This window comes from Nicotiana tabacum, unplaced genomic scaffold (assembly GCF_000715075.1).
Source record: "Nicotiana tabacum cultivar K326 unplaced genomic scaffold, ASM71507v2 Un00002, whole genome shotgun sequence".
Lineage (NCBI taxonomy): Eukaryota > Viridiplantae > Streptophyta > Magnoliopsida > Solanales > Solanaceae > Nicotiana > Nicotiana tabacum.
In genome coordinates this window covers 2,826,528-2,898,616 of record NW_027438240.1, presented here as the reverse complement: position 1 = coordinate 2,898,616, position 72,089 = coordinate 2,826,528, and the positions used below count along the sequence as shown (strand labels likewise).

Here is a 72,089-nt window from a genome sequence, read left to right as displayed (position 1 = left end):
GTTATAATTTATGACAACATGGAGCTTAAACTCATTACCAAAAGTTGACAGATTCCATCTTGATCAATCACTAATTCTACAAGTATTTAATCGTACCCAATATCCTTTCAACTATTGCCCTAGGGCCATATGTGTCTAGTATCTAAGCACAATAAATAACTTGTCAATTACTATGATGATATCAGGTCAAAGAAAATTCTTACATCACATTCTTCAAGAGAATATCCTATTGATAGTTTATGGTAATTCTAACCATTAGAAATTATCCAATGAGTCGGTTCAACGATCATATCTCTATAAGCATCATCTATTTATGTGATTCAGTTAATGAGATCAACTAATCTTCATCCCATAAAGACGATCATATAAATATAGATCTAACCGGATTACTAATGTCCAAATTAATAATCCTACGATCAAGAATAAAATTTAGATTAAATTGTAAGAGACTTTACTCTCATTATCATGATCTCCATCATGATTACAAGTCTCAAAATTTAATCAAGGACTTTATTAAATTAATCAATTAATTAATAATAACTATGATAAACGAATATCAAATGCCATATATTTTTATATCAAATAACATTCACAAAAATATGTTCAAATCATCAAATATGAGATTGGATCTAGGGCATATCTAATATATCCCTAACAATATCCCACTTGCACTAGAGCCAATTGCTCTTGTACTTCATTCCCAATTTTCACTTGTGCTTGTCAACCTCCTTTGCTCCAAGTGCTTTAGTGAATGGGTCTGCAACATTTTCTTTTCCATCAACCTTTTGAATTTCGATGTCTCCACGTTCAATGATCTCTCTTATCAAGTGATACCTTCGCAGGACGTGTTTGGATTTTTGGTGTGATCTTGGTTCTTTTGCTTGAGCAATGGCTCCAGTATTGTCACACAATAATGGAACTGCACCTTCTATTAAAGGAACCACACCAAGTTCATTTAAGAACTTTTTCATCCATACAGCTTCCTTAGCAGCTTCACTAGCTGCTATATATTCTGCTTTAGTCACTGAATCATCTACTGTAGCTTATTTGGAACTTTTCCAACTCATTGCCCCACCATTTAAGGTGAATACATAACCAGAAATAGATTTGCTATCATCTCTATATGAAGAGAAACTTGCATCAGTATAACCTTCAAGTTTCAACTCAGAATCTCCATAAATAAGGAATTGGTCTTTAGTCCTTCTTAAGTACTTAAGAATGGTCTTCACCATCTTTCAATGTTCCTCACCAGGATTTGCCTGATATCAGCTAGTCACTCCTAGTGCATAAGCCACATCAGGACGTGCACTAGTGTATGGGATCCTACTCATGCGTTCTCTCTCTTCAGGTGTTTTAGGACAATCCTCCCTGCTGAGAGTAATTCCAGTGCCTATCGGTAGATAGCCTCTTTTGGAATTATCCATGTTATACCTCTTTAAGATGCTATCAATGTACAAGGACTGGGAAAGCCCAAGCAGCTTCCTAGATCTTTCTCTATAGATCTTTATTACCAATATATAAGTTGCTTCTCCCAAGTCTTTCATGGATAACTGTTCAGATAGCCAAATCTTGGTACTTTGCAATGCCGGTATATCATTTCCTATAAGCAATATATCATCAACATAAAGTATTAAGAATATAATTGTGCTCCCACTAACCTTTTTGTACACACAAGGTTCTTCTTCGCATTTAACAAAATTGAACTTTTCACTTGTCTTGTTAAAGCGAATATTCCAACTTCGAGAAGCTTGATTTAGTCCATAAATGGATCTTTGTAGCTTACAAATTTTATTATGATCAGACGGGGATGTGAAACCTTCAGGTTGTGTCATGTACACATCCTCTTCTAGCTCACCATTAAGGAAAGCTGTTTTCACATCCATTTGCCATATTTCATAATCATAGTAGGCTGCTACAGCAAGCAAAATCCGAATTGATTTGAGCATTGCCACGGGAGAGAAAGTCCCGTCATAGTCGACTCCTTCTTTCTGACGATATCCCTTGGCAACAAGACGGGCTTTGTAGGTCTCCACCCTTCCATCTGCTCCAATCTTTTTCTTAAAAACCTATTTACAACATATAGGTTTTATATCCTTTGAAGGTTCAACTAAAGTCCATACTTTATTTTCCTTCATGGATTCCATTTTGGATTCCATGGCCTTTTGCCATTTCTCATAATCAGAACTTTGCATAGCCTCTTCATAGGTCTTAGAGTCATCATCATTATGATCAACCTCATTTGATACATCATCTTGTACCATTAGATTTAATCTAGTTGGTACATGACGTTCTCGTGTAGACCTTCTAAGATGTACTTGTACAACTTGTTCACATTGTGATGGATTTAGTTGTTGTTCAATTTAGTTTAGAACTGGTTCATTTACCTGTTCTTAAACTACATTTAGTTCTTGAACTTCAACCGTTGAAGATGGCAACTTCCTTGTCAACTTCAAAACATCCAATAAAGGTTCTTCAACTTGTGTCTCATGATCTTGATTTTGTGTTGATTTATTAGTTTCTTAAACTTCATCAAGTTTTATTTCTCCACTATAATTTCCTTCCAAAAGAAATTCCCTTTCCAAAAAGGTTGCTCCTCTAGCCACAAACACTTTATAGTCAGAAGGGTGATAAAAGAAATATCCCATTGTTTCTTTGGGATACCCAATGAATCTACACTTATCAGATCTTGAGTTAAGTTTATCAGATTGAAGTCTCTTAACATAAGCTAGACAACCCCAAACTTTAATATGCTTAAGATTAGGCTTACGTCCTTTCCATATCTCATATGGTGTTGTAGAAACTGCTTAGTGGGAACTTTATTAAGTAAGTATATTGTTGCTTCCAAAGCATATCCCCATAAATTTATTGGAAGATCAGTGAACCCCATCATAGATCTCACCATATCTAATAAGGTTCGATTTCTCCTTCCAGACACACCATTGTGTTGTGGTGTTCCTGGAGGTGTCCACTGTGAGAGAATCCCATTCTCTTTGAGATACCTAGTAAAATTTTCACTAAGATATTTTCCACCTCTATCAGACCTTAGTACTTTAATACTTTTACAAGTATATTTCTCAACTTCACTACGGAACCTTTTGAACATTTCAAAAGATTCAGATTTGTGTTTCATAAGATACACAAATCCATATCTTGACATATCATCAGTGAAGGTGATGAAGTAAGAATATCCACCTCTAGCTTGAATTTTCATGGGCCCACAAGCATCTGTATGAATTAGTCCCAATAATTCAGTAGCTCTTTCTCCACGTCTAGTAAATGGAGATTTGGTCATTTTTCCTTTGAGACAAGATTCACAAGTTGGATATGATTCAAAATTATACTTGTCAAGGTACTCTTCCTTGTACAACTTGTTAATTCTTTTCTATCCTATATGACCAAGTCTACAATGCCAAAGGTATGTATGATTTACTTGATCATCTCTTTTCCTCTTAAGATTTGAAACATGCATAATCGAATTAGCATTCACATTTGGTAAGACATAAACATCATGTTGGAGATAGCCATTCACATATAAATTATCACCATAATAAATAGAGCAAATACCATTGTTTATAATAATGCGAAAACCACGTTTGTCTAACATAGAAGCTGAAATTATGTTCGAAACATATTTAGGAACGTAATAACAATCATCCAACATAAGTACTTTGCCCGTAGGCATTATTAAAGAAATTGATCCTACAGCTACGGCCGCAACTTTTGCACCATTTCCAACTTGTAGATTAATTTCTCCCTTCTTCAACCTTCTACTTATTTGGAACCCCTGCAACATATTGCAGATGTTATAACCACTTCCAGTATCTAATACCCACAATGAAGCATCAGTAGTAGTTAAAGAAACTTTGAAAATATTTTTCATTTGAGTCTTACCTTGTTTCTTGTCATTTAGAGTTGCAAGATACTCTTGACAATTTCTCTTACAATGTCCTATTTTCTTACAATGGAAACATCCAGCATCGGATTGGTCAACTTTTCCTCTTTTGCCTTTGGGTTTGGTCACACCACCCTTAAGCGCAATAGGCTTCTTTTTGGATTTATTTTTACCCTTACCCTTCTTCTTAGAAGAGTTTCCAACCAACATGACAGTTCCTTTCTTCTTCTCAGATGCAAGTTGATTATCATAATCAATTAGCATTTAAAGCATATCATGAAGATCACAATCCATTTTATGCATATTGAAATTAATAATAAATTGTGAAAAGAATTCAGAGAGTGACTGCAAGATCAAATCTTGAGAAAGCTCTTTACCCAGTTTTCACCCCAACTTCTCAAGTTCTTCAATAAGATCAATCATATGATTGACATAGGGTCCAACTGGAGAGTTTCCAGTCAATTTGGATCCAAATAAACTCTTAGATAGCTGGTATCTAGCTGTCCTGCTTTGTGTACCAAACATCTTCCTAAGATGTTCAATGATTGCAGTTGGATCCATATCCTGATGTTTCCTCTGGAGCTCAGAACTCATAGAAGCGAGAATGATGCATTTGGTAGTAAGACATTCTTCCAAGTATTTCTGATAAATCTTTGTGGCATCATCGTCATCCTTATTTGGGACTTCCTTAGAGGGTTTATCGATCACATCAATAAGCTTTTCATGCATGAGAACAATTCTCAAATTTCTGTACCAATCATCAAAGTTTGATCCTACCACTTTGTTGGCCTCAGGTATTCCACGCAGTGATATAACAGACATATTGAGAAATCTAAAATATGAAAAAGAAAAGGCAATAATATAAGAACATATTTACATATATATCATAAAGACATGAACTTTTATCTAATGATATTTTCACTAATTATTTTAAACTATTTACCCTCATTATAGTTTAAGAAATCTCTATTTCTTTTAGTGGAGTAAAGAAATCCTTTAACAATATGTATGAGCCCCTTGGATGTCAAGTCGTTTCTCACGTATATTTTAAAGGTAGGTACTTTTACCAATTGTATCCCCATACAATATCCTTAAATAGCTCTATGTCATATAGTTCCCTGGTAGTCAGGTCGATCCTTTTGGCATAGTTGAGTTCAACCATCATGAAAGCAAAGAACTTATTAAATTTTATACTCCCCCGGGTAGTCTAGGCGTCTAGTGTAAAATTAAATAATTCTTCCAATCCGTATATCTAATGCAATAAATGATTTTAATATATTCTCGAACTATAAGTCTCCTAGTTGTCAGGCCGCTCCTTATAAACAAGAAATAAATAAAATTATTTATTTTGATGGATAGCTTTACAATATAATATCTTATATTTTATTATTTAAGAACTCAAATTTTAGTAAGAGGGAATTGTTACTAAAAAATTTTAATAACATAAAGATCAAATATTTTATAGCATGTGAATTTAGTTCAAGTTGTCTAAATACTTAGTCCTAAATTAATTTACATCACATGTAATAAATAATTCAAAATTATGTAATGAACAAACACGTGACATAAAAACGAAATTCAACATCTTCTAACATGTTTATCTTATATGTCACATAAAATAATTCATGCTAGAACATTATTATTAATTTATATCTCATAAACTAATAACAATTAAAATAATTGTATAATCTAATAACGTATTATGGATTACCATCATATCTTGTACGAAATTTCAAATTCAAGTTACGAACTATCTCAATAGTTTAACTTATATGAATATATATTTTATTCACAATAAAATAATATCAATCCATATGCATTCAAACAATTTGACTATTGCACAAGACATATGTATTATGGTTTTGTGATGACCCAAAAGGTCATCTTATGTTTTAGAACTCGAATATGCGCTCTTAAGCCTTAAAAATCTCATTTTTACCCTCCTCAATTTGCGTGCGCAGTCCGGACAGCTTTTATGTTGAAAACTAATAAAAATAAGAATTTTTGCCTTAAAAGTTAATTTTAGTTGACTTCGGCCAACATTTTTGGTAACGGGACCGGATTCGTGCATTGCTAGTCCTGGTAGGTCTGTATCGAATTATGGGACCTGGGCGTATGCCCGGAATTGAATTCGGAGGTCCCTAGCTTGAGTTATGAATTTTTGATGAAAATTAAAAGTATGAAAATTAATTATTTTTAAGAATTGATTGATGTTTGGCACTGTTAGTATCGGGTCTGTATTTTGGTTCTGGAGCTCGGTACATGTTCATTATGATATTTAAGACCTTTCTGAGACATTTGGTGAGAAATGAAGTTGATTTGACGTGATTCGGACCTTCGGTTGAGAAAATAGTAATTTTAAAGTGTTCTTGAGAATTTCATTCGATTTGATGCTAAATTCGGAGTTCTAGGTATTATTTTGGCGATTTGATCATGCGAGCAGGTCCGTATGATGTTTTTAGACTTGTGTGCATGTTTGGTTTGGAGCCCTGAGGACTCGGTGAGTTTCGGATAGGTCACAGGGTGTTTTGGACTTGGGAAAAATCTGGTTTTCTGCAGATTCTGGTGTCTGGCATATCCTTCTTCGCGTTCGTGAAGGTCCTCTCGTGAACGCGAAGAGTAAACTGATGAGGCAAGGATTTCTTCTTCACGAACGCGAAGCGATGGGGGCGTTACCCTTCGCGAATGCGACAAGCCTATCGCGAACGCATAGTGTTAGGCACTGGGGAGGGGCAGACAACTTTTTCTTCATCGCGAACGCGAACAATGACTCGCGAACGCGAAGACCAGAAAAGGGTAGCCTACGTGAACGCGAGCACTGTCTCGCGAACGCGAAGGCTTGGCAGCCCATACTCTTCGCGAATGCGACAGTGATCTCGCGAACGCTATGAACACTGTCGCCCAGCACTTAACAGAACCCAAATATGGGATTTTAGCCAAAAAATTCATTTTTCTCAAAAACCAAACGGTGAGAGGCGATTTTTCAAGAGTCATTTCTTCCCCAAAGTGTTGGTAAGTGATTCTAAACCTTTTTCTTTCAATTACCCATTACATTTCTTGAATTTCCAACCTAAAATCTAGAGTTTTCATGGTAGAATTAGGGGTTAGGGTAGAAACTAGGGATTTTGGAGATTTAGACCTCAATTTGAGGTCGGATTCCAAAATCAATTATATATTCGGGCTCGGGGATGAATGGGTAAATGGATTTTGGTTCGAACCTCGGGTTTTGACCAAGCGGGCCCGGGGTCGGTTTTTCGATCTTTTGGAGAAAAATTTGGAAAAATTTAATTTATGCAATATAATTGATTCCTTTAGCAATATTTAATATTATTGAGTCATTTTTGAATAGATACGAGTGGTTTGGAGGTGAATTCCAAAGGAAAAGCTGTGATTAAGAATTAAGTGGCCTTCGAAGCGAGGTAAGTGTTGTGTCTAACCCTGACTTGAGGGAATTAGGAACCTTAGATTATTTGTTAAGTGAAATTTATGTGAGCGGCGTATATGTGAGGTGACGATTACTTATGCGCCGCCAATTTACCTATTTTTTCATGTTTCTTTCGTTTTCTTATATTGTCTCTTCCTATGCCTAATTGCCACATGTTTATACTAGTGTTGTTAAATTGATCATCATTATCATGTTTACGGATTTTCTGTTGGTAATCGAGTATTTATTTAAAAGTTGAGATTTATATTGTGGAACCAAATGTTGAAGTAAGGTTTGTACTTGTTATTCTATCTCCCTGTTGTTTTTTATGCATTGCATTAAGGTAAGGGAGAGTGTTAATGCACGAAGGGTGATGTCATGCCATGATATGAGAGTTAATGCACGAAGGGTGATGTCGTGCCATATTGTGAGTGTTAATGCACGAAGGGTGATGCCGTGCCATATTGTGAGTGTAAAAGCACGAAGGGTAATGTCGTGCCATATTGTGAGTGTAAAAGCACGAAGGGTGATGCTGTGCCTTGATATGAGAGTTAATGCACGAAGGGTGATGTCGTGCCGTTTCTATTGATTTTATGGTAAGATTGAGAGTAAAAGCACGAACGGTGATGCCGTGCATTTTTCCTTATTGTATTCACTATTCCTGTTGATTCATGGTATATTGACTGCTCCGTGATCATTCGATTGTAGTTCTTTATCTTGTATTGCTCTCAGTATGCTCTCCTCTCGACATTTCCTGTTTAGTTTTTCATTTCTGTTATTTGCATATACATTGTTAAATTGTACAAGTTGATTTGTAGGTGCCATGCCTTAGCCTCGTCACTACTTCGTCGAGGTTAGGCTCGACACTTACCAGTACATGGGGTCGGTTGTACTGATGCTGCACTCTGCACTTTCTGTGCAGATTTTGATACCGGTTCGGGTTGATCGAGATTTTGCTATTGGTTCGCTGTCCGGAGACTCAAGGTAGATCTGTCGGCATTCACAGACCTTGAAGTCTCCGTCTATCTTTTCTGTTCTACTTTTTCTTTCATTCAGACAGTTGTATTTCTTTCTGACTATTACTTGTAGCAAATTCTAGAATGCTCGTGATTTGTGACTCCAGATCCGGGTGGTAGTAATTAATACAATTTTATGATATTCCGCACTTATTATATTTCATCTTAGTAAATTATTGTTATATACTGAATGGAAATAAGGAATTGGTTTAATGATTCTCTAACATTGGCTTGCTTGGCAAGTGAAATGTTAGGCGCCATCACGGTCCCGTCGGTGAAAAATTTCGGGTCGTGACAAGTTTGAACTCTTCAAATATAATCTTAAAGTATTTCATTAATAAATTTTAGACACAATAAACCACGGCTCTGATACCACTGTAGGATTTCATAGAGGTGTTAATAACACGCAGCAGAAGACAATAACAATCCTAGGCAGATCTTTTTGTGTTTAAAAATTATTTTGCATGTCAAAGATCGGATCTAAGACGTACCTAGTGAAGAGAGTCTCGTTTTAAATTTCTTCGATAGTGCGAAGACACTATGCGTATCCACACCGAGACTGATCCTTGCTATCAACACTTTGATCAATGAAATCCCGCGAACAAATTGAATGAAAATATTGTGTTGAAAATTTTCTCAAAAATCTCAACTCAAAGGTAGAAGAACAAGAAATAATTTTCTTGTACTAGTATTTTCTATCTTGGCTTTGTATTGCACTATTACTTTCTCAAAGCAATTTTCTTCTCAAGAATAACTCTCTTGGTTTTTACAATATGTATAAGATCTATATCACCATAATTCTTAATTATTACTCACACATATATATACACATAATTTCCATTGAAAAATACAAATCACATGCTTTATGGTAAATTTTAAAAAAAAAAATGTAACTAATTTATGGAATTCAATTCTAAATTGAATTCTACAACTTAGTCATACTTTTAAAATAAAAACATGTAACTCATTTATGGAATTCAATTCTAAATTGAATTCTATAACTAAGTCAATATTTTAAAATAAAAATATATAAATCATTTATGGAATTCAATTCTAAATTGAATTCTACAACTTAGTCATACTTTTAAAATAAAAACATGTAACTCATTTATGGAATTCAATTCTAAATTTAATTCTACAACTTAGTCAACATTTTAAAATAAAAACATGTAACTCATTATGGAATTCAATTTTAAATTGAATTCTACAACTTAGTCATACTTTTAAAATAAAGACATGTAACTCATTTATGGAATTCAATTCTAAATTGAATTCTAAAAATATTAATTATAATTACCAAGTGCATATATATCAACCAAGAGATGTAATTTAATTTATATATATATATATCAACCAAGAGATGTAATTTAATTTTCTTATTTAAAATAGAAAACTTCAACTTGTCCACAATATTAATTATATCCTCTGTGCTAGCAAAGAATATAATAATATTTTATTTGGACTAATAACTAAATTTATTTGACTAATTAAATTCTTTAATTTAATTATCAAATAATAAAGTAATTAATCCTTTAGCAAATATCAGAACACTCGTTAGTGTGCGACCACATAGGTTCAATACTAAACCGGTAGTAAATTGATCACATCAATATACAAATCAAGGGTGGCGTCTAGCAACACTCCTTAACGACCGGATAGCATGAAGTATATAATTTACTCTCAAGAACATGTAGAAGAATAATGTATTAATTCCTCCTGTCCTTATAGCTCTAGGTCACCCTAGGATATGGTTCAACTGTCAAATCCTAATAGGCGGCCGACTATGTGTTCATGTAAAAAATAATCGACCATTGAATGACCTAAGAAACTCTTTTCTTCTTTCATTCAATCGCCCTGGCCAAGGTCTTAATTTGGTCGGTTATAATTTATGACAACATGGAACTTAAACTCATTACCAAGAGTTGATATATTCCATCTTGATCAATCACTAATTCTACAAGTATTTAATCGCACCCAATATCCTTTCAACTATCGCCCTAGGGCCATAGGTGTCTAGTATCAAAGCACAATATATAACTTGTCAATTACTATGATGATATGTGCTGACCCAAAGGGTCATCTTGTGAATTAAGACTCTATTCCGGGCATGTTAGCCTTAAAAACCTTATTTTTTACTTACCTTGATTTGCGTGCCCAGGCCGGGCGTAAATCCGAAAAGCCTTTATGTGGAAATTTATGAAGTAATAATTTTTGGAATTTAAAATTTATTTTTAGTTGACTTTGGTCAACGTTTTGAGTAAACAGACTCGGATCCGTGTTCCGACGTTCCCGAAAGGTCTGTAGTAAAATATGGGACTTGGGCGTATGCCCGGAATCGAATTCCGAGGTCCCTAGCTCGAGAAATGATTTTTTGATGAAAATTGTAAGATTGAAATTCTATGGATTTAAAGAAATTGATTAATGTTTGATCTCGTTGGTATTGGGCCTGTATTTTAGTTCCGGAGTCCGGTACAGGTTTAATATAATATATAAGTCATATATGAGAAATTTGGTAGAAATCGAAGTTGATTTAACGTGATTCGGGCGTCTAGTTGAGAAGATATGAATTTTAAGTATTCTTGAGAATTTCATTTGATTTGTACTAAATTCTTAGTTCTAGGTGTTATTTTGGCGATTTGATCGCGCGAGCAAGTCCGTATGATATTTTTAGACTTGTGGTCATGTTCAATTTGGAGCCCCGAGGGCTCGGGTGAGTTTCGGATAGGCCACGGGATGTTTTGGACCTGGAAAATTTTGTTGGTATAACTGAACCTGTTGCAGGCCTCTGATCTCGCAATTGCGAGATCAGGCTTCGCAAATGCGAAATAAACAGGCCTGGCAATTGCGAGGAATCTATCGCAATTGCGAAGAAGGCATGGGCCAGCATGTTCTCGCAATTGCGAGATTTTCTTCGCAATTGCGATGGGAGTCTGGGAAGGGCAGGTTCGCAAATGCGAACATTCAATGGTCGCAAATGCGACACTTTCCTCGCATTTGCTAAGTAAGTGGGATTGTGAAGGGCATCGCAATTGCGAGTGTTCCTTCACATTACCTGCAGCTGAGTAAAAGTGATTTAGACGGGATTTTTTATTCATTCTTCAATTTTTCGAACCCTAAACCTCAAGAGGCGATTTTTGGGTGATTTTCACGGGAAAATATTGGGGCAAGTGTTCCTTATCCTATATTGATTATATTTCATGATTTCATACTCATTTATATTATGAATCCGTGAATTTATGGAAGAAAAATTAGATTTTTATAAATTCTTCCAAAAACAAAAAATTTAAGATTTGAAGGTCCATTTGATATCGGAATTGGATAATTTTTGTATGGTTGGACTCGTCTCGGAATGAGTGTTCGGATTTCGTAAGTTTTTCCGAGATTTGGGATGTGGGTCCCACTGCCGAATATTTTAATGAATTTTGGATTTTATCCAGAAAATTAGTAAATTCATATGGAATTAATTTCTATGATTCGTATTGAGTATATTGAATTGATTGTGAATAGATTTGAAGCTTTCAGAGACAAATTTAAAAGGAAAAGCCGTGGTTGATTAATTGACTGGAATTTGCAAAGCGAGGCAAGTGTCGTGGTTAATCTTGACTTGAGGGAATAGAACCCTTAAATTATTTGTTATATGAAATGCATGTGAACGACGTATAGGCGAGGTGACGAGTGTCTATACGTCGTCAAATTAATTATTTGCGTATTTACTTGAAAAATTATAAATTATTTTAAATTATGAATTAATTGCTATAATATTTGTTTCTCTCCTATTCTTTGTCAAATATTAATTCTTGAATTTCTGCATTAATTGTTACATGCTATTTGAATTATGTGCCTTAATTATTATTTGACATTTAGCATATTAAATATTAAACTGTATATTTTCTCTCTGATTTCTATAATAATTTGCTATTTGCCTTTGTTTGTTCGTAATTAAATCATAATTAGTGTATGCTTGTTGTCTTATAATTTTATATTAATTGTTGCATTGATTGGGAAAATTTCTTTATAAGAATTGGTAAATGAATATGTTGGAGGAGCGGGTTGCACGCCGCAACAAGATTGATTATAATGAATATATTGGAGAATCGGGTTGCACACCGCAACAGACTTATTAAAAGTCCATATTGGAGGATCGGGTTGCACTCCGCAACAGACTTATTTAAAAGTCGACATACATATATATATTGGGGGATCGGGTTGCACGCCGCAACAGACTTGATTAAAATGAATATATTGGAGGAGCGGGTTGCACGCCGCAACAGAACTGAATATGAATATACTGTGAGAGCGGGTTGCACGCTGTAACAGAATTATATGTGAATATATTGTGAGAGCGGGTTGCACGCTGCAACAAAATTGATAGAAATGATAATTGGTTATGATTGCTGGGTTGGCTTCAATTATTATAAACGAGTTACCTGATTTATTTCTACTATTGTTGTTGTTACTAATATTGCATACAGGTAATGTAAGTGACCTGCCTTAGCCTCGTCACTACTTCATCGAGGTTAGGCTCGGAACTTACCAGTACATGGGGTCGGTTGTACTAATACTACACTCTGCACTTCTTGTGAAGATTTTGGAGTTGGTCCCAGCGGCGTACCATAGACTTGCTCGGATTTTAGCTACTCAGAGGAGACTTGCGGTATAACTGCATGGCGTTCGCAGTTCTGAAGTCCCCATCTACTTTACTTTAGTTGTGTGTTTGTTTTCAGACAACTTTATTTTATTCAGACCTTTATTTGTATTTATTCTAGAAGCTCGTGCACCTGTTACTCTAAATTAGGGGAGGTATTTAGACACCGTTGTTTTTTTTTGGATTATTCACTATATTTTAGACTTTACTTCAGCATTTGTTCTTTGTTATTAACAAATTCAAAAATTATTTTAAAAATGGATAATATTATTCTAACATTGGCTTACCTAGCAAGTGAAATGTTAGGCGTCATCACAGTCTGAAGGTGGGAATTTTGGGTCGTGACAGTTGGTATCAGAGCACTAGGTTACATAGGTCTCACGAGTCATGAGCAAGATTAGTAGAGTCTTAAGGATCGGTACGGAGACGTCTGTACTTATCTCGCAGAGGCTATGAAGTTTAGGAACAATATCACTTCTTTCTTATTTTGTCGTGCGAATTTATTCTATCATCGATGATTGAACCATTCTACTCTTATTCTCTCGCAGATGGTGAGAATACGAAATACCTCTACCGATGGACAAGGACCAGAACCCCCCGGTGGCAACTATGGCCAGGGGTAGAGTTCGAGGTCGAGTTCGTGCTAGAGGCCGAGGCAGAAGCCAAGGTAGATCTCAGTCTGGAGCTCGAGCAGTTGCACCTGTTGTAGAACCTCAGGTGAACCTTCTGGAGGAGGTTCCAGTTCAGAATGTACCAGTTGGACCAATTCAGGTCCCGGAAGGATTCATATCCACTCCAGTACTTCAGGATGCTCTAGTCCGTTTGGTAAGTCTTATGGAGGGCATGGCCCAGAATGGTACATTTCCAGTGGCACCAACGATCTCACAGGCTGGGGGAGGAGCACAAACTCCCACTACTCCTGCTCCGGAGCAGATGGCTCCCCAGAATCAGGCTCCAGCAACCCCTCCAGTTGGGGTAGTTCAGCCAGTTATTGCGGCACAGATTGGTGATAGGCCCGCCATATCTTTTGAGGCCTTATTGAGACTGGATAAGTTTATCAAGCTCTTTCCAGTTCACTTCAGTGGTACACCTTCTGAGGACCCACAAGATTATCTTGAACGCTGCCATGAGGTGCTGCGGAACATGGGTATAGTTGAGACTAATAGGGTTGATTTTGCTGTATTTCAGATGACGGGTTCTGCCAAGAGGTGGTGGAGAGATTATATATTGACCCGACCAGTCGGATCGCCTGCACTTACATGAGAGCAGTTCTCTCAGCTATTTCTGGAAAAGTTCCTCCCTATCACACTGAGAGAGGAATTCCGCAAGCAATTTGAGTGTCTACAGCAGGGCAGTATGACTGTTTCTCAGTATGAGTTCTGTTTTGTGGATTTGGCTCGTCATGCTCTCCTTTTACTACCTACTTAGGGAGAGAGAGTGATGAGGTTTATTGAGGGACTCACTCACCCTATCAGGCTTCAAATGGCCAAAGAGACCGGAAGTGAAATTTCTTTTCAGGCGGCTGCTAATGTCGCGAGGAGGATCGAGATGGTTCTTGCACAAGAGAAAGGGAAGAGGTATGATAAGAGTCCTCGTCAGTTCGGTGGTTTCAGTGGTGCCTCGTCTGGAGGCAGGGGTAATTTTGGTAAAGGTCATCCTCCCAGACCATTTCATTCAGCACTTCATGCATCGCCCGGTGCTTCAGGGAGTCACGGTCCTATTATGCCTTACTCTGGGAAGCCAATATTCAGTGCACATTCAGCTCCTATCAATGCATCACCACTCCACAGTTACTACAACGATTATCCGGCCCATTTGGGTCAGCTTCAGCTTCAGCAGCCATGACATCAGGATGGGTGTTATGAGTGTGAAAACATTGGTCACATCAGGAGGTATTTCCCTAGATTGGCGAGTAACAGATCTCGGCAAGATTCTCGTGCCATCATATCGGCACTGGTTGCTTCATCACCTGCTCAACCAGCTAGAGGTAGGGGTCAGGCAGCTAGAGGTAGGGGTCAGGCCATTAGAGGTGGAGGTCAGGCCATTAGAGGTAGAGGTCAGACCGTTAGAGGTGGAGGCCAGCCAGTTAGAGGCCGTCCCAGGGACGCAGTTCAGAGTGGTGGGGGCCAGCCCCGATTTTATGCTTTTCTAGCTAGGCCTAAGGCCGAGTCATCTGATGCTGTGATCACATGTATTATTCCAGTTTGCCATAGAGATGCTTCTGTTCTATTTGATTCAGGATCTACTTATTTATATGTGTCCTCCTATTTTGCTTCATATTTGGTTGTGCCTTGTGATTCTCTAAGTGCTTCTGTGTATGTATCTACACCGGTGGGAGACTCTGTTATAGTAGATCATGTCTATCGTTCGTGTGTGGTTACTATTGGTAATCTTGAGACTAGTGTGGATCTTCTACTTCTTGATATGGTAGATTTTGATGTCATCTTGGGTATGGATTGGCTATCTCCTTATCATGCTATATTGGATTGTCATGCCAAGAGAGTGACCCTAGCTATGCCAGAGTTACCTCGGTTAGAGTGGAAAGGAACTCCTGGTCATTCTGCCAGCAGGGTTATTTCTTATATGAAAGCTCGGCGTATGGTAGAGAAAGGGTATCTAGCCTATTTGGCTTATATTCGCGATCCCAGTGCGGATGCTCCTTCTATGGATTCAGTACCAGTTGTTCATGAATTTCCAGAAGTATTTCCTGTAGATTTACCGGGGATGCCACCCGACAGAGATATTGACTTCTGTATTGATTTGGCTCCGGGCACTTAGCCCATTTCTATTCCAACATACCGTATGGCCCCGTCGGAGTTGAAAGAATTGAAAGAGCAGTTACAAGACCTGCTTGATCAGGGATTCATTAGACCCAGTGTCTCACCCTAGGGTGCACCAGTATTATTTGTAAAGAAGAAAGATGGCTCTATGCGGATATGTATAGATTATCGGCAGTTGAACAAAGCCACTATCAAAAACAAATATTCGGTGCCAAGAATTGATGACTTATTTGATCAGCTTCAGGGTGCCAAGGTATTTTCGAAGATCGATTTGAGGTATGGTTACCATCAGTTGAAGATTAGGGCATCTGATGTCCCTAAAACAACTTTTCGAACTCGGTATGGGCATTACGAATTCCTAGTGATGTCATTTGGGTTGACAAATGCCCTAGCAACATTTATGGATTTGATGAATCGGGTGTTCAAGCCTTATTTGGATTCTTTTGTGGTTGTATTCATTGATGATATCTTGATTTACTCCAGCAGTCAAGAGGAACATGAGCAGCATCTTCGAAGTGTGCTTCACACCTTGAAGAATAATCAGTTATATGCCAAGTTTTCAAAATGTGAGTTTTGGTTAGACTCAGTTGCCTTTTTGGGGCATGTTGTATCGGCAGAAGGCATAAAGGTGGATCCTAAGAAGATTGAGGTTGTTCAGAATTGGCCTAGACCTACTTCAGTTACAGAGATCCGGAGTTTCCTGGGATTAGCAGGTTATTATCGTCGGTCCGTGGAAGGGTTTTCATCTATAGCAAGCCCATTGACCAGATTGACCCAGAAAGGTGTCCCATTCGGATGGTCATACGAGTGTGAGTTGAGCTTTCAGAAGATCAAGACCGCTTTGACTACGGCGCCAGTGTTAGTATTACCCACAGGTTTAGGATCGTATATTGTGTATTGTGACACATCTCACATTGGGCTTGGGGCAGTATTAATGCAAGATGGCAAGGTAATTGCATATGCATCACGGCAGTTGAAAGTTCACGAGAAGAATTATCATGTTCATGACTTAGAATTGGCAGCCATTGTTGTAACTACCCGGCCGACCGTTTTGAGAATTTGAGTCTCGATCCCCTAATAACTGTTTTCCCCACGTTTGTTTATGCTATTGAGACTTGCCGGAGTGATTGGTTATGGAATTCAGAGAGTTTTGGGACACTTAGTCCCTAGTTGTGAGTTTAAGCCTTAGAGTTTGGACTGTAGTCGGAACTATGTGAAGACGGATCCAGAATGGAATTCCGTCGACTCTGTTAGCTCCGTTGAGTGATTTTGGGGCTAGGAGCACATCCAGATTGTGTTTTGGAGGTCTGTAGTAGATTTAGGCTTGAATTGGCGAAAGTTAGTTTTTCGGCGATTTCGGCCGATAGTGAAAATTTTGATATCGAGCTCGGAATGGAATTCTGAAGGTGGCTGTAGGTTCGTAGTGTCATTTGTGACATGTGTGTAAAATTTGAGGTCATTCGGACTAGATTTGATGTGGTTCGGCGTCGTTTGTAGAATTTAGAAAATTTTAAATTCTTAGGCTTGAATCTGTGCTTAATTCATGATTTTGGTGTTGTTCGATGTGGTTTGAAGGCTCGACTAAGTTCGTATGGTGTTATAAGATTGGTTGGTAGGCTTGGTTGAGGTACTGTGGGCCTCGGGTGTGTTTCGGATGCTTAACATAATGAATTTGGACTTAGGAAAAATCTGGTGCTTTTGCTGGTTCTGCTGTAATCGCACCTGCGCAAGGCTGCCCGCAGGTGCGAGAAAATTGGCGCAGAAGCGGAGTTGGGTGGATTGGTTAGGGGTCGCAGGTGCGTGGGAAAAGGCTTCATCTGCGACGCCCGCAAATGCGCAAGACTGTTCGCAAGTGCACAAGTTACGCAAAAGCGGAGGGGATTTTCACAGGCGCGCACGTGCAGGTGCGGCCCTTTCATCGCAGGTGCGAAGGCAGAGGGGGAAAGTGAATTGTGCAGATGCGCACTTTTTCCGCACAAGCGCACCCGCAGGTGCGAGCCCAGGTTCCGCAGGTGCGGAAATACCTGGGCAGTGGTTAAAACCGAAGGGCTTCGCGATTTTTGTCATCTTTGACTTTGCAAACTCGGTTTAGGACGATTATTGAGAGCATTTTCGAGGCATTTCTTAAGGTAAGTCCCTTGTGATTATTTTTTATCAATAATCTTGCTTTGCATGTATTTTCCCACCCAGTTAGTGTGTATTTAAGGTGGAAATTGGAAGTTGGAGGCTAGGGATTTGGAAGTTTGATTTGTGGATTTAGAGGACCATTTGGTGTCGGATTTTAGTAAATTTGATATGGTTAGACTCATGAGTGAATGTGTGTTCAAAATTTATAATTTTTACCCGATTCCGAGACATGGGCCCGAGGAGACCTTTTGGGCATTTTTTCTAATTTTACGCTTTAGCTTCGAATTAATTAGTTAAATTTGTTACTTGTAGTTATATTTACATTATGCAATTAATTTGAATAGATTCGTCCCATTTGGGGTCGGATACTCGTGGCAAGAACGTGATATCGAGTTGATTTGAGTGGTTCGAGGTAAGTGGATTGCCTAACCTTGAGTTGGGGACTTTCCCCTTAGGATGTTTGATATTAATTGATGTGTGAGCGCCGTGTACGTGAGGTGAAGAGTACGTACACGGGCTATTATTGCAACAAAAAAAATCCCGTTTTTTTTCCTTTCTAAATCATAAACTGTTTTTTCCTTATTAAATTGCAATAATACGTTTAATTGTTAAACTTAGACTAGAGAAGCATGCTTACGTGTTTTAACTACCTATTTGACATTTTTGCGCCATGCTTAGTTAAGTCCCTATTTTTCTTATCTGTGTTCAGTATAAACTGTATAACCCGAAGCCATACCTGCCATTTCATCTTGCGTTGCATATTTAAATTGGGAATACAGACGTATTCCGGGAGATCTCCATGTCTTGCATATTTATTTTGGGACTACGGACGTATTCCGGGAGATCCCTCAGCACTGCATATTTACTTTGGGACTATGGATGTATTCCGAGAGATCCCCCAGCACTGCATATTTACTTTGGGACTACGGACGTATTCTGGGAGATTCCCTTGTACTGCATATTCATTCGGAACTACGGGACGTTATCCCGGGAGATTCCCCATTGTGTCTACCTTGTTTTGAGCTGAGAGCTCCCTTAACTGTTATATTTTCGAGAATTTCTTTAACTGTGTTACCGTAAACTTTACTTATATCTTTTACTGTTTAATTTATTATATTTACTCCGATAGGGCCTTGACCTGACCTCGTCACTACTCGATCGAGGTTAGGCTTGGCACTTACTGGGTACCATTGTGGTGTACTCATGCCCTTCCCTACACATATTTTCGTGTGCAGATCCAGGTACGAGCTATCAGCCTTGGGGTTAGTGCGTGCTGCTGATTCCAGTAGACTTCAAGGTACTTCTGCTTGCGTCCGCAGATCTTTGGAGTCCCCTTCTACTCCCTCGCCTAGAGACTTTCTTTATTATCTTCAGACTTTTATATAGAGCTACATAGATTATAGCAGCTTGTGACTTAGTGATATTCCGGGTCTTGGGAAATTATTTTGTATATGTCGAGTGGTACTACTCTTGGCTATTCACAATATGCTGTTTATCTTTAAAATGTTGTGTTTTCTTTATATTTTTCGTAATATTAGGCTTACCTACTTGTAAAGATTAGGTACCATCACGACACCTTACGGAGGGTTAATTTGGGTCGTGACAAGTTGGTATCAGAGCACTAGGTTCATAGGATTCGCGAGTCACAAGCCTGTTTATTAGAGTCTCGCGGATCGGTGCGGAGACGTCCGTACTTATCTTCGGGAGGCTATGTAACTGTTAAGAACAATCATACTTCTTTGATTTCCTTGTTGTGCGAGTTATTGACATCAAAATAAATTCTAAGATTATATTCTATTCTTTCTCATAGATGGCGAGGACCCGTACCGGGAGGACCAACGATCAGGCACTCGAGCCCCCTGCCAGAGCCACCAGAGACCGAGGTCGGGGTAGAGGATGACCACGCGGTGCAGCCCGAGCACCTGCGAGAGCTGCGTCAGAGGAGCCTCCAGCAGCTCCAGCTGGAGGGCCAGCACCGGAGATCCCTATTGCTACTCTAGCCCTCCAGGAGACTTTAGCTCAGTGCTTGAGCATGTTCAGCACTCTGGCTCAGGCTGGACTATTTTTGATAGCTCCCGCTACATCTCAGGCCGGGGGAGGGACACAGACTCCCGCAGCCCGCACTCTTGAGCAGAGGGTCCAAGTTGATCAGGCCCCAGATATATTCCTATGCCCCAAGTGGCTCCGGTTCAGCATAAGACCAGGGTAGCTGCTTCTGAGGCAGAGCAGCTCAGACTTGAGAGGTACAAGAAGTACCACCCACCTACTTTCAGCGGACTAGCTTCAGATGATGCTCTGGGTTTTCTTGAGGAGTGTCATCGTATTCTCCGCACTATGGGCATTGTGGAGACGAGTGGGGTTTCTTTCAGCGCTTTCCAGCTGAGGGGAGCGGCATATCAATGGTGGCGTGCCTATGAGCTGAGTAGTCCAGACGAGGCAGCCTCACTCACTTGGACTCAGTTTTCAGAGATGTTCTTCTGTGCGTATGTTCCTCAGAGCCTTAGGGATGCTTGGCGCATAGCGTTTGAGCAGCTACGTCAGGGTGCTATGACTGTGTCGGAATATGCAGTCCGTTTCAGTGAGTTAGCTCGCCATACACTGGCTCTGGTTGCTACAGTCAGAGAGAGGGTTTGTCGCTTCATTGAGGGACTCCACCCCAGTATTCGGACCAGCATGGCCAGGGAGTTGGAGACGGACATCACTTATCAGCAGGCAGTGAGCATTGCCAGGAGAGTGGAGGGCATGTTTGCCCGGGACAGAGAGGAGAGAGAGGCCAAGAGGTCTCGAGAGATTGGTCATTATTCAAGAGCTCGTGCGCCAGCAACACGCTATGGTAGGGGTTTTGTGAGTCGCCATGTTCATTCAGCTCTTCCGACAGCCAGCGGTGTTCCAGCTCCTCCTAGACCTCAGGAGCCCTATTATGCACCGCCAGTATCCAGTTGTCTCCTACTCGAGGTGCTATCACCAGCAGTCTAGCAAGCCAGGTCTGAGTCAGTCTCATCCGCCGTATCCTCCGAGGGGTTTTTTTGAGTGTGGTGACACTCGTCACATGGTTAAAGATTGCCCTAGAGCTAGAAGGGGTGCACCTCCATAAACTTATCATCCTCCACGTGCTCCACTGGGTCCTCCGGCCATTCTTCCAGCACCAGCTGCCACCCCACCTCCTCAGCCAGCTCGAGGTAGAAGTCGGGGAGGTCGAGGTCGCCCTAGAGGGGGAGGCCAGGCCAGGTACTATGCCCTTCCAGCCCATTCAGAGGTCGTCGCTTCAGATTCAGTCATCATAGGTATCGTCCCTGTCTGTCATAGGGACGCATCAATATTATTTGACCCAGTCTCTACGTATTTATATGTGTATTCTTATTTTGCTCCACATTTGGGGATATCTCAGGATTCTTTGAGTTCCCCTGTTTATGTATCTACTCCTGTGGGAGATTCTCTCATTTTGGACCGTGTATATCGGTCGTGTTTGATTGCTCTTAGTGGTTTCGAGACCAGAGTCGATTTGTTATTACTCAGTATGGTAGATTTTGATATTATCTTGGGCATGGACTGGTTGTCGCCTTATTATGCTATTCTTGATTGTCACGCTAAGACCGTGACGCTGGCTATGCCAGGCTTGCCGAGATTAGAGTGGAGAGGTACCTTAGAGTATACTCCCCGCAGGGTCATTTCATTTCTTAAGGCTCAACGAATGGTTGAGAAGGGGTGTGATGCGTATTTGGCCTATGTGAGAGACGTCAGTATTAATACCCCTACAGTCAAGTCAGTTCCAGTAGTGAGGGACTTTCCATATGTGTTTCCAGCTGATCTTCTGGGCATGCCGCCCGACAGAGATATTGATTTTGGCATTGATTTATTGCCGGGCACTCAGCCCATTTCTATTCCTCCCTACCGTATGGCTCCTCCTGAGTTGAAGGAGTTGAAGGAGCAGTTGCAGGAGTTGCTTGATAAGGGTTTCATCAGGCCCAGTGTATCACCTTGGGGTGCTCCGATCTTATTTGTGAAAAAGAAGGATGGTTCTATGCGTATGTGTATTGATTATCGGTAGTTGAACAAGGTTATAGTGAAGAACAGGTATCCATTGCCTCATATTGATGACTTATTTGATCAATTACAGGGTGTCAGAGTGTTTTCCAAGATTGACTTACGTTCGGGTTATCATCAGTTGAAGATTCGGGAGTTGGATATTCCGAAGACTGCATTCAGGACCAGGTATGGTCACTATGAGTTTCTTGTCATATCATTTGGGCTGACCAATGCCCCAGTAGCCTTTATGCATTTGATGCACAGTGTGTTCCGGACTTATCTTGATTCCTTCGTCATTGTGTTTATTGACAACATCTTGGTATATTCCCGGTCTCGGTAAGATTATGAGCAACACCTGAGGACCGTGCTTCAGACTTTGAGGGAGAAGAAATTATATGCAAAATTTTCTAAGTGTGAATTCTGGCTTGATTCAGTGGAATTCTTGGGCCACATAGTGTCTTGTGATGGGATCAAGGTAGATCTAAAGAAGGTGGAGGCAGTGTAGAGTTGGCCTAGACCATCATCAGCTACAGAGATCCGCAGTTTCCTTAGTTTGGCGGGGTATTACCGTCGCTTTATGGAGGGATTTTCATCTATTGCAGCACCTATGACCAGATTGACCCAGAAGGGTGCTCCGTTCAGGTGGACCGAGAAGTGTGAGGAGAGCTTTCAGAAGCTCAAGACAGCTTTGACTACAGCCCCAGTATTAGTATTGCCTACAGGTTCGGGGTCCTACACTGTCTATTGTGATGCCTCGAGGATTGGCCTTGGAACGGTATTGATGCAGGATGGTAGGGTGATTGCCTACGCGTCTAGGCAGTTGAAGGTGCATGAGAAGAATTATCTGGTTCATGATTTCGAGTTAGCAGCTATTGTTCATGCCCTGAAGATCTGGCGTCATTATTTGTACGGTGTTCCCTGTGAGATTTACACTGATCACCAGAGTTTGCAGCACTTGTTCAGGGAGAAAGACCATAATTTGCGTCAGCGGAGGTGGTTGGATCTACTTAAATACTATGATATCACTATATTATACCACCCGGGGAAGGCCAATGTAGTGGCCGACACCTTGAGTCGCCGGGCAGAGAGTTTGGGGAGTTTGGCATATCTTCCGGCAACTGAGAGGCCATTAGCCTTGGATGTTCAGGCCTTAGCCAGTCAGTTCGTGAGGTTGGATATTTCAGAGCCTATCCGGGTATTAGCTTGTATGGTTGCTTGGTCTTCTCTTTATGACCGTATCAGGGAGCGCCTGTATGATGATCCTCATCTTCTAGTTCTTCAGGACAGGGTCCGGCGAGGTGATGCCAGCGATGTAACTATAGGTGATGATGGTGTGATGAGGATGTAGGGTCGGATCTGTGTGCCCAATGTAGATGGGCTTTGGGAGTTGATTCTCGAGGAGGCCCACAGCTCGCGGTACTCCATTCAACCCGGTGCCGCGAAGATGTACCAGGATTTGAGACAGCACTACTGGTGAAGGAGGATGAAGAAGGATATAGTTGGGTTTGTAGCCAAGTGTCTCAACTGTCAGCAGGTCAAATATGAGCACCAGAGGCCGGGTGGATTACTTCAGAGGTTAGAGATCCCAGAGTGGAAGTAGGAGCGGATCACCATGGACTTTGTAGTTGGACTTCCAAGGACTTTGAGAAGGTTCGATGCTATTTGGGTGATCGTGGATCGGCTGACCAAGTCAGCTCATTTTATTCCAATGTTGACCATTTATTCTTCTGAGAGGTCGACTGAGATTTATATCAGAGAGATTGTTCGCCTTCATGGTATTCCAGTATCCATCATTTCAGACAGAGGTACACAGTTCACATCACGGTTTTGGAGAGTCGTACAACAGGAGTTGGGTATTAGGGTGGAGCTGAGCACAACCTTTCACCCTCAGACGGACGGGCAGTCCGAGCGCATGATTCAGATTCTTGAGGATATGCTCCGTGCCTGTGTGATGGAGTTCGGAGGGTCATGGGACCAATACTTGCCACTTGCAGAGTTTGCTTACAACAACAGATACCAGTCCAGCATTTAGATGGCACCGTATGAGGCTTTGTATGGTAGGCAGTGCCGGTCCCCAGTGGAATGGTTTGAGCCAGGCGAGGCCCGATTGTTGGGTACCAACTTGGTCCAGGATGCCCTGGATAAGGTGAAGGTGATTCAGGAGAGACTCCGCACAGCCCAGTCCAAGTGCGGCCCTTTCGTCGCAGGTGCGAAGGCAGAGGGGGCAAGTGAATTGCGCAGATGCGCACTTTTTCCGTACAAGCGCACCCGCAGGTGCGGAAATACCTGGGTAGTGGTTAAAACCGAAGGGCTTCGCGATTTTTGTCATTTTTGACTTTGCAAACTCGGTTTAGGGCGATTCTTGAGAGCATTTTCGAGGCATTTCTTGAGGTAAGTCCCTTGTGGTTATTTTTTATCAATAATATTGCTTTGTCATGTAATTTCCCACCCAGTTAGTGTGTATTTAAGGTGGAAATTGGAAGTTGGAGGCTAGGGATTTGGAAGTTTGATTTGTGGATTTAGAGGACCATTTGGTGTCGGATTTTAGTAAATTTGATATGGTTAGACTCGTGAGTGTGTTCAAAATTTGTAATTTTTACCCGATTCCGAGACGTGGGCTCGGGGAGACCTTTTGGGCATTTTTTCTAATTTCACGCTTTAGCTTCAAATTAATTAGTTAAATTTGTTACTTGTAGTTATATTTACATTATGCAATTAATTTGAATAGATTCGGGCCATTTGAAGTCGGATACTCGTGGCAAGAACGTGATATCGAGTTGATTTGAGCGGTTCGAGGTAAGTGGCTTGCTTAATCTTGTGTTGGGGACTTTCCCCTTAGGATGTTTGATATTAATTGATGTGTGGACGTCGTGTACGTGAGGTGATGAGTACGTACACAGGCTATTATTGCAAAAAAAAATCCATTTTTTTCCTTTCTAAATCATAAACTGTTTTTCCTTATTAAATTGCAATAATACGTTTAATTGTTAAACTTAGACTAGAGAAGCATGCTTACGTGTTTTAACTGCCTATATGACATTTTTGCGCCATGCTTAGTTAAGTCCATATTTTCCTTATCTGTGTTAAGTATAAACTGTATAACTCGATGTTATACCTGCCATTTCATCTTGCGTTGCATATTTAAATTGGGACTACAGACGTATTCCGGGAGATCCCCCAGCACTGCATATTTACTTTGGGACTACAGACGTATTTCGGGAGATCCCCATGTACTGCATATTCATTCGGAAATACGGGACGTTATCCCGAGAGATTCCCTATTGTGTCTACCTTGTTCTGAGCCGAGAGCTCCCTTAACTGTTATATTTTCGATAATTTCTTTAATTGTGTTACCGTAAACTTTACTTATATCTTTTACTATTTAATTTATTATATTTACTCTGGTAGGGCCTTGACCCGACCTCATCACTACTCGACCGAGGTTAAGCTTGACACTTACTGGGCACCATTGTGGTGTACTCATGCCCTTTCCTGTACATGTTTTTGTGTGCAGATCCAGGTACAAGCTATCAGCCTTGGGGTTAGTGCGTGCTGCTGATTCTAGGAGACTTCAAGATACTTCTACTTGCGTCCGCAGATCTTCGGAGTCCCCTTCTACTCCCTCGCCTAGAGACTTTCTTTATTATCTTCAGACTTTTGTATAGAGCTACATAGATTATAGCAGCTTGTGACTTAGTGATATTTCGGGTCTTGGGAAATTATTTTGTATATGCCGAGTGGTACTACTCTTGGCTATTCACAATATACTGTTTATCTTTAAAATGTTGTGTTTTCTTTATATTTTTTGTAATATTAGGCTTACCTAGTCGTAAATACTAGGTGCCATCACGATACCTTACGAAGGGTTAATTTAGGTCGTGACAATTGTTCATGCGCTTAAGATTTGGAGGCATTACCTCTACGGTGTCTCGTGTGAGGTATTTACTGATCATCTTAGCCTTCAGTATCTGTTCAAACAAAAATATCTTAATTTGAGGCAGAGAAGATGGTTGGATTTGTTGAAAGACTATGATATCACCATTTTGTATCACCCCGGAAAGGCCAATGTGGTGGCCGATGCTTTGAGTAGAAAGGCTGTGAGTATGGGCAGTCTTGCGTATATTCCGGTTGGTGAGAGGCCTTTAGCTACAGATGTTCAGACTTTGGCTAATCAGTTCGTGAGGTTAGATGTTTCAGAACCCAGTCGGGTTCTAGCTTGCACAGTCGCTCGGTCTTCTTTATATGAGCGCATCTGAGAGAGGCAGTATGATGATCCTCATTTACTTGTCCTTAAGGACATTGTGCGGCACGGTGATGCCAAACAGGTTGTTGTGGGGGAAGATGAGGTTCTGCGAATGCAGGGTCGTATTTGTGCGCCTAATATGGATGGGCTTCGTGAATTAATTCTTGAAGAAGCACACAGATCTAGGTATTCTATTCATCCAGGTACCGCCAAAATGTATCAAGATTTGCGGCAACATTATTGGTGGAGGAGAATGAAAAAGGATATAGTTGCATATGTAGCTCGGTGTCTGAAATGTCAGCAAGTTAATACGAGCATCAGAGGCCTGGTGGTTTGCTTCAGAAGTTAGAAATTCCTGAGTGGAAGTGGGAGCGTATCACTATGAATTTTGTTGTTGGGCTCCCACGGACTCAGAGAAAATTTGACGCAGTTTGGGTCATTGTGGACAGGTTGACCAAGTCAGCACATTTCATTCCAGTGGCAGTTACCTATTCTTCAGAGTGGTTAGCTGAAATTTACATTCGTGAGATTGTATGCCTTCACGGGGTGCACGTGTCTATTATTTCAGATCGAGGTACGCAGTTTACCTCACATTTCTAGAGGGCTATACAACATGAGTTAGGCACACAGGTGGAGTTGAGTACAACATTTCATCCACAGACAGACGGACAGTCAGAGCGCACTATTCAGATATTGGAAGATATGCTACGCGCTTGAATTATAAACTTTGGAGGTTCTTGGGATCATTTCTTGCCACTTGCGGAGTTTGCTTATAATAATAACTACCAGTCGAGCATTCAGATGGCTCCATATAAGGCATTATACGAAAGGCGATGCTGATCGCCAGTTGGTTGGTTTGAACCGGGAGAGGCTCGGTTGTTGAGTACCGATTTGGTACAGGATGCCTTGGATAAGGTCAAGATTATTCAGGATCGACTTCGCACAGCTCAGTCTAGGAAAAAGAGTTATGCCGACTGTAAAGTTTGTGATATTACATTCACAGTTGGAGAAAGAATATTGCTCCGGGTTTCACCTATGAAAGGTGTAATGAGGTTCGGAAAGAAGGGCAAGTTGAGCCCTAGGTATATCGGACCCTTTGAAATTTTTGAAAGGGTGGGTGAACTAGCATACAGGCTTGCATTACCACCTAGTTTTATCAGCTGTTCATCCGGTGTTCCATATGTCTATGCTCCGAAAATATCATGGTGACCCGTCCCACGTGTTAGATTTCAGCTCTGTCCAATTGGACAAGGATTTGACTTATGAGGAGGAGCCGGTAGCCATTCTAGACCGGCAGGTTCGTCAGTTGAGGTCAAAGAGTTACCCTTCAGTTCGAGTGCAGTAGAGAGGTCAGCCTGTTGAGGCAGCTACTTGGGAGTCCGAGTCGGATATGCAGAGTAGATATCCCCACTTGTTCGCCAGTTCAGGTACTTTTCTATGTCCGTTCGAGGACGAACGTTTGTTTTAGAGGTGGAGATTGTGATGACCCAAAGGGTCATCTTGTGAATTAAGACTCTATTCCGGGCCCGTTATCCTTAAAAACCTTATTTTCACTTACCTCGATTTGTGTGCGTAGCCCGAGCGTAAATCCGGAAGCCTTTATGTGGAAATTTATGAAGTAATAATTTTTGGGATTTAAAATTTATTTTTAGTTGACTTTGGTCAACGTTTTGAGTAAACGAACCCGGATCCGTGTTCCGACGTTCCCGGAAGGTCCGTAGTAAAATATGGGACTTGGGCGTATGCCCGGAATCAAATTTCGAGGTCCCTAGCTCGAGAAATAAATTTTTGATGAAAATTGTAAGACTAAAATTCTATGGATTTATAGAAATTGATTAATGTTTGATCTCGTTGGTATTGGGCCCGTATTTTGGTTCCGGAGCCCGGTACAGGTTTAATATAATATATATAAGTCATGTGTGCGAAATTTGGTAGAAATCGGAGTTGATTTGACGTGATTCGGACGTCCAGTTAAGAAGATATGAATTTTAAGTGTTCTTGAGAATTTCATTTAATTTGGTGCTAAATTCGTAGTTCTAGGTGTTATTTTGGCGATTTGATCGCGCGAGCAAGTTCGTATGATATTTTTAGACTTGTGGACATGTTCAGTTTGGAGCTCCGAGGGCTCGGTTGAGTTTCAGATAGGCCACGGGATGTTTTGAACTTGAAAAATTTTGCTGGTATAACTGAACCTGTTGCAGGCCTCTGATCTCGCAATTGCGAGATCAGGCTTCACAAATGCGAAATAAACAGGCCTGAAAATTGCGAGGTATCTATCGCAATTGCGAAGAAGGCCTAGGCCAGCATGTTCTCGCAATTACGAGTTTTTCTTCGCAATTGCGATGGGAGTCTGGGAAGGGCAGGTTCGCAAATGCGAACATCTACTCGCATTTGCGAGGTTCAGTGGTTGCAAATGCGACACTTTCCGCGCATTTGTGAAGGCAACGTGATTGTGATGGGCATCGCAATTGCGAGTGTTCCTTCGCATTTGCGAAGCTCAGGTCACAATTGCTTATCATGAATTTCATACTGAATTTCATGAAATATTGATTATATTTCATGATTTCATACTTATTTATATCATGAATCCGTGAATTTATGGAAGAAAAATTATATTTTTATAAATTCTTCAAAAAACAAAAATTTAAGATTTGAAGATCCATTTGATATCGGAATTGGATAATTTTTTGTATGGTTGGACTCGTCTCGGAATGGGTGTTCGGATTTCGTAAGTTTTTTCGAGATTTGAGACGTGGGTTCCACTACCGAATATTTTAATGAATTTCGAATTTTATCCAAAAAATTAGTAAATTCATATGGAATTAATTCCTATGATTCGTATTGAGTATATTGATTTGGTTGTGAATAGATTTGAAGCTTTCAGAGACAAATTTAAAAGGAAAAGCTGTAGTTGAGTAATTGATTGGAATTTGCAAAGCGAGGCAAGTGTCGTGGTTAACCTTGACTTGAGGGAATAGAACCCTTAAATTATTTGTTATGTGAAATACATGTGAACGACGTATACGCGAGGTGATGAGTATCTATACGTCGTCAAATTAATTATTTGCGTATTTACTTGAAAAATCATAAATTATTTTAAATTATGAATTAATTTCTATAATATTTGTTTCTTTCCTATTCTTTGTCAAATATTAATTCTTGAATTCCTGCATTAATTGTTACATGCTATTTGAATTATGTGCCTTAATTGTTATTTGAAATTTAGCATATTAAATATTAAAGTGTATATTTTCTCTCTGATTTCTATAATAATTTGCTATTTGCCTTTGTTTGTTCGTAACTAAATCATAATTAGTGTATGCTTGTTGTCTTATAATTTTATATTAATTGTTGTATTTATTGGGAAAATTCTTCTATAAGAATTGGTAAATGAATATGTTGGAGGAGCGGGTTGCACGCCGCAAAAAAATTTAATTATAACGAATATATTGGAGGATCAAGTTGCATGCCGCAACAGACTTATTAAAAGTCCATATTGGAGGATCGGGTTGCACGCCGCAACAGACTTATTAAAAGTCCATATTGGAGGATCGGGTTGCACGCCGCAACAGACTTATTTAAAAGTCGACATACATATATATATATATTGGGGGATCGGGTTGCACGCCGCAACAGACTTGATTAAAATGAATATATTGGAGGAGCGGGTTGCACGCCGCAACAGAACTGAATGTGAATATACTGTGAGAGCGGGTTGCACGCTGCAACATAATTGAATGTGAATATATTGTGATAGCGGGTTGCACACTGCAACAGAATTGATAGAAATGATAATTGGTTATGACTGCTGAGTTGGCTTCAATTATTATAAACGAGTTACGTGATTTATTTATACTATTGTTGTTGTTACTAATATTGCGTACAGGTAATGTAAGTGACCTGCCTTAGCCTCGTCACTACTTCGTCGAGGTTAGGCTCACCAGTACATGGGGTCGGTTGTACTAATACTACACTCTGCACTTCTTGTGCATATTTTAGAGTTGGTCCCAGCGGCATACCATAGACTTGCTCGGATTTCAGCTACTCAGAGGAGACTTGAGGTATAACTGCACGACGTTCGCAGTTCTGAAGTCCCCATCTACTTTACTTTAGCTGTGTGTTTGCTTCCAGACAGCTTTATTTTATTCAGACCTTTATTTGTATTTATTCTAGAAGCTCGTGCACTTGTGACACCAAATTCTGGGATGGTATTTAGACACCGTTATTTTTTTTTGGATTATTCACTATATTTTAGACTTTACTTCCGCATTTGTTCTTTGTTATTAACAAATTCAAAAATTATTTTAAAAATGGATAATATTATTCTAACATTGGCTTGCCTAGCAAGTGAAATGTTAGGCGTCATCACGGTCCGAAGGTAAAAATTTCGGGTCGTGACATGATATCAGGTCAAAGAAAATTCTTACATCACATTTTTCAAGAGAATATCCTATTGATAGTTTATGGTAATTCTAACCATTAGGAATTATCCAATGAATCTGTTCAATGATCATATCTCTATATGCATCCTCTATTTATGTTATTTAGTTAATGAGATCAACTACTCTTTATCCCATAAAGACGATCACATAAATATTGATCTAACCGGATTACTAATGTCCAAATTAATAATCATACGATCAAGAACAAATTTTAGATTATATTGTAAGAGACTTTACTCTCATTATCATGATCTCCATCATGATGACAAGCCTCAAAATTTAATTAAAGGACCTTATTAAATTAATCAAGCAATTAATAATAACTATGATAAACGAATATCAAATGCCATATATTTTTATATCAAATAACATTCACAAAAATATGTTCAAATCATCAAATATGAGATTGGATCTAGGGCATATCTAATATATCCCTAGCAAGACGCTCATTTGGATCTAAATTTAACGCTAATATGAAAATGTCTACGTTCCGATTTTATTTTCGTCTTTTTGATAGTGAATGTCTGTTTGTTGCAAAGCAGTAGTAACTTATTTATCACATTTGACAATGTGAAAATTGCTTCATATTTGTGGAGGTCCGAGTCTTCTCCTGAGGATGGCATAATAGTCCTCCATATTGTCTAGCAAAAACATATGCAGTTCCACATATAACCTGGCTGCCATTAAGCATATTACATCCGGAATCTGATTCCATAATTAATACATTAAGCTAATTAAGTTGTAGGAACCTGAGGGTTGCTCTAGAACAATTGTAAGAAGGGAATAGGTTGACATTATCTCGATGTAATTAGAGGACTCCCACTATATAATCTCATTATAAAGTTGATTGCAGGTCAGTTGCTATAATTACTAAGAAATCATATAGAGATGGGGCGAAGTTATTGCCAATGATAACAAAATTCTTCTAAAAAAGATGGCAATAATCTTTTTATATTTCTTAGCTGATTGATATACGGGAAATGTGAAGCATATTCACCTGTGGCAGTGAGTGTGATATCTTCTATCAAAGCTAGTTTACAACAATATGATTCAAGCCGTCCGGAATTACCTATATCTAGTTTTTCAATTTTCATAACCATAAATACATTATCAAGACAAAGAAACTTGATGCGTATCAAAAGAACTCGCAAGATTCTCCTAACTTATTTGCTTTTGGGCCCATCAAAATAACAGTAAATTGAAAACTTCTTTTGTCCTACACTCAGTCTTTGTTTCTTTAGTCAGCTATTACAGATTTGATATTGGAAATGCATACTTCACTTGACTTATGATATCATGAGAATGATGAGTTATCCAAAGTGGATTCTTTTCAACTTTTAACCGTTAGTATTCACTATAGTTCTCATAAAATATTTCTTATACTATAACTTCGATCTCAAGAACAGTAAATATAAACTCCACGAGTTATATGAATGCTATAAAACTGCTCTTAATATAACACCAATTACTTGCACCTTGCCAGCGCGCGATGGCAAAGACTGTTGTTTCTTTCACCTTTTCATATTAATAAGGGTAGTTATTTGGAACTCTATAAACTGTTAAACATCTCATGCTGCCAAAAAGAAGAGCCCAAATAAGCTCTTCATAATCACCAACAAAATTCTAAAAATTAAAGATAATAAAGAGACAAGAATTCAAAAAACAGGCCTCAAGAAAAGTCAGAGAAATATTGTCACAAAGACAGTGAACAGATACCATAGAGGGCATTAGAGTTGAGGGCTTATTTTCTGGAGTCACAATTACTGGAGCATCAAATGCACAATCACATGAAAGAGCAGCACACATCTTATATAGAAACATAGCATATTCAGGAACTCAAAAGGAAAAGCCCCAATTTTCAAATAATATTCTAATATAATCCCCAAACCCTATTTTGAGAAAACCCATTAAAATTCCTATCATAAATTGCATATTCCCATCATAAATAGCTTATAAAAATCTATGAACAACTATAAAACAAGGAAAAAGACTTAAATTTGAGGAGAAAACTACCTCTTTAACCATTGATATTTAACAGCATGTATAAGGCCAGTTAAGCAATCACTTGGGGCCTCAACTTTTTGGGCCCTCGGTTTTTTTCTTAAAAATATATTGTATGTGTATTATTAAAAAAATATGTGTACATTTAAATTTACAAAGAATTTTTGGAGCGAAAGTACAATAACTTTAGTGTGAGATCGTTGTAATAATTAGAGAATGGAATATTTTTTAATCAATTGTTTCCTTACATGGATAGGGTAGCTATTTTTTTTTTGCCTCATCTATATCCTAACAACTAATACATGCCCATATTGTTATTATTTATATATTTACCTTTTTCATTCTCTCTTTTACCATTTTTATTCTCAATATTTAAAAGTCTCTCAATCAGCAACTTATCGCGGCTTACAAGTTGTCTTCTTCAAAGTATTACAACAAACAATCATTATATTGAAGCACTACAACACTTTTCGATATCATTATATCAATTTATCTTGTTCTATAGTTTCTTACCCTTTGATTTTTGCTACTATTTATTATTTCTTGTATTTTAATTTTCTTATTTATATGTGATAGCTACTGCTCCTTTTTAGACTGTTTTACCATGACTTATTCGCCTTCGTTACTTTCATTTTTATACTGCGTTGAATTGATTGTCCTTATTTGACCTTTTTTTTGTCATGTTTTCTCTTCAGCCGAAGGTCTTTCAGAAACAACTTGTACACTCTATCTCCTCAGACCTCACTTTGTGGGTTTTCACTAGGTATGTTATTGTTGTATATCAACTTATCAAATTTTTGAGCCGTTTTTATTATTCTACCTTTATTTTATATTTTTTCATTGCAAATTTGTCTTTGATATTGTTATTTAGGGTCTCTCTGAAATTTGACTTTAGGCCCCAATCTTATTGAGACGACATATTTAACAGTTTGATTGTTTTTCAAACTATAGAAAGGTCCTCAACCATCAGAGAAAAATCATGAAGTCGCTAGTCTAGGGATTTGTCGACGCCTACAAACGGCAATTCAATTTTGCTTGCAAGAAAGATCTTTACACCTTCTGAGAAGAAACCAGGGAGAGTGAGAGCAACTAAGAAAAGTGGAAAGAAGGCGATGGAACATAATGCTTCGGGAATTATGTCAGTAAAGGACGGAGTGACAAGACAGTTTTGACCTTGGTCGACCACCCTGGACTCTTCTATATAATAAATAAAATATATAAATACTAGTTTAGTGTGCGTGTTCAATTTCACATATTGTCATATTTTCTTTTTAGTTTCAAAAACATATATTCCTTAAAGATTTAAGAGTTTTTCTAAAGATATTTTTGAAAAGTTATTCTCAAATTCATTCAAAGAGACACAAATAAAGTTAATTAGCCATAATTTTATTACGATTCTTCAAAAAATTTCAAATAACATAATAGATTAATTGTACATGAATTAATTATTTGTTAGGCTTAATTGTATATGAATTAATTATTTTGTATAACTACAGCAAGAATTTTAAAATGCATATTTAATTGCTTTGCTCTCAACAATTTTACGTGCTTCGTATACTTTCATGAATGTATTTTTATGTTTTCTCTTTGGTGATGATGTAATAAAATATGATCATCACGTTAAGTGTCTAAATATTACTTATATAGATTTGTTTTCAATTAGCACAATTTATATAAGATAAAATGCTAATGAATTTTAAAGTCCTAAATATTAGGACTTTTACCTTGTTTAATAAGGAAAGATCTAAAAAATAAAATTTGAGTTGATTCTAAATTCCTAAATATTAGAAAAATAATTTAAATTACAGTTTTATTCAATGTAAAATATATTTTTAAAGGGTAAAAAAGTCGAACGACATTTCGCTAAGGGCTTTCGTGCTTTTTATATAACTAATCTCTATACTCGTGCGTTGCACGGATATGTAACACTAAAAATAGTAAAACTTCACATGCATACAACAATGCATTGTCACATGCATATTTGTTCTAAAGGTAATTTTGTTGGAGTAAATGGAACTAATTAATGTATATACTAAATTAACATTGTTAGTAAACTAATATTTGAATTCAAGACGTAATTGGCCATTGCTTGACCCTCCAAAGGATCACAATTTTAAAAAATACATATAATTCGTAATTGCATTAACTTGTCATTTGGTCGTTTCTTTTTTAATATTTGTTTATTCATTGGGTATATTTTGTTATGATTTTTCATTGATAACATCAATCAAATAAAATTACCTCAAACATGCGACACTATTTGATAAGAAATCTACAATTAAACAATGCAACAAGACAATCAGGCCAAAGATAATGTGATTGAATCAAGCATGCTACACAAAGTATTTACATACTCAAAACTCCAACAATTTAGCCGCGTTACCCCTAAAGCATAAAAAACAAACCTGACGATTATTATAGACAAACTTAAGAAGAGAAACACCCATGCATATTATTGAAGACCCCAACAAAACCCTATCCCTCGTCACCCCAAAACACAAACATCATTGATTCAAATGCCGATAGAAAAAAAAAAAAAAGCAGCAAGAAAGAAAGAATACAAATATTACAATTCTTCTGACAAAAGAAATTTACTTACCTATAGAAACATGATATGTCGTGTGTGCTGCAATAAAATGATGAAGAATCGTATTCCTTTTTGTAGGAAAAAAGAGGCATGCAAATATGAGTTATTGTCCTTGTGAAATTGGTATGATCGTAAACTTAAGAATAAGTAGGAAATCTGATCGGATTAGAATCCTATGCAATTAATTAATATTACAATTATATTCAACATGGAATTATATTTTGAAGAAATAATTTATTTTTTGAAGGGCATAAAAGTCGATTAAGATTTCGAAATATTTTAGTCGTTCAACATTTAACGTTTTAATATTCGTGCTTTTATAATATATATACTTAATGTCCAAAACACGGGGAAAAAGGAAAATATGTGCTACTACTACTACTATAGTTTATTTATTCTTCAATAATGGTCCAACTGGCAGTCTGACAATTCGATATCTATCCAATAATTTCATGTACTTAATCAAATATTGCCAGTAACGCAGCTTTTTCCAAAGAGGATCAAGTTAAAAGTTACTCTTATGTGATGGACTTCACTCCTTAAGATGAGAAAGGGTAGAGCAAAATCATATGAAACATCTCAGTGGCTTCATTTATGGTCTAAGAGTGACGAGTTCGCATTTGTATGGTTCAATTAATTGTCCCTCTTAATTATGAACAGAGGCCTAAACAGCGCACGGAGATTGGGCGTGTGTATCGGCGGGGTGGGTGGATCGGCGGTGGTTGCTTGGAAAGTAAGTGTGGAGACAACTTCCTAATTTTAAGTGTGTTTCTATTACGTGAAAAGAGTTCTCTTGGAAATACTTTTCATGAAGAGTACTAGTAACTTTTGATATATTTGATTGGTGAATGAAAAATAAGTAGTATCAGAAAAAATAAATATTAAATTTAATAGTGACACTATTAAATTGGGCATATTAGATGAAGCTTTGTACAGTTATACCTCTTTATAACAATTATTTCTTATAATAATACTTCAGTACAACAGTCAACTTTTTTTTGAAATCATTTTTCATGTTACGTTATGATATGTTCTCTATAACAATATTTCACTATAGTAGCCAACAAATATCAGAACACACGTGATTGTTATAAAAAAGTCACACTGTATTCCATTTAAGATAAATAAGATTATGTGAGGATGTTAGAGCAAGTAATATGAGATTTAAAATTGGAATCATAATATTAAGAAAAATAACATTAGCCAATAAATGACGAATGTTCTTCTGAAAAGTGTTTTTTCTTGAAAAAAAGATATTCAAATAACTAAATACTACTAAAATAAGGATTCTCATCAAAAACAATTTTCTAAAAATAAAGTGGGTTCTAACAAAACACAAGGTTTGATGACTAAAGATAAAGCTCCTATTAGCATATTGATCTACCATTCAATCTAAAGATGTTTGCAGGTTTTAGTTTATCGTTTTTAAAGAGTTCAAATTGTGACTATTTTTTCTAAGAAAAAGTACGCTCCTTTCAAGAATACCAATCAAATTGCAATAGAATTAACGAAACTTACTCTAGCAAGTACCATCTATTCAGTTAGATTAAATTTGGCAGGCAACTACCAGCATTTTTTAATTTAGATATATTGTCATTTTCAATTTCAAGTTAGGGACAGCTAACATTAGACTTGTCCTATTTTACCTTTGCAAAGATTGTAAGTAGTTAAGTTTCTATTCTTGGCACTAAACTTCTCCCAAGAACTACCGTGTGATCTTTGTTGTAATATATAAACTTAAGTTATTGTACAATTTTCAATTTAGAATAATGTTGTACACTTGTACGTAATTATAATTTATAATATTATTTGTATGAAAAAAGAAAGGTTATTCTTTCTTTATACTATTTCAAGCAACTTGTCATCTGAAATCAAATTTATCCTATTTAAAAAATAAATTAAAAGCAAAACTTTTTGAGAGGGAATTAATTTTGATTTTATTTTGACACAAAAGTGGGATGATATTTTAATGGTGTTCTGTTTCTCTTTTATTTTTGACTTTTTAGGTGAACACTTATTTTAAAAAAAATATTTTGTTTGGAAACGTCACAATTAGTTTCTTCCGTACGTAATTAGGCGGACCAATCAAAAATTACCAGGAGTAAGCTTTTCTTTTTCCAGCTGATTAAAATACATTATAATTATTGCTCAATCCTGTGCGCCGTACGATTACTACATTTGTGGAGCCCACAGAGAAAGAAGTTTGATATGAGCTAGGCTGGTCGCGGCAGTAGCCGATTACAACCCAATTAAATATAAGCAGAAAAAAATAATTGAACAGATTGAAGGAGTATTAGATTTTGCATAATTGAATTCCAGCTTTTACATCCGCGTTCTCTCTCTTCTGCCCCCTTTCTCTCTTTCTCTCTCTCTTCACTCTTTTTCTTTCTGCTTTTCTTTTTCCTCTCTGTTAGGGTTTCAGGGGGCGCCGCTTTTGCTTTGTTCGATCTTCACAAGTTTCAGGTAATTCGTTTAAATTTTTTAATTTTTCGAATATTATGTAATTTGAATTTGGATTTGGGTTCTATTCAACTGAATTTGATGCTTGATCTATTAAGTTTCAAAGATGCTTCATTTTTTAATATCGTGCTTCAATGAATTGTTTAATATTTGAACTGTGATCTATTCGTTTCTGGTTCAATTTAATACTTTTTTGATCTGCTTGTTTACCAATGGTTTGGTCTTAAATCTAGTTAGATTGATTGTGTGAGCAAATTTAGACTTTGGCTTATTTGCATTGAGGATTTACTTATGCTGATTCATTGAGTCTTAAAGCTCTTTTTTAGTGATAAGATAATAATTGTATTGATGTAATACGGGAAATGCTATTTATACTTCTTTTTGGTGAATGCGTGATGAGTTTTCATTGGTTCCACTTGATAGTCGAAGAACTTGGTTGTGCTTAATGTCACTCTTAACAAACCAAAGCAAAAACTTTGCCTTTTGCATTAGCAGTAGGCAAGCCATCAAGTTTTTCTTGCTGGGTTGGTAATTATGTTGTGCCATCAGCATTAACCTTTTGCTATGTTTTGGCTGGTATATTCTTATATATAAAAAAAACTATTGGCAGGTACATTATGCAATGTGGAAATTTGATCTGTTTATCTTTTCTATACATAGTTGTTACTGATTCTAGATTCGATTTGGTTAAACTTTGCCATTCATTTATCCTTAAATGGATTCTCCTGGTTGTTCAAATGGGATTTATGTTTATATATGCTGTTTAGTGGCCGTTTTGATGAGAGAAAATGAATTTAGCATTGGTAAGAATCGGCTCCATTGAACTGTTAGTTGCATCTAAGTTGCGCACCTTTCCGTTTAAGAAATACTTTTTAAACTAGCAATATGGTTTCCCAATGGATAGTTACTGGTTTTTCCATTTTTCTTGCTCTTGTTGAAATTTATCTGCTTTATTCTGTCTAATATTTTTTTTTGAGTAGCATTACTTCAGGTGCATTCATTTGGATGATTCTAGGAATCTAACCTGGAGCATGTCATGTCTTTGCAGATATTATATGGCAATGGAAGTCACCCAGGTCCTCCTTAATGCACAGTCAGTTGATTCAACAGTGCGGAAACATGCTGAGGAAACATTAAAACAGTTTCAGGAGCAAAATCTTCCTGGTTTCTTGATGTCTCTATCTGGAGAGCTTGCTAGTGAAGAGAAGCCAGTTGACAGTCGTAAGTTAGCTGGTTTAATACTTAAAAATGCTTTAGATGCCAAGGAACAACATAGGAAATTTGAACTCGTGCAAAGATGGCTATCACTTGATATGGCTGTGAAGGCCCAGATAAAGACATGTTTATTACAGACGCTCTCTTCTCTTGCGTCTGACGCTCGTTCAACCGCATCACAAGTCATTGCTAAGGTTGCAGGCATTGAGCTACCTCAAAAGCAGTGGCCTGAGTTGATTGGGTCACTCCTGTCAAATATTCACCAAGTCCCTGCTCATGTCAAGCAAGCTACTCTAGAGACGCTGGGTTATTTATGTGAAGAAGTTTCTCCCGATGTTGTGGACCAGGATCAAGTAAATAAAATCCTGACAGCTGTAGTTCAGGGTATGAATGCTGAAGAAGGGAACAATGATGTGAGGCTTGCTGCTACCCAAGCATTATATAATGCTCTTGGTTTTGCTCACGCAAACTTCAACAATGATATGGAGCGTGACTTTATAATGAGAGTTGTTTGCGAGGCTACTCTGTCTCCAGAAGTCAAAATTCGGCAGGCTGCTTTTGAATGTTTAGTCTCGGATTTCATCAACATACTATGAGAAATTGGCTCCATACATCCAAGATATCTTTAACATTACAGCAAAGGCTGTTAAAGAGGATGTAGAGCCTGTTGCTCTTCAAGCTATTGAATTCTGGAGCTCAATCTGTGATGAGGAGATTGATATTTTAGAAGATTATGGGGGCGATTTCACTGCAGATTCTGATGTTCCTTGCTATTATTTCATCAAGCAGGCTCTCCCTGCTCTTGTGCCTATGCTATTGGAGACACTTCTGAAGCAAGAAGAAGATCAGGATCAGGACGAAGGTGCTTGGAATCTTGCAATGGCTGGAGGCACTTGCCTTGGTCTGGTGGCCCGGACCGTGGGGGATGATATTGTTTCACTTGTTATGCCATTCATCCAAGAGAACATTGCAAAGCCTGATTGGAGGCAAAGAGAGGCTGCAACATATGCCTTTGGTTCCATTTTGGAAGGTCCTTCTCCTGACAAGTTAACACCTCTTGTTAACGTTGCTTTGAATTTCATGCTTACTGCATTGACAAAGGATCCTAATAGCCATGTGAAGGATACGACTGCATGGACCTTGGGAAGGATATTTGAGTTTCTTCATGGTTCTACAGTGGAGACACCCATTATTACTCCAGCGAACTGTCAGCTGATCATCACAGTTCTACTTCAGAGCATGAAGGATGCTCCAAATGTTGCTGAGAAAGCCTGTGGTGCTCTCTATTTCCTTGCTCAAGGCTACGAGGATGTGGGTGCATCATCTCCCTTGACACCTTATTTCCAGGAAATTGTGCAATCGCTTCTTACAGTTACCCACAGAGAAGATGCTGGTGAGTCACGTCTTAGGACTGCTGCATATGAGACGTTGAATGAAGTTGTTAGGTGTTCAACGGATGAAACAGCTCCAATGGTTTTGCAGCTTGCTCCTATCATTATGACAGAGCTGCACCAGACTCTTGAGGGTCCGAAGCTTTCATCTGATGAGAGAGAGAAGCAGAGTGAATTGCAAGGTCTTCTTTGTGGATGCTTACAGGTCATTATTCAGAAATTAGGGGCTTCAGAGGCAACAAAGTTTGTTTTCATGCAGTATGCAGATCAGATCATGAGCCTTTTTCTCAGGGTTTTTGCATGTAGAAGTGCTACTGTGCATGAGGAAGCCATGCTTGCCATTGGAGCCCTAGCCTATGCAACTGGTCCCGACTTTGCGAAGTACATGACTGAATTTTACAAGTACCTGGAAATGGGTCTTCAGAATTTCGAGGAGTACCAAGTGTGTGCTGTTACTGTTGGTGTTGTGGGTGATGTATGTAGAGCTTTGGAAGATAAGATCCTACCATACTGTGATGGTATAATGACTCAGCTTCTCAAGGATCTGTCAAGTAACCAGCTGCATCGATCTGTAAAGCCTCCAATATTTTCATGCCTTGGTGACATAGCTTTGGCAATAGGAGAGAATTTTGAGAAGTACTTGATGTATGCCATGCCAATGCTGCAGAGTGCTGCAGAGCTGTCCGCCCACACATCTGGTGCAGATGATGAGATGATAGAATACACAAATCTTCTGAGAAATGGAATCTTGGAGGCTTATTCAGGGATATTTCAGGGCTTCAAGAATTCCCCTAAAACGCAGCTTCTGATTCCATATGCGCCTCATATTCTGCAATTCCTGGATAGCATTTACATGGAGAAAGACATGTAAGTATTACATTATTCCTTTTGCATTGCTCATTTTCTATATTTAACAATGTCATCTCTGTTCTAATTTCCTGGATCTATCCAATTTTTCTTCCGAATTTTAGGGATGATGTGGTGATGAAAACAGCTATTGGAGTTCTAGGAGATCTAGCAGATACTCTGGGCAGTAATGCTGGTTCATTGATTCAACAATCATTATCAAGCAAAGACTTTTTGAATGAATGCTTGTCATCAGATGACCATTTGATTAAGGAATCTGCTGAGTGGGCGAAGTTGGCCATCAGTCGTGCCATTTCAGTTTGAGGCTGTGGCCACTTTGGTACATACTTTTTTTCTTAGTAAGTCAGTCCCTGCATGCATCATATGGTTTTGTCCAGTTGGGTCCGAGATTGCATTCACGAGTCTTGTCATTGCCATTTTCTGACAACGGAGGAAATTTACCATCATGTTGTCATTAACTCATGCGCCAGCACCATGGGGTCGAGTTTTTTGTTTTGCCATGGAGGGGGTGGGGGGAGGTTACTACTCAAGAGTTGAAGGTCTTCCATTCAGAATTGCATGTGATTTTGCTGGTGCTGTGCATTGGGGTTGAAAGGGGCCTGCTGTCATTTACTGAATGAACATGTCAGGCTGCTGGTTTGTTGGTCTTTCCATCCATGAGTCTATCTGGCAAGGAGAAATGCCCCAAATTGTCCCGGTGCTGCCATCTTCTCCAAGGGCTTTAAGGGTCAGCATGTATAAGGTCAAAGTTTTGGTAGTCTCGATACTTTTAAGCCAAAGCTTCTTTGATATTGTCCCATCTATTTTTTTCTTTGGGTCTGTCAGTCGTTTTATTGGTCAAAGCAGCTGCTGCATTTTCTTTACTGTCAAATTGCATACCATCTCATTCATTTCATTTGCATAAACTGGTGGTGGGGTAACCCACTTTTTTATTTAGGGTATTGAGTTTGCATCTCCATGTTTTTACTTTTTCTGGGTTGTTTTTGCCGGTAGGTATTTTTGCAGAGTCTAGTGGATCGTGCATCCATGAAAGCATGTAAAGCTTCACTTCTCATGCTGTTACAATACAGTTTCCCCCCCCTCTTAAAAGGATCATGCTCTTGATCGTAGTATTAGCGTGTTTGTCCTTTTTTTTTTGGAGGGCATGGTGTGGAAATGTCACAAACTTAGGTGGAATAAAGAAAATGGGAAATAGTAGTAAAATTATTTGTACTTTTTGAACTTTAGTTGTCATATCAAAGTCTGAAAATATAATGCGAACGTAGGAAAATTGTACCAATTGCCATACATTTACCTTTACAAAAGGAAGGTTTTTTGGAGGAAAATGTGAGAATATACAATAGCCAGTGAGAGATCTTAAGTGGAAGCGTAAAACGTCTCCCTTGTGGTAAATGAAATACTTCTTTTGTAGTAGTCTTATTAGACCGTACCTCTTTCTTGTTGTCTGAGTGTTAAATATGGTGCACGTGAGATATGTTAAGTTAATAATAGTAGTAATTAAGAGGGTCATTTGGTTAAATATTTCTTATCTACTCGTGATAAAATGTTAAGAAAATGTTGAAAGATCTTGTAGAAATGTGTTGAGATCATTTATTCGACAAAGGTAAGTTTTGAAGAAAAAGGTTAATACCTTATTGGTATTTTTTTAAAAATCACTTATTAAGGGGTGTTTAAGATCTCCATCCTGCTTAGTCTTTTTCAGTTAAACAAGAAACAATAGTTAAGGTGTGCACGGAATAAATTATGTATGGCTGTATGCCTTCGGAATTTGACCCACGACTAAAATGCTATGTACATTAACTTTTAATTTTTGATCAAACTGGAATAATTTTGCTTAATTTGTGCATGGATTGTGCTTCTGCGAGTGACAATTTTTTGTTGAAAACATGATTGTACCCATAGCTATGACGCTGCGACTCTAAAGAAGTGAAGAAATGCAAGACAAAAAGGAAAAAAGAAAAGTTTGGGGTGGGGCGATTTTAAACTCTCCTTTTCATTTCATCTTTTTCAGCTGTTCCACGTAGAAACTACTTATTAGTTAGCCGATCGCAGAATAAAGTAAATGGGAAACTAGAAACTGTAAGGAGAGACAAAAAAGGAATGAAAAATAACTTGTAAGCATGCCAAAGGAACAGCAAATGCCATGTTCAGCAGTAGCTTAGTGCTTTAACTGCTCCAAAATCTATAGTGCGTACAGTACACTGATCCAATGACTCTTAAATCAGCTCCAGTAAAAGCCCCCTCCACCTCCACCTGCTTGAATTCTCTAAAGCAGCTCGGACACTCTTGCAGTGACATTCGCAAAACAATGACAACAACCCAGTAAAATTCACAAGTAGGATCTAGGGAGGGTTGTATTCCGGAGTAAAGAAGTTGTTTCCTATAGACTCTCGACTCAAGAAGATGAAAAGGGACAGTAGATCAATAACAACAACAGAAATCAGAAAGATAATACCAGTAACGTTAGAGCCAGAAAATAAAAAGAAAAAATAATAACAATGACATGATACTACAAACACGAGGAAGTGGTACAGACATAACCAGTGACGTTCGCAAAATTTTATATATATATATTTTGCATTATTTTTCAAGCAATACTAGATTTATCTAATTTTTAAAAATATATTAAAAATATAAATAATTATTAATAGAAAAGCTGGCGAAGCTGACACCACTTTGAAGCAACGTGTCCGCTACTAGCACTGTCTTCAAAGTATAGAACAGGAACGACCAGTTTCCTACGTTGTATGCTTTTACTGTCTGTTATAAAGATTACTATGATTGATTAATGTGATTACTATGTTGAGGTTAACTGGCGATATAGCATTAATTAGTACTGTCTGATGCAAATGCCAGTTGTTTTGGGTTCCCCGGCAACCTAGAACCATGGTGGTAAACAGGCTTTTTCTCTAATAATTATACTCCTTGTCCCAATTAAAGTTACAACATCATTACCAACATTTGTTAATTCCCCGGCAACATCTAATTATTTTAACGTTTTTCTTAATGAATGATTAACACTTAAGTGAAAAATTAGTTTTAATACTCCCTCTTTTGTTCTGTGTTTCTTTGTCTTGTCTACCTTTTGGGCAGTGCTCTCCACTCCACTTTATGGCTTTTACCAAATTTCAACCCTCTTAAACAGACTAAGAAATAAAAAGGGGGTTTACATTTATTTCATTTGTAGGCCAATGTCCATTTCTTGTCTTCCCCTTAATTGATTTCCCCAAAGTGACGAAAGCCGAAATATGAGGATTAGAATTTAGAGGCACTATCACAATTAGATGATAGTATTTAGTACTACGGAGAAGTCAATTTTGGGAAAAGTGGTCTTAGAGGAAAGTACCTTTTTGGCCATTGAGGATAGGAAAAATCAAAGAGGATTGATGATGTTGTAAAAAGAAGATTGACTTTTCCTTGTGATGCAAGACTGAGCTACGTGTAACTTCGTTAGAAAATTATACTGTATAAATAAAATAAAAATAATTTTTTTTGTTTATATATAGATTATTGAATCCCTTTAATACAATAGAAGTATAGTGGTTCAACACTAACTTTGCATAGTAGGTTTGAATTTAGCATTCTTTTGTTTTTTGAATTTTTTTCATAAATTTCTGATTTTGCCACACAACTCGTATCTCTGTATAAATCTGTGAGATAAGTCATCAGTCCTTTCATCCTTTCACTGAAAACAAATGTTGAAGCTCCCTATATGGCTCTCCTTCAATGATGAATAGTGCAAGAAGTAACATCCAAACAGCACTTTGGACGGTTTGATGGTCATTTTTGTACTATAAGGGACATTGGGAAAAGATGGAAAAGCAATATGTGAGATGGACTGATACACAGCATAAGCTATTGGGCACAGACGCATTATAGAAAAGGAAGGAGAAAAGCAGATTGACTTCTCAAAAAGCTGATTTAAACGCACAAAAAAAAAAAAAAAGAAGCAGAAAAACTAGCTCAAAATGGCAAAACTTGAGCCATGCAATGCAAAGGCCAAATGTGTCCACATGCAATATATCTACTGTTGCTTCTATATTTTTCTATTTTTCTTTTTTTTTTTGTAGTGTTTAGATTAGTTTGTGCGCACTTCTTTATTTTACTAGATATTTGCTACCTTCAACCAATACAAGCATCAGATAATTAGTGGCAGTGGCAAAACTAGAAAATATTTTAAGGGTGTTCAAATTTGTACAAGAAAAATAAAAATTGTGGAGAGTGAAGCTCGAACCCGCACCCATGAGGCCCTTTTGACCACCCTTTGCCACTGAGCTATGAATCTTCATTATTGCAAGGGTGTTCAATATGTATTACATGCATGTAAATCCAAAATTTTACCTATATACACAATGTTAATTTTCTGACATTTTCCGACGACCCTTGCTACACTGTAGCTTCGCCCCTGATTAGTGGCAGAGCTTAAAATTTCACTAAGGAATATCAAAATATAAAAAAGTAAACACACGTAGAAGTTAAGCAGATTATATATGCATAAAAATAAAATTATCACCTAACAACACAGTATAATTTTCAACTGAAGGTGGCTCCGCCATTGCGTCCCTATCAAAAATTATGCAAATGTCAACTATTTCACTTACAACTTGTTTGGATGGTTGTTATATATCATTTCATAAGGTATCGTATAGTATTATATTATATTGTATTGTATCGTTTTGATGTATACAATGTTTGGATAGATTGTTTGTTTGCGTCGTTTTATGATATCATGCACCAACAATATGAAGAATAAACTTGTAATATTATAAAGAAAAAGTAAGATACAAAGTAATATTAATATTTAAAATGGTAGGGTAAATAATAAAATATAATTATTCAATAATAAAAAAAGGCAAGATGATAGAAAAAAATAAGGTAACGACGCAACCACACTAAATCGGTAAAGTGAAACATTTCGCCGTTACGTAGCAATGGATTTAAGGATAAAGGGCAGCCCGGTGCACTAAGCTCCCGTTATGCGCGAGGTCCGGAGAAGAGCCAGACCACAAGGGTCTATTGTACGTAACCTTACCCTGCATTTCCGCAAGAGGTTATTTTCACGGCTCGAACACGTGACCTCTTAGTCACGTGGCAGCGATACAATATAATACAATACAAAAGGTAACAACCAACAACCATCCAAACAAGCTGTGAGTATATGCATCCTAGTAGCTAGCACAAACATGTGATAACTTCACCTACCAAGATTTAGGCATATCTGGACTATTCTAATGGCTACATATTATTTTTCATTAGCATATACATCAGATAATTCTACCTACCAAGACTTATACAGATAAAAAAAATGACATAACTTTTTGTCTTTACTAGAATTTGAATCATGATATTTCATAACTTTTATCCATTTTTTTTGTTTCCCACCCGATGTTCGGTACCCACATTGGAGCCCGACTATATCTGAATTCGAGCCGGGTAGGGCCCCATTCGGGAGAAATCGCTCCCTACTACGAATGCTCGAACCCAAAACCTCTAATTAAGGGAAAGTAGTCTCATCTACTACACCACATCCTTTGATGGTAATAGGTCACATGGCTTGCATTACTATTGTTTCTATGTTGATGTAACATCTTAGATATGTAGTATATTAGGTTTCATATTAGTGCAACTTTGACTTGTTGTTTGTGGCGTATGGGTGTTGCAACTCATCATCATTGTATAGCAAATGGGTGGAATATGCACCATTACCACAGTCTCTTCAAGTCACAATAAAAGGGGTTCACTTCTCCCCCTCCAATCCCCCTTCTCATCTAGCAATCAGAGCTCAACACTCAACTTCTTTAAATTCTACTTTAGCTACTCAACTGATAGTAGAAATTGAATAAACACACAGATATGAGACCAATCAAAGCTTTTCTTCTACTTGTCTTTTTATATCTCATCTTTGTGTCATCAGGTAAGCTGCTTTGCTTTAAAAAATGACAATCAATTTTCCACTAACATATATAGTTTCCACTAAGAAAGGAAATAATGTATATAAATTTGATTCTTGTTTTCCTTCGTTATTTAGGCACTGTTGAAGGCTTGGGCAATGGCGTAAACCGCATTTACAAATTTCAAAAGGTAGTAATTATTAGAGGCAACTTTGTTTTGGCTTAAGCAATTCCATCTAGTTGTGTTTTATACGACATAAGTCATTTTTTCAAACAAATTCTTTTATGAGGATTCTTCTTTGTGCTTGGATACGAGAAAAATATGTATTTTTAGCGAAAATCATTTCCCTACAACTATCTTAACGTTTAAGTTCATATAAAATACTCAAAACTTTCATCAACACGTACACTCTTCAATTTGCTAATATTATTATTAATCCTTAAAGTAGAAGTATTATTTTTTACGCACCAACCAAACACCCGGGATATACTTTTCAGAAAAACAAAAAATTACTTCGGTCATACTAAATTGAAAAACTTTTATTTCTCACAAGTTATGTTTTTCCTTTATATGTTTTTCTTTTGTCATAGTAGTGTATGTCAATATAACAAGAAAGTAGACCATTGCTTAGATTCATATCCTCTTTAACCTATATATTGTAGTAAAGTGCATATGCAGGCATGTAGATATATATAGAATTTTTCAGGAACAACCATTTTTACAGCTCGAAAAAGCCATTACTCTTTGCTAATTAGGCCATCTTTGCAAATTTTCTGTAGAATGGTGTCAGAGAAATACCAAGAAAGTTGATGATGCTGGATGCTGTGTTAGATTATGACTATGCAGGACCTAATCCGAGGCACGAACCCGGTCGAAAGAGAGGTGGCAATCACCCTTGAACAAAACTGTTCCAGTTACCTGCAGATGGTAAATTGCTACTCTAGCTTATGGAGATTTTGATCAAAATATCAGTTCTTAGGAGAACTGATATAGCAGAGCTTCCAATGAGTTATTTATCTATTCATAATATATATATATAGTAGTAATATCTTTGCCCTGTGGGCATAATAAGAATTGCAATAGTTCCTTGAGATGTTGCTGAGTTTTGGCTAATGCCTCTCTGTTATGTAAGCTAGATATTATATGTTACTATGTTGTTTGAATTTCGAAAAAAGTTAAGGGTTGCATTCTAGAGAAATAAAGAAGTGATCAGAATTGTGTACTTGTTTTACATTTTTGAAGATCATTTATTACACAACTTACCTTATGACCATATATTGCTTAACTTGTTAATAAATTGACAACATTAATGTTCTTTGCCACAAGAGTGGGCTGCTCTAATGGTGAGCACCCTCCACTTCCAACCAAGAGGTTGTGAGTTCGAGTCACCCCAAGAGCAAGGTGGGGAGTTCTTGGAGGGAGGGGGCCGAGGGTCTACCGGAAATAGCCTCTCTACCCCAGGGTAGGGGTAAGGTCTGCGTACACACTACCTTCCCCAGACCCCACTAGTGGGATTATACTGGGTTGTTGTTGTTGTATTAAGGTTCTTTCTAAGATCAATGAGATAACTATATTGGGTTGTTGTTGTTGTATTAAGGTTCTTTCTAAGATCAATGAGACAACTATATTGTAAAACACGCACAAAGTAAGTAATCAAGATTCAAATTACTGATTTCGAGATTTTATCCATGGTATGGACGTTTCATATACATGTCATTAGAATCTACTAGGTTTTTGGGATGAGTTAGGCTCTGATACTATCGAGAAAATAAATCTTGAGCTTAACTCAACTCCAAAAACTAGCTCAAGACATAAGCTAGGACCATATAAAACAACCAATAGTACCCTTCTCAACTGATGTGGGAATTCAACATGGTTAAAATGCTTTTATCTAAACAGAATAAATCTCATATACTGATGTGGGAATTCAACATGGTTAAAATATTTTTATCTATTAAATAGAATAAATCTCATACTTAAGTTTTAGTTTTCAAAATTCGTTGTCATCCCGATAAGTTTTCGCAATAATAACCAGTAAATCCAGGTAATTGATCAAAGAAATACTAAATCGTAACAAACTCTAAAGTATGGATTCGCCTGCGTACATAGTGAAGTTTTGCCACTCGAGTCTGAGCACTATACCAATCCAAACCTATTGATTTTCTGGTGGTTGAGACTTAAGATTGTACTGATTTCTTACAGATTGGATTTACTATTCACTGCACCAGTATCTACACAGTTAAATTGGATTCTTCCATATTCAGAGAATTTCTACAATGCTCCATAGTTTAATTACCTCGAGTAGCAAATGTACAAGGTATAGCTGAAGCTGCTGTTACTTTCATATATAAATATATACAACTAACAAAAATCAAATTTCTAAGGGGAAATCACGGTAGTCAGCCATATCCCAAGTGACACAAAACTGATTGTGATTAAAGCTTGTCCTAGTTCAAACACAATATTTTGTTTCTGCACAGGTAAATTTCGCCAGTCCGTTCTCCTGTTCACATGTCAAAATAAATAAAGAAACAAAGTAAAATGTAAAACACTGTGATAGCACTTATTAATTAGAGAAAGTATAATAGCAAAAATCTTGTGGGTGTAGACCACTAACTACTAAAAGGCTGGAGAAGTCAAAGGTTCAATTCTGCCTAACGCAAAAATGAAAAAGAAGCTCAGCACTACAGGTTTGTTATGCATTTTGTGTTATCTTCAACATGAGTCTATTGCTTATGACCTTTTCTTAATGGTTTTGTAATCACATCACTTGATGTCTTCATCAGAAACTTTTTTGTATTTCTCTTGTGACTTATATTGACTTTTACTAGTTGATAATGATGATTAAAAAGAAAATTTACAGCTAAATAAGTTTGACCATCACAGGTGGTGAGTGGTGACCTTTTCTCAAGGGCAGATAGATGATAGGTACAAAGAACCATCTAGTCAAAAAGAAACTATGTGACTTTCTCCATTAGCAAATTTCAGAAACAATTTCACTCACAAGTCACTTGCCGACACCTTAAGTCTTCTCAAGTTTGGAACTTGAAAAATAAAATTAGCAGTAAAACTATATTGGTTGCGAAGGTCGAGTGCATACCCCAAATCAGCTATGACAATGCTAACATTATCTTGTGTCCGTCGGTCCTGAAATGCAAAATCAAAAGTGCTAAGGAACTTCATACTTGTGTGTCCCTTTGGAGATCACATACCAAGTCAAAATTTTCTTACCATGGCCGTCCGTGCAAGAGCTTCACAAGCTACCTGTTAGGAAAAGAAGAGGCAGGTTAGATGTTGGCAACATTGCACCAAGCTAATTTTAGCCAGAGGATATTTCTTACCTGAACATCTCCATGCTCTCGAAGCTGGTTCCTAACAAAATCTACTACTTCAGCACTGAAAAGTAAGAAATATCTAATGAGATTGGTCTGTGCTAGATTCAGACAAACAAAGAAAGATGTGGTTATGGCTGTCGTATCTTATACCTTTTCATGTAGTCCCATAATCCATCAGATGCTAATAGTACAAATTCAGTATCTGATCCAAGAGCCACCTGTAAAACATCTGGAGATGCTGTAACCAAGTCTCCCTTGAACTGAATCCTAGCAAAGTAAAATATAGCTTTTACTTTCAAGCAATCACAATAACGTACTCTGATGTCTACTTAATTGAGTTCCCTAAGACAAACTAGGCAAATATGCTATAGAAAATTCACAATTATAATCTCATAATCAACAAATCTGACATATAGGATCAACCAATCGAATGAGCTAGGCTAATTTTATTTTAATTTCAAAGCACTGCTGTCAAGGAGTGTAGTGTTAACCATCTATGCTTTTCATGATCCTAGTTTTTGTAGCTAATGCATAAAACTGTCTCAGTCACCTAATAGTGTGAGGACAACCACTCATTTCTGTTTATGAAGACATTAGTGACAAAGTTTTGGTCACTAATAATTATGCATTCGTTGTCCATCAAATTTTATAAAATAAGCAAGGTTGAATCCAGTTTGTTAAACTAATCGCTTTAAAATCACTAAATTCTTGCAAACCTCTTCAAATTTCTTAGTTTTGGTTATACAACATCGAGACTAGACAGCCTGCACTTCTCGGTGATGCATGTACTAGTGCAGCAGCTTATCAATCAGCAGGATTTGCAGGTCAATCAAAATCTGGAAATTACCGCGAAACAAACTTTTCACTCCATCTGCCTTCTTCAATCCCTTTCTCCAGCATCCTAGTCAGTAAAGCCCCAAATGAGTGCATTATTTTATTTTTTCCAGGAGCAACCAAGAAATGCAAATGAATAGAGCATATACTCTTTTTACAAGTGCTCGGTATCAACTTAACAGAAAATCAGAAAGAACATACTCATTCTTCTTTGTCTTAAATCTCATATCGCCAAAAGCACGGGATACTGAAATATCTCCACAAATTCTTCCATTGACAATCTGCAGACATAATATACATCCAATGTCAATACACACGCTGACTAATGTTTATCCTGAAAGCAGTAGTGGACTCCTAATTTGATCTTTCTTATATATTTTCTTGGCTAGCCATTTACTTGTTGCATTCGTTGGTATTGAGATTTGGTCTAGTAGTTCAAGAAACGATATTGAATAGAAGCAGATGAATAAAGTAGATGAATTAAACAATGGACTATTCTTGGGGAGATTGAGGGGGGTCGAGTGTAGGAAACACACCCATCCACCTGCTTCATTGATTCTTCTGATTTCTTGGAGAGAAACCTTGTTGCTTCCATAGGGCCTGTGTGCATTTGTTAATACCTCCATTTTTCCAGATCGTGACAACACCTGCATAAACATTCGCTAGTAAAAAGACATGTTGCTCTAAAAGAACATGTCAGCAATAAGCATTTCATTGTCAGAAGGAATGAATATTCATGTACCACAGATGAATCTCCAACATGTGCAATGATCAATGTGTCATTCCCAACAAATAGAACAGTAGCTGTTGAACCAGATTCATCTTCTTTCCCGCTACTCTCAAGCCTTTATCCAAAATGAAACAGCATCTAAACCTCCATTCAATCATATAGAACATGAAACCACATGGATTCTATCTCTTATATTTACATGCTGAAGTAGCTTACCAGTTCAAGAGTTTTCTATCCGCATTTTCAAAAGCTTCTTGTAGTGCCTTCTGGATTGCGTTTAGGTCCCTTTTTTCCAATAGCAGCCCGCCTTGTAATGCTGTAATACATTCTTTATACAGCTCCTCCCTATTATTGGCACATGTGTCATCCAACTATACAGAACTTCCAAAATAAATCTTTATTTAAGAAGTAAAGGACATAGGAACTACATAAATCTCCTTACCAAGTAAAAGACACCCTAAATCAAAAGGAAACTACAACTTATGTTGAATTGTGTAACTACCTCATGTTAGATAAGAGACACTTGTTAACACACATCTTTGTCTGCTCTGATACCATGTTGAATTGTGTGATCATCTTATCTCAATGGGCCTAAAACTTAAAACTTTTAGATGAGATGGTCACACAATTGACGGGGGAGCCAACGTGTATGTTATGGGTACTGACGAACCAAGTATCCTTGGTCCAAACTCTGTATTTGTCTTAAGAAATTCATTGAATATATACAAATAATTAATTTAGAATCCAATAACTTAAAAAGGACTAGAATACTGGGCCCATAAACTTTAAATTCTGGCTCCGCATCTTCATTTAAGTGCATAAGGTCCCTAGTACATATGCCTCAATTTTGATTTTTGACATACCTAAGGAACTTGACAGAGGAGAAGCCAGCATGGCCATCAAAAACAGCAGCATAAGTGAAGCCATCAAGATCATCAGATTGAACTATCACAGCATCATCTTCCATCTCTTCACGTGGCCCTTGGATTAGTGTTGAACCCCATCTAATGCCAGAAACACTTGTCAAAGGAGCTGGTGCGTTGATTGCAATAGCAGAGCAACATCTTCCTCTACCCTCTCCACCTCTACCTCCTCCTCCAGCCTTTATTATGATATTCTTTTTGTAGCCATAGTTGCAGCAAAGCCTGTTTAAAAGAACTTTTTGCAAGTAGGGACTAGATAAGGCCATTGATGAATGATGATATGGGGAGTCTTGGTTCAGACCAGACTGAAGTTAGTGTAAGATCTTCCCCAGTCAGCACAAATGGGCAGATATTTGCTTGGTTAAGGTTAACCAAGGATAAGAAGACTTGAAGGTAGAATCCAATAACCGATTTTAACGAATTATTGGCCACTAGTTGATTGCCGCTTGGGGTGCTTTATTTGATTCTGGGCCAGAAGTTTTTGGGCTCAAAACTTTCTTAAAGATAAAGCCCGCCGACTTTAATGGTTAAGGATGTTTACTAGGACAAATTTTTTATTTCTTCAACCTTTGTGCAACAAAAAAGAAGACCAGAGACCAGCATTGACATCGTAATTAGAAGGTCTATACATCAACTAATGGTCCTATGAATTGCGTAATTGTGCCACCACATCATTTTATAAGTTTAAGCAACTAAAAAAGAAGCACTTTTATTCATGTATATTACGCTTTACACAATGATGAACCAGCAATGTCTTAAAAAGGGAAATTAGCTAGTATGGGAATGAAAATGGGTCTGAATAGAATGAAATGGATGTAAAATAAGCCTTGGTGGATTTCTGTACTACCTTTTGCGACGAACAATTAAACACTAATTAAATACAGAAGCAGATCGTGTTCTACCATTTAAAAAAGATTTTTTTTAAGTGTTAGGATTGTTTTTCACCTTTCCTCATTTGACATTATACCCCAGATGAAAATGTATATAGTGGTTACCAACTAGAGATGCGCTATATGAATACAGAAAGTATAGTTAACTAATGATCTACAGTAGTTCGTCTTTCATATATCCAGGGCCTGGCTTGAAGGGGTCAGATTCCATGTATGCCTCTGCGCGATAAACTCCAGCATCATTCATACGATTACTAAGCACATGAAGGATAGCCTTCTTTGCACCATATTCATCTCGGTTGTTCTCAACATACTGTTTGGCCTCTGCAGCAATCTCATTGACAAAATCAAACCGGTTGTCCTCATTCAGTAATAGTCTATGAATGTCCATTGTCAACAGCTTACCCCCATCCCTTATCTTCCTCACCTGCTCCTCAAGGAAAGGAATCCTTTCCATTTTGGCGTCTAATGTTTCATCCTTTTTCGTCTGAAACAAAAATTAGTATAAGTTATATTATCAAGCCCAACAAGTAGGCCATGAATGTAATGGATAATGAGTTAAAGCATGATTGAAAACAAACATTAGGGATAAAGACTAGTTTCTTTTCTCCTTTGCTCAGGTTTTGCTGCCCTTCCAACATCATATCTGGGAGAGAAATAAAGAAAGGCTAAAAGTTTTTAATCCTAAATCTATAGAAGTACCTAATTTTACAATTGACAAGTCAACCACTGTAGAATCATTTTCTCCAACAGAATAAGCAGCATACCACTCTCTGTAAGTATGCAATCTGGTTCCATGAATAAGCAAGAAATAACAAATAAAACTGGAAAGATAAGGAGAAGATTAGCATGGCCCCCTAAGCAAGGATGACATGCACACATCCAGAAATAACAATAAACTTATACTATTTAGAATAACCTAGCTTTCACTCTTTACAAAGGGGCCTCATATGAAAACCTAATAGCAGGTTAAAACGTGAGACAGAACCATTCACCAATGAATGGCTTCTAATAAATCAGATTACTGCTCAAAAATGATTTACAGATGGTAAAACATTTTGCCTCGGCAGCAACCACAAAATAAGAATATCTGAGTATGGACATGATCTACTCTAAAAAGAACCCAGCCAGGACTTAGCCGCATACATAAAAAGACCACTGTCAAATCAGATGCCTTAACCTTGACATCTCGAGCCACATATACTCGGGATATAGTGCTCAGCCTAAATCAATTGGACATACTCGGTATGATACAACTCAGTCAGGATAACAGCATTCTCGGTATGATACAACTCAGTCAGGATAACAGCATACTCTTCAAACTTATTAATTTAGTATTATCTACTTGCAGGGTCCAAAACAAGATTAGCATGTAAATGCAATATAGTTAGATCATCATTTCTCCTGCCTTCAACTTCTAGAGGGTCAAGTATTGTGTCAGCATCAGGAGAGAAGTGATGTATTAACGCAAAACATGTAACCCTGATGTGGAAGACCTAATAGATTTCAGTATTTATTACTTTGACTACAGTGGTTTATGGTTAATGACTACATAAAGCCCAAGCAAAAACGAAAGATGCTTAGCTTGATAAGCAAAATATATTGGGCGAACGGATCCAACTCAGATCAAACGCAGATATTATCACTCTTCTACAGACGATACAATCAAGCTCAAGTAACACATTTAAGAATTCACCAACTAATTGGCCAAGAAACTACTCGTGCAAATCAAGGCACCCAAAACAAAAAAACAAAAAAGAAAATACAAGTCCAAACTTTTAAAGAAAAGGCAAAAATGAAGAAGATTATTCTTCAGCATATAAGAATAGATCAAGCAAAGTCTAACATCTCTACCACAAAGCCAACTATAAACAAATTGTTTATGTCTATGACTCTATAGTAAGCATGAATTGATGTAAGTAACCTGCTACAACAGGTCAAACTGAGTATAAAATTGACGATGCATATAACTTAAATCCTTTCAACTATATCCTATACAAGCACACAGTGCCAGCCCAAGGGTAAGGCTGCTAAAGCAGCTGCTTTGGGCCTCATAATTTTTGAGGCCCTAAATTTTTCTAATAGGTTATATATTAGTTTATTTTTAGAAGAATATTTAGTGCTTTAAATGAGAAAGTACAAATTTTCATAGTAAAAAAGTAGGATTAAATTGTTTCATAAATTGAGAAAAAATGTCTTTTTGGAAATCACTCTCTAGACCGTAAATTGAGAAAGGATTCGATTATTAATTCATAACTAAAAAAAGGAGTCCCACAACGTGTATATCTCAAGAGAAATTAAATGGATTAGATAAAGTTATTAATAACTTTGCATATGAAAAACTAGAAATACAGAATTTAAATTAAATTATATATGATTTTTTTCTTTTATATAAAAAAGGGTCTCATTAAATTTTGCTTTAGGCGTCCATATTTATTGAGTCGCCCCTGCAAGCACAACATTGTATAAGTAAATTACGCTAACTCTAATAGTGCATACACAAAGATACATTTTTTAAATAAAAAGAAACATAATGAAATAAGCTGGAAAGAAAGAGCATGAATTAGGATTCTTCGGCTTACCAATTTTCTTCGCCTCCATATTCGCCTTCCTCCACGACTTTCGTTTTTCGAATTCGACGCGCTCTATATCAAGTTAAAAAATATAATAAAAAACACCTGTGTAGAAAAAGTTACAACTGGAAGATAAAACGAAGAATTGTCACCTGCGACCGAATGGAAAAGTTCACACGTTTTGTATTTTCAACTGCTGCAATTTTCTGCATTTAAGATAAATTATCATACTCCCTACGCACAAATAAAAAGCGGAGCCTTTGTAAAATTACGGCGACTCAAACCATAAACCGGCGAAGAGTGCGTCGAATACAAAACAGAGTAAAATTAAGATGAGGATTTACGGGGAAAGTTTGTAGGGTTGAAAAGCCACTGAAAGTCAGGGTTGATGCTGCCATTGTTTTACGCTCTTTGATTCAGCTCCTCCTCCCTCTGAACAAGGGGATAACGAAAAGAGAAACGATATCCTAGTAGTATTATTTGTTGCTACTTTGTAGTTTAATTTATTGTCAGTTGGACCCCTGATATTTGAAAACTATTCCACTTATACCTCTCTGTTTTTCACAAAGTGAGCAATTTGTTTCTTATTGTTATTATTTTCACAATATTTAAAGTTCAGCTTAATTTCTGAAGGGAAAATGGCAAAAATGAACTCTTTTGTTTGGGGGTGGGTCTAAAATAATCGCATAAATAAACCCTTAAAATATGTTTGATCCTTAAGCCCTTGTTTGGATGTTGTTAACCGTTGTATCGTATCGTATCGTTATTATAATTATAATGTTTGTTTTGATTGTTACTTAAAATTCGTTGTATTGTATTGTTAAATTCATTGTTATGTAACAACGAAAAGAGCCATTTTACGTAATGACCGATTCGGTGTGGTCGGATCGTTACGTATTTTTCTTTACAACTATACCCTTATTTATTACTTATTAATCCTATTTTACCCTTTTCCTTATTTTATTATTTTAACTCCAAGTCCAACCCAAACCTACAGTCTTCGTTCATTCTCCCGTAAGATTTTGGTTAGTTCTGCCGGTTCTTCCATTGTTCTACTTTTTTTATTCCTAATAATTGTTAACTTTTTTCTTTGATTAGGTTTCTGGTCTTGTTTTCAAGATACAATAATTGTTAACTTTTTTCTTTGATTAGGTTTCTTCGATTGTAATCCTAAAAAAGATATATCTATAAGTAAATACCCTATACGATTTTATAGTCTTGACTACTCAACGTTTTTGGCTGATCTAGACTACGTTCTTTTCTTATAAAAACAAAACTTGTTTTTTTATTAACTTCATATATATATATATAAAGACATATATAGTGATAAATTAGTCGAAAGCAGTTATCTCAAACTACTTGATGAGTTATTGTTGATAAAATCTAAACTTTACTGTAATTAAGGATATTTTAGTAAATTTATCAGTTACAGTACATTACCATACAGTCAAACTAAATAATAAAACGATACAATCTATCCAAACATTGTATCCACAATACAATGCAATACAATATAATACAATACGATACGATACATTATGAAACGATGAGTAACAACCTAAAATTATCAAAAGTGAGTACGTTTGATTTTTATCAAATAGTAGTATCTGTACCGTCGTGTTGCGTGAAAAATATAAAATATAACATTTGAAAAGAAAATATTATTTGAAAAATACGATAGATAGAAATGAAACATATTAATACATTCAAGTCATATGGAAATAGACTTTTTTACAGGTAGTGAGGAAATAGACTTATCCCTTATTAGACTCATCCCTTGTAAAACAGGTAGTGAGAAAAGGACTAAGAAGCTTTCTTGTGCAGACCATAGGGAATGGCAGCAGCCATAAGCTAAGTAATAATACGCATAACATTCAGCACATAAATTGTAGAAGTGAAAATTAAAAATAGGGAACCAAATAAGCAGATCCTTATGAAAAGTGTGAATACAAATTCTTAAACGGAGTAAAAGCACTCAACCATTACAAAGTTTTACCTTTAGTCTCCTTTCAACCTCATTATCAGTCATGGCATGAAATTCAAGTGAATCTATATTCCCATTTACAGCTGAAGGATCATCATGACCAGCCAATAACAAATCCTTTCATAATTCATAAAGTTTTAATAAAAGACGACGCGAATTGAAATTAGTATTTCAATTATCTTTTAGAAAAAGAAGAGACAGAAAACATCTAACTATATTATAATGAGGATATGATATCATTAGTACACACACAAGGTAGATATCCAATCACACAACATCTCCAGTACTACTGCCAAATTTGAAGTAGTCCAGCAGTTGCTTTGGAGCAACAGTCTGAATCTCAGATTCCAACAACATAGCATCTGCCACAAATTCAGCAGACTGCTCCCTAGCTTGAAAAATAAAGCTATGATGCATCTCCGGGAGCTACTTTTTGGCTTCAGCAATTGCAAGTTGAACTTCTTGATTATAAACCAACTTATCCACCCCAAGTTGCTCTTGCATTGTAATCATAGAAGGAAAGCAAAGAGTTGCATAGATTGAGGCCATCAACATACCATCATTGATGATTGTAATTTTTTCCCTTACTGTCATTTGCATCTAATTCTTCTGCAAAACAAAAGAAATCGTTGACTATACAAACACATATCATTGTTAAAAAAGTAAAACATGAGATCTTTGTCAATACTCTATGAGTAAACATGAAATTTCTTCATACTATCTCAGAAAATAAGAATCTCACTCTTTCAGATCGACTCACTGACATAACAGAATTAAAAAAATGCAGAAAATAAGAAAACCAGAACACATTGCAATTACTTACTCATTTCCAATACAATGATGAAAAATCCAGCTAATAATCTGTTGCAATTCACATAACTGAACAGGAAAGGGAAAACAAATAAAGAAATTTTGATTATAACCAAAATAGTAACGATTTTAGAGCTGAGAATATTTTTGCTTAACAAACGGAAATATTGATTAACCTTATGCAATTTTACATCCGTAACACGAACTTGAAGCCTATACCAGCAACTCAATTTTGATTAACCTTATGCATTTTTTATATATAATTTTAAATATATATATATATAACATAGTAATTACCTGTCTTCATTGCATTTCTTACGAAAGTATTTATTTCCAACTTTATCAACCTTTCTAGTACACTTGTTGCATGCTAAATATGACCATTGATCATGCCCAACTATGCCTCCTAAGAGGTCTAGCGGTCGTTGCAAATATAATCCGATTAACAAGTTTGGAGTCGAATCCCACAGAGAATTAACCTACTAATTATATCCACTAGACTCGCACGAATTCAAGTAATCAATCTTCAGAAATATTAAATAACGAATTGGATGTTTAGCACGGTCTTCTATATTCCTCAAAATTTGATCACGCCCAACTATGCCTCCTAAGAGGTCTAGCAGTCGTTGCAAATATAATCTAGTTAACAAGTCCGGAGTCCATTCCCACAGGGAATTAACCGACTAATTATAGCCACTAGACTCGCACGAATTCAAGTAATCAACCTTAAGAAATATTAAATAATGAATTGGATGATTACTAACTAAAAACCAAGTAATGAAAATGCAGTAATTGATAACTAACGAAGGACGAGTTGTAGATAATATTTGGAACAGTCTAAGGTTATGATTTCCCCTATTGTCGGAATCCTCTCCGCTACGTTTCCTATACATTTGCCTAAGTATTCTCTACCGATCGTGAGTACTTTGAGAGTCGTAATTCTCTTCCAAGTAACTACCACAATTTACTAGACATATTCTTCCGAACTACGCTAGTTGGCACTAGTTTACTGCTCACTAGGATCACACCAAGGTTTCGTTATTCCTAATCCCACCTTTAAAACCTCTGTATTGATCCCTCACATACGTTAGGAGTGATGTTATTCAACAACTACCTAAATATGTATTCTCTTCCAAGCAATACACACTAAATAGACACATTCGATTGAGAGCTCTTCAATCAACCACAGTGTAAACGTAGTTGAACAAATAGAGAAAAAGCTAAGGCAATTTTATATTAAACGTAATAGGAAAATCATCCTCCAATAGGTTCCATCAAAACCCTAGATTAGAAGTTTAGCTACTCATATTCATAGTAGCAATTTTCCAAGTATTTTGCTTAAATAAATTACAAAGAAAAGATGAAGGAATGTAGAACTCGATGATTCTTTCCCCCAAAAGTTGTTCCACGTGATATTTTTGCCTATGGTCGCCAAAACTCCTCTAAAAATAGTGTTTAATGACTATTTATATGTGCAGGAAAAAGACCTAGACGAAATAATCAAGTCCAAAACCAAATAGGAGACAAAATGGGCCTTAAAAATTCGGACCACCCTCACTACATGCCTCGCGCCGCGAGCTCTACAGCGCGCTCCACCTCGCTATACATTGTGCCTCGCAAGATCTGTCACGCGCATCCTCTCGCGGTAAGCCTCGCGTCGCCTGCTCTAACGCGAGCTACAAAGCTTGCCTCGCCTGCTCTATAGCGAGCCACAAAGCTCGCTTTGCCCGACTACTACTTCATTTACATTTTTGACTTGCTTTGCCTAACTATCTCTCGAAGCTTGTTGATTTTGAGTGCTGCCTTCATTCTTTGATCCTTGTGTCCGACAAATGCATGCATTCATGTAAATACATATAATATACTTCCAAAATATTCACTTTGCTCATAATTTCATTTTCAATGTACCTACACATAAAATAACTCAATTAAGCACAAATATAATGTAGTTTAGCATTAAAGCTCCTAAATGTAAGGTAAGTAATGCACTAAAAATATATCATTATAGCCAAACATCACTACCCCACACTTAAACGTTGCTCGTCCTCGAGCAATCAAACTACACTTTATGTAGACACGATATTTTTAAACAATTCTCTTAACTCATCACACCAAGAATCTTTAAAATAGACTAAGCACAAGAGTGTAACATCTTTACCTCAAAATTTGGCTAACAAGTACCATGCATTATTCACAACTCACTCACTTACTCTAACATAGAGGTCAATGACATTATATTTCCTTCATGAATCAAGTGCCCTCACACAACAAAAGAGATTGGTTCTACACACAATAAAATTTAAGAACATAGGAACTCAAGATAGGAAGAATTCACTCACTCTCAGAAATAACATTCATATGCCACAAAGGATGCACCATAGGCTTGCCCGTAGTGTATTACTCTACTAATTGAGCTCATTCAGTCTAGGATCAAGTAGGACTTTAATTGGTTGTAATGTAGGCTGCGGGTTGGGTATGATACATTTGGATATAAGAGTGACTACACCTCCCTAAGCACTTTAATACATATACTTTAACATTCAAACCCATACTTATGTCAAACCATACTCCACCTTCACATCGATGTATATTACTCCATACTTCTTTAAGCACAATTACATCAAGAGTCACCACTATCAAGGAATATTTTTTATAGCAATACATTTTTTTTCTTTTCTTTTTCACTTCAAGTGGCTCTTATTTTTTTTCGAAACAGTTCACCTTTCTCCTTATTTCATTAGTTTCACTCAAAAGCCAATCCAACCACCCCACACTTTAGCTTTTACATAATTCATAACAATTCAAGTGCTCATAAGAGGCGACAAGGTTCAAATAGATGGTTAATTCAAACAACAGGGTAATGCTTGTAATGTGGTTGCCAAAGAAACAGGATTACAGGCTCAACGGGGTTAACTACGTTACATAACATTTAGGCGGGTAAACTATATATATCTGACTCAATAAAGAAATGCCTATATCACTTCTCAGACTGAACAAGACTACTATTTCACTTTGCAAATACACGGGGCAAGTTCTATACATCAACTACAATGCATAGAATTATACACAAACCTCACACACACATGGCACACAACTCACTTAGGATTGGATTCACCAAGACACTCTAGTCAAAGCAGTTAAGCAAATTTAAGATTATATAATTTAAGGTACTTAAACAAGAGTCAAAACTGAGCCTAAGCGTCATAACCAAAGTACTCACTATTCTCAAGAGATATTGCTTCAATTAAATTCATCTCACAACGGCTCCAACTCCTAAAAAAAACTAACTACACCTGGTTCAAACAAAATCATTGTAAAAGAACTGCGACACAAAGAAAAACCAAGGAGGAATTACTACACTACCTATAAAGAAAATCTTTTTGTCCTTTTTCTTTAGAGTTAAATCCCTCAAAAATACTGTCTAGGAGATCCATCGTCGGGAAATGTCCAATTTTTTAACTTTTTTTTTTCCTGATTTTTCATGGCTACTAAAATACTACACAACTACGAAAACAAAAATAAGAAGTTAACATTTTTCTATATCCTACTACTAATATCTAGAGAATTCTCTCACCCCATATTTAAAAGAGTGCAGAGTCCCCAATGCACAAATACAACAAAACAATAACGAGGGTGGACAATAAACTCCCTGAAAGGCCAAGGCCGAAGCAATCACGGATCACGGGGTACTCAGACTTCTCCCAGGCATGGTCCTTAGTATGGCACCCCACACTTAGTTCTCACCATCTAACTCGCTTTTGCACTCTTCCAATGGCTTTGCCTCCCATGCGTATAATCCTACAAAACAAAAACAAACACTACGACAATTATAAGATAAAATAAAAATAAAAGAAAGCAGTAAAGATGGGTTGCCTCCCAACAAACGTCCGATTTCACGTCACGATACGACGCAGACAATCGAATTTAAGGTTCACTCAATATTTTTTGGCTCTTGCAAATGAGTCACCGATACCACTTTTTCCTCATCCATGCCCAAGTAATGTTTCAACCTTTGCCCATTGACTCTAAACTTGCGAGAACCATCTTCTGATGCAATTTCTACGGCTCCGGTGGGATGCATCTCTCACACACAGAATGGTCCTGACCATCTTGACTTCAACTTGCCCGGAAACAACTTCAATCTCGAATTGTATAATAATACCACATCTCTAGGTTTAAAAATTCGCTCAAGAATGTTTTTGGCATGCACCAGATTCATTCTTTCCTTATATAACTTTGTACTCTCAAAAGCATGGTAAAGGAACTCGTCAAGTTCATGCAGCTCTGTGACTCTACTCGTTCTAGCAGCCTCCAAGTCCAAATTTAATTGTCGTAACACCTAGAAGGCTCTATGCTCTAACTCCACCGGTAAGTGACATGCCTTTCCAAACACCAATTTGTACGGTGACATACCAATCAGAATTTTGAATGCAGTGCGGTATTCCCATAGCGCATCATCCAATTTTCTCGCACAATCAGTCCGAGTAGCATTTACAGTTTTAGTCAAAATACTCTTGATTTCTCTATTCGACACCTCCACTTGCCCACTTGTTTGTGGGTGGTACGGAGTGGAAACCTTATGGCGAACGCCATATTTCTCCAACAACTTTGCAAAGGCTCGATTACAGAAGTGGGTGCCCCCATCACTGATGATCACTCTTGGAGTACCAAATCGGATGAAGATATTTTTTCTCAGGAAACCAATAACTGCCTTCTCATCATTTGTTGGAAGTGCCATGGCTTCTACCTATTTCGAGACATAGTCCACCACTACAAGTATGTACTTGTTATTATATGAGCTGACAAAGGGTCCCATAAAATCAATTTCCTATACATCGAATACTTCCATCTCTTGAATTGGGTTCATGGGCATCTCATGTTGACGAGAGATATTCCCCGTCCGTTGGCACTCATCATAACTTTTCACCCAGAAGTGTGCATCTTTAAACAACGTCGGTCAATAAAACTCGACTCCAACACTTTAGCAGTTGTCCTTACTCCTCCAAAATGACCTTCATACGGGGAAGCATGACATGCCTGCAAAATAGAAGATTGGTCTATCTCGGGAATGCATCTCCGGATCATGTTATCAAGACAAATCTTAAACAAATATGGTTCATCCCAGAAATACATGCGACAATCACGAAAGAACTTTTTCTTTTGTATAGAGGACAAGTCATAGGGAACAATACCGCTTGCCAGGTAATTTGCAATATCTGCATATCATGGTGTTACCTCAAGGCTCGTGGCTAAAAGTTATTCATCTGGGAAAGTCTCCATGATCTCTCCCACCTCAACCTTCTTTTCCGCTCCTTCAAGCTTGGACAAATGATCAGCAACTTGGTTTTTTGTTCCCTTTCGATCACGAATTTCCAAGTCGAACTCTTGTAGATATAGCACCCATCGAATTAGGCGCGACTTTGACTCCTTCTTCTAAATTAGGTACCTGAGAGTAGCATGGTTAGTATAAACAATTACCTTTAAGCCTATTAGGTATGACCTAAATTTGTTAAACGCAAACACTACTACTAGTATCTTTTTCTCTATCACTATGTAATTCAGTTGGGCACCACTCAAGGTTCTACTTGCATAGTAGATCAGATGTATGACTTTATCTTTTCTCTGCCCAAGAACTGCTCTCACAGTATAGTCACTTGCATCACACATCAGCTCAAAAGGTTGTCCCCAGTCGGGTGCCACTATGATTGGTGCAGTCACCAGTCTCTTCTTCAGCTCCTCAAATGCTACCCTGCAGTCATCAGAAAACACAAAGGGGTGATCTTTTTCAAGCAATTTACACAAAGGGTTAGCAATTTTGGAGAATTCTTTTATAAACTGCCTGTAGAAGCCGGCGTGACCAAGGAAATTTCTTATGGCTTTGACAGAAGTAGGTGGTGGTAACTTCCTCAATTATATCAACTTTAGCACAGTCTACTTCAATGCCCTTACTTGACATTAGATGTCCCAAGACTATACCTTCATGTACCATGAAATGACACTTTTCCTAGTTCAGTAGCAGATTAGTCTCCACACACCTCTTCAATACTCTTTTCAAGTTCATTAGGCAATCCTCGAACGAGTTCCCCACCACTGAGAAGTCATCCATGAAAATGTCCATTATTTCCTTTACCATATCTGTGAAAATGGCCATCATGCACTTTTGGAATGTGGCGGGTGTATTGCAGAGGCCAAACGGCATTCTCCGAAAGGCAAAGATGCCATACGGACAGGTGAACGAAGTTTTCTCTCTATCCTCTGGAGCAATAGAGATCTGGTTAAACCCCGAGTATACATCCAGGAAGCAAAAATGGGACCTCCCCGCTAATTTGTCTAGCATATGATCAATGAATGGCAGCGAAAAATGGTCTTTTCGGGTGGCCTTGTTCAATCTTTTGTAGTCCATACAAATTCGCCATCCCATGACTGTTCTTGTTGAGATCAGCTCGTTGTTCTCGTTTTGCACCACAGTCATTCCACCTTTCTTTGGCACACACTGAACTGGGCTAACCCAGTTGCTGTCAGAGATGGGGGAAATAATTCCTGCATCTATCCACTTGAATACCTCCTTTTTATGACTTCTTTCATATTGGGGTTCAGCCCTCTTTGATGTTTTCTGGAAGGTTTGTGCCCCTCTTCTAGTAAAATCTTGCGCATACAGAAGACCGGGCTGATCCCCTTAATATCTGCAATGGTCCACCCAATTGCAGTTTTGCACTCTATTAACACCTGCAAAAGCTGTTTTTCCTGCACATCTAACAAACCAAATGAGATAATAACAGGTAAAGTCGAGTTAGGCCCCAAGAAAGCATATCTGAGGTGAGATGGTAGCGGTTTCAATTCCAACTGTGGTGGCTCTTCGATCGATGGCTTAGCTGGAGGAGTCTCTATCTCTTCTAAGTGTAAAGAATCGAATTCGGGCTCTCTTTTCCAATACCCTTGGCCTTCAAGAGCTAACACCTACTCTGCCAAGTCCTCACCATTTACCTCTTCTAAGTTCATGAGGTAGGCCACAAGAGGATTTTTTGTATTAAGGGCTTCATCAACTTTCTCCATGATCACATCCACAACTTCTATCAAATAGCAATTTGCAATCTCACTGGGTCGCCGCATAGACTTTTGCACATTGAATGTTATCTCTTCATCATTCAGTCTCATCTTTAGTTCCCCAGTTTCACAATCGATAAGGGCTCTCCCCGTGGCCAAGAATGGCCTTCCCAAAATTATGGGAATCTTCTCGTCAACCCGGCAGTCCAGAATGACAAAATTTGTTGGAAACACAAACCTTCCAACCTGCACCAGTACATCATCAAGTATACCTGATGGCCTCTTCACCGTTCGGTCGGCAAGCTGTAGTAACATGGACGTGGGTTGTGATCTTCCAATGCCTAGTCTTTTATAGATAGCCAAGGGCATCAAGTTTATGCTCTCCCCCAAATCACACAGTGCTTTAGCGAAAGCATAGCTGCCTATTGTGCATGGGATTATGAAGCTCCCTAGGTCGGACAATTTCTCGGCTATGGGTCTCGTCACGACAACACTACAGGTCTGGGTTAGTGTAACAGTGGCCAAGTCTTGAAAGTCGAACTTGCGAGATATCAAGTCCTTCATCATTTTTGCATACCCAGGCATCTCCTTCAAAGAGTCAATCAATGGAATGTTCACCTGGATTTGCTTGAGCATCTCCATGAATTTCTTATACTGCTCATCCTTCTGAAATTTGACCAATCTCTGTAGGAAGGGTGCTGGAGGTCGCTTCCTTCCTGTGATTTGAGTTTGATCCTGCTCGGGCACTACTTCTACTACCTTTTCTTGCACTACCTCTGTCTCCTTCGTTACCTCTTTTTATTTGCTTGTGTCCTCATGTGCATGTTGTACCGTTACCTCAGTTAACCCTGTTGAATCATCTACCTTAATAGGTACTGGCACAAGTGTTTCAGTTGGTCAGCTTTCACGAGCAATTTCTTGCTCTAGATCTAGATCTCTACCATTTCTTAGACTCACCGCCATAAGCTACTTCGGGCCCTGCTCTTTTGGATTGACATGTATGTCTACAAGTAACGTCCCTTGGGGACGATTATTCAGAGCCATAGATATCTGCCCTAATTGAATCTCAATGCCTTTTATTGCTGAGTCATGTGCTTCCACTTTCTCTTGCATTTTTCCATTGGACCCAATCAGTTATTGCAATATTCCTTTAATTTCAGACAACCCATCATCTTGTCTCACTATCTGTTGTTGTTGAGGCTGTTGATAAGCTAGATGCTGATTTTGCTAATTATATCCCTGTTGCCTTTGGTAAGGCACAACTTGTCCTTGTGGTCGCATAGCTCCAGGATTGTTGCTATTGTTGTATTGTTGCTGTGCTGGTCTATATTGCTGATTCTGTTGCCCCCAATTCTGACCACCTTGCCTCTGTCCTCCATAGTTGCCCACATAGTTCATATTTTCTTGATAGTTCTGGTTGTCACTTTCACCACGCCACGAGCATATATATGGTTGGTTAATACATGGTGTACATAAGCATCCATTCGTTGTGTCAACTATGTGTACCTGTTTCTGGCCTGATTCGTCAATCTTCTTGGTGAGGATACTCATTTGCGTCATCAAAGTGGCCATATTCTCTGCTATGGAATTGTTTGGGTCCAAAGCCACTGAGTGAACTACAAGGGTGATTGTAGTATCTCTTGTCATCCATCCTGAATTTTGAGTCATTTTATCTAGTAGGACTTTACACTCTCTAAATGATTTGCTAAAAAATGCTCCTCCTGCTGAAGCATCAACATTGGCCTTCAAGCTATCTGCCAATCCCATGTAAAACCTTTGTCCCAACATCTGATCTGGAATGCCATAATGTAGACACTTAACCAGTATCCCCTTGAACCTCTCCCACATTTCTTGTAGTGTTTCAGTTGGTTTTTGCCTGAAGCTCAATATCTCATCAATTTGCTTGGCAGTCTTATTTGGCGGGTAGAACTTATTCAAGAACTGCTTGACCAATTCCTCCCATGTGGTGATGGAATTTATAAGGAGCGAATTGAGCCAAGTCTGAGCTTCTCCAGTCACTGAGAATGGAAACAATAACAGTCTGATTGCTTCCAGTGTCACATTCGGCTACCTTTAAGTGACACAAATTGACAAAAAGTTTTTCAGATGCTGTTGTGGGTCTTCAATGTACAACCTTGAGAACAGTCCCTTGTTATGCAGCAGGTGTAGTATGTTGTTTGTGATTTGAATTGATTCCGCTTGTATCTGAGGGACTGCAATTGCGGTTGCCAGATTTTTAGCGGTAGGTTGTGCCCAATCATACAAGGCCGCTTCTCGTACAAGAGGTGCCACACCCTGATTGTTCGGGTCAATCACATTGTTTCGGTTGTTTTGGTCGTCTATGACATCACCTATGTCTAGTTCGATTCGTTCTGTTGAGTTCTGTTGCCGATTGTCCTTCTTGTTTGTACGATTTAATGCCTTGAAAATTTTTTCAGGGTATGATAATGTTTCAAACAATTCACCAGTTCTTGAGGAGTTTCTAGGCATGCACATGTAACACCCAAGACTATAAACGTTAGAATTTCAATATAATTAATTTAAAATGAAGAAAATTGATTAAACTAAGAATCCTAGCAATTCTTCTAGCTGTAATTAATAATACCGTTAAGTCTCCGGCAACGGCGCTAAAATTTGATCACGCCCAACTATTCCTCCTAAGAGGTCTAGCAGTCGTTGCAAATATAATCTAGTTAACAAGTCCGGAGTCCATTCCCACAGGGAATTAACCGACTAATTATAGCCACTAGACTCGCACGAATTCAAGTAATCAACCTTAAGAAATATTAAATAATGAATTGGATGATTACTAACTAAAAACCAAGTAATGAAAATGCAGTAATTGATAACTAACGAAGGACGAGTTGTAGATAATATTTGGAACAGTCTAAGGTTATGATTTCCCCTATTGTCGGAATCCTCTCCGCTACGTTTCTTATACATTTGCCTAAGTATTCTCTACCGATCGTGAGTACTTTGAGAGTCGTAATTCTCTTCCGAGTAACTACCATAATTTACTAGACATATTCTTCCGAACTACGCTAGTTGGCACTAGTTTACTGCTCACTAGGATCACACCAAGGTTTCGTTATTCCTAATCCCACCTTTAAAACCTCTGTATTGATCCCTCACATACGTTAGGAGTGATGTTATTCAACAACTACCTAAATATATATTCTCTTCCAAGAAATACACACTAAATAGACACATTCGATTGAGAGCTCTTCAATCAACCACAGTGTAAACGTAGTTGAACAAATAGAGAAAAAGCTAAGGCAATTTTATATTAAACGTAATAGAAAAATCATCCTCCAATAGGTTCCATCAAAACCCTAGATTAGAAGTTTAGCTACTCATATTAATAGTAGTAATTTTTCAAGTATTTTGCTTAAATAAATTACAAAGAAAAGATGAAGGAATGTAGAACTCGATGATTCTTTCCCCCAAAAGTTGTTCCACGTGCTATTCTTGCCTATGGTCGCCAAAACTCCTCTAAAAATGGTGTGTAATGACTATTTATATGTGCAGAAAAAAGGCCTAGACGAAATAACTAAGTCCAAAATCAAATAGGAGACAAAATGGGCCTTAAAAATCCGGACCACCCTCGCTACATGCCTCGCGCCGCGAGCTCTACAGCGCGCTCCACCTTGCTATACATTGTGCCTCGCAAGATCTGTCACGCGCATCCTCTCGCGGTAAGCCTCGCGTCGCCTGCTCTAACGCGAGCTACAAAGCTCGCCTCGCCTGCTCTATAGCGAGCCACAAAGCTCGCTTTGCCCGACTACTATTTCATTTACATTTTTGACTTGCTTTGCCTAACTGTCTCTCGAAGCTTGTTGATTTTGAGTGTTGCCTTCATTCTTTGATCCTTGTGTCCGACAAATGCATGCATTCATGTAAATACATATAATATACTTCCAAAATATTCACTTTGCTCACAATTTCATCTCCAATGTACCTACACATAAAATAACTCAATTAAGCACAAATATAATGTAGTTTAGCAATAAATCTCCTAAATGTATGGTAAGTAATCCACTAAAAATATATCATTATAGCCAAATATCAATTATCCCCGGTCAAGTTCCAAATTCACCAATTTTGTCGCAATCCAATAGCTACATTCCTATTTAACACAAAGAAAAAATTAATGTAAATGCAAAACAGAAAAATAAGGTAAATATAATTTTAATGCTCCCTCTGTTTCAATTTATGTGAACACATTTGATTTGGCACGAAGTTTTAAAAAAAAAAGACTTTTAAACTTGTGGTGTAAAATGAGGCACATATATTTTGTGTGGCTATAAATCATTGCATAAAGGTAAATTATTTCCAAATAAGGAAGGGGGTCATTCTTTTTGGCACGGACTAAAAAGAAAATAGATTCACATAAATTAAAACGGAGGGAGTAGTAAATTTAACTCACTTGCGTGCACTGAACTAAATTCCTAATAATTTTAAACAATACAATTCCTTTGTCATTGTAAATGCAAAACAGAAAGCATAAGGTAAATATAATTTTAATATTAAATTAAACTCACTTGCGTGCACTGAACTAAATCCCTAATAGTTTTAAACATTACAATTCCTTTATCTAACTCATCTCTAACAGAGTAACTTTGCTGAGAACTTGTCTGAGTAATCCGCTCATAGTTTGATTGACCTGTTGCAAATAATCCGCATAAACAAAAATTGTAATTTGTAAATACTATTTTTATATTTTGTGTACATAAAGAAAAGGATTATACACTTGACAAACCTGGATTTAAACTCAATAGATTGCGGCAACGTAGAATTTATCTATATCTTTGTCTGATACCAACAACTACGCATTGAGTAATTACCTGTATATCGAATTTACTATAATTATAAATTTGAAATTATAAAATATTTATAAACTAAAATTCAAAAATACATGTAATTACTGCTAAACCTCGAAATTTGTGAGCTTTCATATGCTAAAAACAATAATTAAAGGTTCATCTGTAGATCCATTCAAGTGATGTTGAATTTGATCCACAAGTTCACTCCATAAGGTTGTCAAAACCATGTTCCTCCTACACATTTCATGGTAAATGTTAATCAACAGCAATATAGGTAGTTTTATTGTAAAGTATTGTTTCTATTTGTGAATGACTTACTGATCATCTTTCGAGTTCAACATTAATAAAGACACTTTCGTTGTGTCCTTGCTTGTAAGTCTTCAACAACTTCATAGATTACAACCTGACCAACAACATCTATAAATATAAATACAAAACCTACTATTAGAATAAAAAGGAAAAGAAGAATTAGCGAATAATTCTGTCTCATCAACATCATGTTGATTTGTTAGTTGGTCAAAAGGATGCAAGTTAAAGATATTCATATGAAATAAAGGATCAGTTGTTTCCTCAATAATTGTCTTTTGTGTAAATGTCAGCCTCAGGTTGTGTGTCGTAGTCCTGAACTTCAAATTATTTGGTCCGACAACAAAGTAGTTCATACGATATAAGCGAAGTTCCTGTATCTTGTTCCTAAAAAACTTAACAATATACTTTCCGATTGAAGCATGTAAACGATCACCCTACAAAATCAGATTCGTTATTAGTGCACAATTATGAAGCCAACATTAAGAGACAGAAAGAGGAATACTTGTACTACACATATTTCATATATAAGCGTAGTTTCTGTATGTTCATCCGATGATAGTCTAAGCAAGGCAACCATATCTAATATCTGCCATAGATTTATATTTTAAACAAAACAGATGTTACTAAGTACAAAGATGCAATATAGGTGAATTTTAAATCTATCTATTAGGTCAATCACTGCCTAAAGTTTTCCTCAACATTTGAAGTTAAAAATCAGAATCTGTAAAACTTTAACCACCATATAAAAGTTCGAATATCAGTATATATTTAACTACAGTCCTTTCAACTAATGTTCTTCTTAACTTGGTTTAACTAAAAGCTAACT

The 72,089-nt window shown here is 37.5% G+C and overlaps 4 protein-coding genes, 1 non-coding gene and 1 pseudogene across 5 annotated transcripts; 3 read left to right on the top strand and 3 right to left on the bottom strand.

Annotated features, from left to right (window-relative positions):
* Positions 1-4,276: 4,276 nt before the first annotated feature.
* Positions 4,277-4,714, bottom strand: LOC107795856 (uncharacterized). Its single transcript, XM_016618559.2, has one exon. The coding sequence runs from the start codon at positions 4,712-4,714 to the stop codon at positions 4,277-4,279; it is 438 nt and encodes a 145-aa protein (XP_016474045.2).
* Positions 4,715-37,497: 32,783 nt separating this feature from the next.
* On the top strand, positions 37,498-42,208 carry LOC107767272 (importin subunit beta-1). The gene is given in 4 exon segments (XM_016586195.2): positions 37,498-37,646; positions 38,692-39,433; positions 39,435-41,116; positions 41,221-42,208. Coding segments are annotated over 3 exon segments (2,616 nt in total). The 5' UTR covers positions 37,498-37,646; positions 38,692-38,698; the 3' UTR covers positions 41,420-42,208.
* A 7,032-nt stretch (positions 42,209-49,240) lies between these two features.
* On the bottom strand, positions 49,241-53,689 carry LOC107767270 (protein phosphatase 2C 57). The gene is made up of 11 exons (XM_016586191.2): positions 52,771-53,689; positions 52,124-52,252; positions 51,920-52,022; positions 51,714-51,824; positions 51,379-51,458; positions 51,191-51,244; positions 50,494-50,610; positions 50,350-50,404; positions 50,240-50,272; positions 50,109-50,155; positions 49,241-49,511 (listed from the first exon to the last, which is right to left on the bottom strand). The coding sequence occupies exons 1-11, from the start codon at positions 53,094-53,096 to the stop codon at positions 49,388-49,390; spliced, it is 1,179 nt and encodes a 392-aa protein (XP_016441677.1). The 5' UTR covers positions 53,097-53,689; the 3' UTR covers positions 49,241-49,387.
* LOC107767271 (protein PLASTID TRANSCRIPTIONALLY ACTIVE 7) lies at positions 53,679-56,795 on the bottom strand. Its single transcript, XM_016586193.2, has 4 exons — positions 56,638-56,795; positions 56,446-56,499; positions 56,303-56,365; positions 53,679-54,207 (listed from the first exon to the last, which is right to left on the bottom strand). The coding sequence occupies exons 1-4, from the start codon at positions 56,689-56,691 to the stop codon at positions 53,875-53,877; spliced, it is 504 nt and encodes a 167-aa protein (XP_016441679.1). The 5' UTR covers positions 56,692-56,795; the 3' UTR covers positions 53,679-53,874.
* On the top strand, positions 54,512-54,624 carry LOC142178849 (U6 spliceosomal RNA; annotated as a pseudogene).
* Positions 56,796-67,929: 11,134 nt separating the features above from the next.
* On the top strand, positions 67,930-68,036 carry LOC142178847 (small nucleolar RNA R71). Its single transcript, XR_012707064.1, has one exon. It is a non-coding gene; the product is annotated as a small nucleolar RNA R71 (small nucleolar RNA).
* The last annotated feature ends 4,053 nt before the right edge of the window (positions 68,037-72,089 follow it).

Bases quoted from the DNA above. Each gene is read 5' to 3' on its own strand.
- LOC107767270 (XM_016586191.2), bottom strand. From the start codon at position 53,096: ATGGCCTTATCTAGTCCCTACTTGCAAAAAGTTCTTTTAAACAGGCTT. The intron at 51,825-51,919 runs GTACATGAATAT...ATGTTTATGCAG, and splicing joins ATGTTGGAGATTCATCTGTG to GTGTTGTCACGATCTGGAAA. The intron at 51,459-51,713 runs GTGTGTTTCCTA...TTATGTCTGCAG, and splicing joins TCAATGAAGCAGGTGGATGG to ATTGTCAATGGAAGAATTTG.
- LOC107795856 (XM_016618559.2), bottom strand. From the start codon at position 4,714: ATGTCTGTTATATCACTGCGTGGAATACCTGAGGCCAACAAAGTGGTA.
- LOC107767271 (XM_016586193.2), bottom strand. From the start codon at position 56,691: ATGGCAGCATCAACCCTGACTTTCAGTGGCTTTTCAACCCTACAAACT. The intron at 56,500-56,637 runs GTAAATCCTCAT...TCTTAAATGCAG, and splicing joins CAACCCTACAAACTTTCCCC to AAAATTGCAGCAGTTGAAAA. The intron at 56,366-56,445 runs GTGACAATTCTT...AACTTGATATAG, and splicing joins ACTTTTCCATTCGGTCGCAG to AGCGCGTCGAATTCGAAAAA.